The 72,089-nt window shown below is 45.6% G+C and overlaps 3 protein-coding genes across 3 annotated transcripts; all 3 read right to left on the reverse strand.

The window, feature by feature from the left end:
* Window positions 1–16,005: 16,005 nt before the first annotated feature.
* LOC112238921 (FHF complex subunit HOOK interacting protein 1A-like) lies at window positions 16,006–20,044 on the reverse strand. The gene is made up of 4 exons (XM_042298510.1): window positions 19,499–20,044; window positions 17,816–17,994; window positions 17,622–17,742; window positions 16,006–16,329 (listed from the first exon to the last, which is right to left on the reverse strand). The coding sequence occupies exons 1-4, from the start codon at window positions 19,716–19,718 to the stop codon at window positions 16,118–16,120; spliced, it is 732 nt and encodes a 243-aa protein (XP_042154444.1). The 5' UTR covers window positions 19,719–20,044; the 3' UTR covers window positions 16,006–16,117.
* Window positions 20,045–20,296: 252 nt separating this feature from the next.
* Window positions 20,297–22,383, reverse strand: LOC121839351 (FHF complex subunit HOOK interacting protein 1A-like; the record flags this gene model as incomplete). Its single annotated transcript, XM_042297823.1, has 3 exons — window positions 22,307–22,383; window positions 21,973–22,145; window positions 20,297–20,940 (listed from the first exon to the last, which is right to left on the reverse strand). Coding segments are annotated over exons 1-3 (837 nt in total), but the record flags the coding sequence as incomplete, so codon positions are not given.
* An 11,103-nt stretch (window positions 22,384–33,486) lies between these two features.
* On the reverse strand, window positions 33,487–38,887 carry LOC121839352 (FHF complex subunit HOOK interacting protein 1A-like). The gene is made up of 2 exons (XM_042297824.1): window positions 38,644–38,887; window positions 33,487–33,633 (listed from the first exon to the last, which is right to left on the reverse strand). The coding sequence occupies exons 1-2, from the start codon at window positions 38,746–38,748 to the stop codon at window positions 33,487–33,489; spliced, it is 252 nt and encodes an 83-aa protein (XP_042153758.1). The 5' UTR covers window positions 38,749–38,887.
* Window positions 38,888–72,089: the final 33,202 nt, after the last annotated feature.

The following is a 72,089-nucleotide window of genomic DNA, read 5'->3' on the forward strand; positions in this document are numbered from 1 at the left end:
AACAGACCTTTACTAGTCCTGTATTAACAGACCTTTACTAGTCCTGTATTAACAGACCTTTACTAGTCCTGTATTAGAGGACCTTTACTAGTCCTGTATTAACAGACCATTACTAGTCCTGTATTAGAGGACCTTTACTAGTCCTGTATTAACAGACCTTTACTAGTCCTGTATTAACAGACCTTTACTAGTCCTGTATTAGAGGACCTTTACTAGTCCTGTATTAACAGACCTTTACTAGTCCTGTATTAGAGGACCTTTACTAGTCCTGTATTAGAGGACCTTTACTAGTCCTGTATTAACAGACCTTTACTAGTCCTGTATTAACAGACCTTTACTAGTCCTGTATTAGAGGACCTTTACTAGTCCTGTATTAACAGACCTTTACTAGTCCTGTATTAACAGACCTTTACTAGTCCTGTATTAACAGACCATTACTAGTCCTGTATTAGAGAACCTTTACTAGTCCTGTATTAACAGACCTTTACTAGACCTGTACTAACAGACCTTTACTAGTCCTGTATTAACAGACCTTTACTAGTCCTGTACTAACAGACCTTTACTAGTCCTATATTAACAGACCTTTACTAGTCCTGTATTAACAGACCTTTACTAGTCCTGTATTAACAGACCTTTACTAGTCCTGTATTAACAGACCTTTACTAGTCCTGTACTAACAGACCTTTACTAGTCCTATATTACTCGTCCTGTATTAACAGACCTTTACTAGTCCTGTATTAACAGACCTTTACTAGTCCTGTATTAGAGGACCTTTACTAGTCCTGTATTAACAGACCTTTACTAGTCCTGTATTAGAGAACCTTTACTAGTCCTGTATTAACAGACCTTTACTAGTCCTGTACTAACAGACCTTTACTAGTCCTATATTACTAGTCCTGTATTAACAGACCTTTACTAGTCCTGTATTAACAGACCTTTACTAGTCCTGTATTAACAGACCTTTACTAGTCCTGTATTAACAGACCTTTACTAGTCCTGTACTAACAGACCTTTACTAGTCCTGTATTAACAGACCTTTACTAGTCCTGTATTAACAGACCTTTACTAGTCCTGTACTAACAGACCTTTACTAGTCCTGTATTAACAGACCTTTACTAGTCCTGTATTAACATACCTTTACTAGTCCTGTACTAACAGACCTTTACTAGTCCTATATTAACAGACCTTTACTAGTCCTATATTAACAGACCTTTACTAGTCCTATATTAACAGACCTTTACTAGTCCTGTATTAACAGACCTTTACTAGTCCTGTATTAACAGACCTTTACTAGTCCTGTATTAACAGACCTTTACTAGTCCTGTACTAACAGACCTTTACTAGTCCTATATTACTAGTCCTGTGTTAACAGACCTTTACTAGTCCTGTATTAACAGACCATTACTAGTCCTGTATTAACAGACCATTACTAGTCCTGTATTAGAGAACCTTTACTAGTCCTGTATTAACAGACCTTTACTAGTCCTGTACTAACAGACCTTTACTAGTCCTATATTACTAGTCCTGTATTAACAGACCTTTACTAGTCCTGTATTAACAGACCTTTACTAGTCCTGTATTAACAGACCTTTACTAGTCCTGTATTAACAGACCTTTACTAGTCCTGTATTAGAGGACCTTTACTAGTCCTGTATTAACAGACCTTTACTAGTCCTGTATTAGAGGACCTTTACTAGTCCTGTATTAACAGACCTTTACTAGTCCTGTATTAACAGACCTTTACTAGTCCTGTATTAGAGGACCTTTACTAGTCCTGTATTAACAGACCTTTACTAGTCCTGTATTAACAGACCTTTACTAGTCCTGTATTAGAGGACCTTTACTAGTCCTGTATTAACAGACCTTTACTAGTCCTGTATTAACAGACCTTTACTAGTCCTGTATTAGAGAACCTTTACTAGTCCTGTATTAACAGACCATTACTAGTCCTGTATTAACAGACCTTTACTAGTCCTGTATTACTAGTCCTGTATTAGAGGACCTTTACTAGTCCTGTATTAACAGCCCTTTACTAGTCCTGTATTACTAGTCCTGTATTAACAGACCTTTACTAGTCCTGTATTAACAGACCTTTACTAGTCCTGTATTAGAGGACCTTTACTAGTCCTGTATTAACAGACATTTACTAGTCCTGTATTAGAGGACCTTTACTAGTCCTGTATTAACAGACCTTTACTAGTCCTGTATTAACAGACCTTTACTAGTCCTGTATTAACAGACCTTTACTAGTCCTGTATTAACAGACCTTTACTAGTCCTGTATTAACAGACCTTTACTAGTCCTGTATTAGAGGACCTTTACTAGTCCTGTATTAACAGACCTTTACTAGTCCTGTACTAACAGACCTTTACTAGTCCTGTATTAACAGACCTTTACTAGTCCTGTATTAACAGACCTTTACTAGTCCTGTATTAACAGACCTTTACTAGTCCTGTATTAACAGACCTTTACTAGTCCTGTATTAGAGGACCTTTACTAGTCCTGTATTAACAGACCTTTACTAGTCCTGTATTAACAGACCTTTACTAGTCCTGTACTAACAGACCTTTACTAGTCCTGTACTAACTAGTCCTGTATTAACAGACCTGTACTAGTCCTGTATTAACAGACCTTTACTAGTCCTGTATTAACAGACCTTTACTAGTCCTGTATTAACAGACCTTTACTAGTCCTGTATTAGAGGACCTTTACTAGTCCTGTATTAACAGACCTTTACTAGTCCTGTACTAACATACCTTTACTAGTCCTGTATTAACATACCTTTACTAGTCCTGTATTAACAGACCTTTACTAGTCCTGTATTAACAGACCTTTACTAGTCCTGTATTAACAGACCTTTACTAGTCCTGTATTAACAGACCTTTACTAGTCCTGTATTAACAGATGTTTACTAGTCCTGTATTAACAGATGTTTACTAGTCCTGTATTAACAGACCTTTACTAGTCCTGTATTAACAGACCTTTACTAGTCCTGTACTAACAGACCATTACTAGTCCTGTATTAACAGACCTTTACTAGTCCTGTACTAACAGACCTTTACTAGTCCTGTACTAACAGACCATTACTAGTCCTGTACTAAGACCTTTACTAGTCCTGTACTAACAGACCTTTACTAGTCCTGTACTAACAGACCATTACTAGTCCTGTACTAACAGACCATTACTAGTCCTGTATTAACAGACCTTTACTAGTCCTGTACTAACAGACCATTACTAGTCCTGTATTAACAGACCTTTACTAGTCCTGTATTAGAGGACCTTTACTAGTCCTGTATTAACAGACCTTTACTAGTCCTGTATTAACAGACCTTTACTAGTCCTGTACTAACAGACCTTTACTAGTCCTGTATTAACAGACCTTTACTAGTCCTGTATTAACAGACCTTTACTAGTCCTATATTAACAGACCTTTACTAGTCCTGTATTAACAGACCTTTACTAGTCCTGTATTAACAGACCTTTACTAGTCCTGTATTAACAGACCTTTACTAGTCCTGTATTAACAGACCTTTACTAGTCCTGTATTAACAGACCTTTACTAGTCCTGTATTAACAGACCTTTACTAGTCCTGTACTAACAGACCTTTACTAGTCCTGTACTAACAGACCTTTACTAGTCCTGTACTAACAGACCTTTACTAGTCCTGTATTAACAGACCTTTACTAGTCCTGTATTAACAGACCTTTACTAGTCCTGTATTAACAGACCTTTACTAGTCCTGTACTAACAGACCTTTACTAGTCCTGTATTAACAGACCTTTACTAGTCCTATATTAACAGACCATTACTAGTCCTGTATTAACAGACCTTTACTAGTCCTGTACTAACAGACCATTACTAGTCCTGTATTAACAGACCTTTACTAATCCTGTACTAACAGACCTTTACTAGTCCTGTACTAACAGACCATTACTAGTCCTGTACTAAGACCTTTACTAGTCCTGTACTAACAGACCTTTACTAGTCCTGTATTAACAGACCTTTACTAGTCCTGTATTAACAGACCTTTACTAGTCCTGTATTAACAGACCTTTACTAGTCCTGTACTAACAGACCTTTACTAGTCCTGTATTAACAGACCATTACTAGTCCTGTATTAACAGACCTTTACTAGTCCTGTACTAACAGACCTTTACTAGTCCTGTATTAACAGACCTTTACTAGTCCTGTACTAACAGACCTTTACTAGTCCTGTATTAACAGACCTTTACTAGTCCTGTATTAACAGACCTTTACTAGTCCTGTACTAACAGACCTTTACTAGTCCTGTATTAACAGACCTTTACTAGTCCTGTACTAACAGACCTTTACTAGTCCTGTATTAACAGACCTTTACTAGTCCTGTATTAACAGACCTTTACTAGTCCTGTACTAACAGACCTTTACTAGTCCTGTATTAGAGGACCTTTACTAGTCCTGTATTAACAGACCTTTACTAGTCCTGTATTAACAGACCTTTACTATTCCTGTACTAACAGACCTTTACTAGTCCTGTACTAACATACCTTTACTAGTCCTGTATTAACATACCTTTACTAGTCCTGTATTAACAGACCTTTACTAGTCCTGTATTAACAGACCTTTACTAGTCCTGTATTAACAGACCTTTACTAGTCCTGTATTAACAGACCTTTACTAGTCCTGTATTAACAGATGTTTACTAGTCCTGTATTAACAGATGTTTACTAGTCCTGTATTAACAGACCTTTACTAGTCCTGTATTAACAGACCTTTACTAGTCCTGTATTAACAGACCTTTACTAGTCCTGTATTAACAGACCTTTACTAGTCCTGTACTAACAGACCTTTACTAGTCCTGTACTAACAGACCATTACTAGTCCTGTATTAACAGACCTTTACTAGTCCTGTACTAACAGACCTTTACTAGTCCTGTACTAACAGACCATTACTAGTCCTGTACTAACAGACCATTACTAGTCCTGTATTAACAGACCTTTACTAGTCCTGTACTAACAGACCGTTACTAGTCCTGTATTAACAGACCTTTACTAGTCCTGTATTAACAGACCTTTACTAGTCCTGTATTAACAGACCTGTATTAACAGACCTTTACTAGTCCTGTATTAACAGACCTTTACTAGTCCTGTACTAACATACCTTTACTAGTCCTGTATTAACAGACCTTTACTAGTCCTGTATTAACAGACCTGTATTAACATACCTTTACTAGTCCTGTATTAACAGACCTTTACTAGTCCTGTATTAACAGACCTTTACTAGTCCTGTATTAACAGACCTTTACTAGTCCTGTATTAACAGACCTTTACTAGTCCTGTATTAACAGACCTTTACTAGTCCTGTATTAACAGACCTTTACTAGTCCTGTATTAACAGACCTTTACTAGTCCTGTACTAACAGACCTTTACTAGTCCTGTACTAACAGACCTTTACTAGTCCTGTACTAACAGACCTTTACTAGTCCTGTATTAACAGACCTTTACTAGTCCTGTATTAACAGACCTTTACTAGTCCTGTATTAACAGACCTTTACTAGTCCTGTATAACAGACCTTTACTAGTCCTGTATTAACAGACCTTTACTAGTCCTGTATTAACAGACCTTTACTAGTCCTGTATTAACAGACCTTTACTAGTCCTGTATTAACAGACCTTTACTAGTCCTGTATTAACAGACCTTTACTAGTCCTGTACTAACAGACCTTTACTAGTCCTGTACTAACAGACCTTTACTAGTCCTGTACTAACAGACCTTTACTAGTCCTGTATTAACAGACCTTTACTAGTCCTGTATTAACAGACCTTTACTAGTCCTGTATTAACAGACCTTTACTAGTCCTGTATTAACAGACCTTTACTAGTCCTGTACTAACAGACCTTTACTAGTCCTGTATTAACAGACCATTACTAGTCCTGTATTAACAGACCTTTACTAGTCCTGTACTAACAGACCATTACTAGTCCTGTATTAACAGACCTTTACTAGTCCTGTACTAACAGACCATTACTAGTCCTGTATTAACAGACCATTACTAGTCCTGTATTAACAGACCATTACTAGTCCTGTACTAACAGACCATTACTAGTCCTGTATTAACAGACCATTACTAGTCCTGTACTAACAGACCATTACTAGTCCTGTATTAACAGACCTTTTACTAGTCCTGTATTAACAGACCTTTACTAGTCCTGTACTAACAGACCATTACTAGTCCTGTATTAACAGACCTTTACTAGTCCTGTATTAGAAGACCTTTACTAGTCCTGTATTAACAGACCTTTACTAGTCCTGTATTAACAGACCTTTACTAGTCCTGTACTAACAGACCATTACTAGTCCTGTATTAACAGACCTTTACTAGTCCTGTACTAACAGACCTTTACTAGTCCTGTACTAACAGACCATTACTAGTCCTGTACTAAGACCTTTACTAGTCCTGTACTAACAGACCTTTACTAGTCCTGTACTAACAGACCATTACTAGTCCTGTATTAACAGACCATTACTAGTCCTGTACTAACAGACCATTACTAGTCCTGTATTAACAGACCATTACTAGTCCTGTACTAACAGACCATTACTAGTCCTGTACTAACAGACCTTTACTAGTCCTGTACTAACAGACCTTTACTAGTCCTGTACTAACAGACCTTTACTAGTCCTGTATTAACAGACCTTTACTAGTCCTGTATTAACAGACCTTTACTAGTCCTGTACTAACAGACCTTTACTAGTCCTGTATTAACAGACCTTTACTAGTCCTGTATTAACAGACCTTTACTAGTCCTGTATTAACAGACCTTTACTAGTCCTGTATTAACAGACCTTTACTAGTCCTGTATTAGAGGACCTTTACTAGTCCTGTACTAACAGACCTTTACTAGTCCTGTATTAACAGACCTTTACTAGTCCTGTACTAACAGACCTTTACTAGTCCTGTACTAACAGACCTTTACTAGTCCTGTATTAACAGACCTGTATTAACAGACCGTTACTAGTCCTGTATTAACAGACCTGTATTAACAGACCTTTACTAGTCCTGTATTAACAGACCTGTATTAACAGACCTTTACTAGTCCTGTATTAACAGACCTTTACTAGTCCTGTACTAACATACCTTTACTAGTCCTGTATTAACAGACCTTTACTAGTCCTGTATTAACAGACCTTTACTAGTCCTGTATTAACAGACCTTTACTAGTCCTGTATTAACAGACCTTTACTAGTCCTGTATTAACAGACCTTTACTAGTCCTGTACTAACAGACCTTTACTACCTTTACTAGTCCTGTACTAACAGACCTTTACTAGTCCTGTACTAACAGACCTTTACTAGTCAGACTTTACTAGTCCTGTACAGACCTTTACTAGTCCTGTATTAACAGACCTTTACTAGTCCTAACAGACCTATTAACCTGTAGACCTTTACTAGTCCTGTATTAACAGACCTTTACTAGTCCTGTATTAACAGACCTTTACTAGTCCTGTACTAACAGACCTTTACTAGTCCTGTATTAACAGACCTTTACTAGTCCTGTATTAACAGACCTTTACTAGTCCTGTATTAACAGACCTTTACTAGTCCTGTATTAACAGACCTTTACTAGTCCTGTATTAACAGACCTTTACTAGTCCTGTATTAACAGACCTTTACTAGTCCTGTATTAACAGACCTTTACTAGTCCTGTATTAACAGACCTTTACTAGTCCTGTATTAACAGACCTTTACTAGTCCTGTACTAACAGACCTTTACTAGTCCTGTACTAACAGACCTTTACTAGTCCTGTATTAACAGACCTTTACTAGTCCTGTACTAACAGACCTTTACTAGTCCTGTACTAACAGACCTTTACTAGTCCTGTATTAACAGACCTTTACTAGTCCTGTACTAACAGACCTTTACTAGTCCTATATTAACAGACCTTTACTAGTCCTGTACTAACAGACCTTTACTAGTCCTATATTAACAGACCTTGTATAGAAAAAATATTTAATTAATCATTTTGGTAAAATCCAGTTTTTTTTCCAAATACTGTTGGAGACGAGAGCAGAATGAATCACCAAGTTCCCATCCCTCACCTCCAGGGGCAGCGTGGTCACACTGATGAAAACACAGGAACAACCACGCTGTTTCCAGAGCAACCACGCTGTTTCCAGAGCAACCACGCTGTTTCCAGAGCAACCACGCTGTTTCCAGAGCAACCACGCTGTTTCCAGAGCAACCATTCTGTTTTGGAAAGAATTTATTAAAAAACAATTCACTTTGCTGTGAAACAAACGGGATACATTTCTACAAAACACGAAGTATAAATAACATGAAGATGAAAAAACAGACACAGAAAAATGTGAATTTATATTATATTATATATATATATATCATATATGACTGATTCAAACCTAGGTACAGTCATGTAAATGAGCATATAGACACTGTCTCACATGGAGGTATAAGGCTTCAACACAGAAAAAACACATCTTTGTTGTGTCTCAAAGGTCTCCCTAGTCCCTATATAGTGCACTACTTTAGACCAGGGTCCTATTCCCTATATAGTGCACTACTTTAGACCAGGGCCCTATTCCCTATATAGTGCACTACTTTAGACCAGGGCCCTATAGAACCATATATAGTGCACTACTTTAGACCAGGGCCCTATAGAACCATATATAGTGCACTACTTTAGACCAGGGCCCTATAGAACCATATATAGTGCACTACTTTAGACCAGGGCCCTATAGAACCATATATAGTGCACTACTTTAGACCAGGGCCCTATAGAACCATATATAGTGCACTACTTTAGACCAGGGCCCTATAGAACCATATATAGTGCACTACTTTAGACCAGGGCCCTATAGAACCATATATAGTGCACTACTTTAGACCAGGGCCCTATAGAACCATATATAGTGCACTACTTTAGACCAGGGCCCTATAGAACCATATATAGTGCACTACTTTAGACCAGGGCCCTATAGAACCATATATAGTGCACTACTTTAGACCAGGGCCCTATAGAACCATATATAGTGCACTACTTTAGACCAGGGCCCTATTCCCTATATAGTGCACTACTTTAGACCAGGGCCCTATAGAACCATATATAGTGCACTACTTTAGACCAGGGCCCTATAGAACCATATATAGTGCACTACTTTAGACCAGGGCCCTATAGAACCATATATAGTGCACTACTTTAGACCAGGGCCCTATAGAACCATATATAGTGCACTACTTTAGACCAGGGCCCTATAGAACCATATATAGTGCACTACTTTAGACCAGGGTCCTATTCCCTATATAGTGCACTACTTTAGACCAGGGCCCTATAGAACCATATATAGTGCACTACTTTAGACCAGGGCCCTATAGAACCCTATATAGTGCACTACTTTAGACCAGGGTCCTATTCCCTATATAGTGCACTACTTTAGACCAGGGCCCTATAGAACCATATATAGTGCACTACTTTAGACCAGGGCCCTATAGAACCCTATATAGTGCACTACTTTAGACCAGGGCCCTATAGAACCCTATATAGTGCACTACTTTAGACCAGGGCCCTATAGAACCATATATAGTGCACTACTTTTGACCAGGGCCCTATAGAACCATATATAGTGCACTACTTTAGACCAGGGTCCTATTCCCTATATAGTGCACTACTTTAGACCAGGGCCCTATAGAACCATATATAGTGCACTACTTTAGACCAGGGCCCTATAGAACCATATATAGTGCACTACTTTAGACCAGGGCCCTATAGAACCATATATAGTGCACTACTTTAGACCAGAGCCATATAGAACCATATATAGTGCACTACTTTAGACCAGGGTCCTATTCCCTATATAGTGCACTACTTTAGACCAGGGCCCTATAGAACCCTATTCCCTATATAGTGCACTACTTTAGACCAGGACCCATAGGGCTGACCATAAGGCTCTGGTCTAAAGTGGTGCACTATATAGGGAATAGGGTTCTATAGGGCTCTGGTCTAAAGTAGTGCACAATATAGGGAATAGGGTTCTATAGGGCCCTGGTCTAAAGTAGTGCACTATATAGGGAATAGGGTTCTATAGGGCTCTGGTCTAAAGTAGTGCACTATATAGGGAATAGGGTTCTATAGGGCTCTGGTCTAAAGTAGTGCACTATATAGGGAATAGGGTTCTATAGGGCTCTGGTCTAAAGTAGTGCACTATATAGGGAATAGGGTTCTATAGGGCTCTGGTCTAAAGTAGTGCACTATGTAGGGAATAGGCATTCCATTTAGGACAAACTTCACATCTTGAATGTGTTCTATACAAACATTACCTCGGACAACACACAGGACAGGAAGCACAGGACAGGACATATATTTCAACTGAAATTAAACAAGTCCTAATGAAAAGAAGAATATGGGATTGACATGTTGTTATAACAGTGTAAACCACCAACATGCTGCTCGGGTCAACAATCTGTGCCTTTTTAACCCTGTTGCCTTAGTTACACCCAAACCAGCCAAAATATTTAAAAAGTAGAAAAATAATGAAATAATCTCCTATCATTTCGTTGTAGGTACGAACACGTAGGAACCTGGTGCTCAACACTGTCCAAAATAAGTACAAAGCTGTGGATATGAAACATCATTTCAGTTCATATTCAAAAGAGAAATTTCATCAAGTAATGCCAGGAATATATACAAATATATATTTTAATATATATACACGTATAAGGAAATATATAAATGTATTAGGAAAATGCATATCAATGTATAAGGAAATATATGTCTTAATAAGGACGAATAGCCCAACGTGAACCCAGGTGCCCACAACACAGACTAGTCCATACCTGCTGTGTGTGTGAGTGGCATCACTGTGATGCTAACCTTTCCCTGTCCGTACCACGGCTTAGTGACCCTCTGTTTCAGAAACACGTGTTAATCTATATAGGTGAGTCAGGTGTGTTAATCTCTATAGGTGAGTCAGGTGTGTTAATCTAGTCCTCTATAGGTGAGTCAGGTGTGTTAATCTCCTCTATAGGTGAGTCAGGTGTGTTAATCTCCTCTATAGGTGAGTCAGATGTGTTAATCTAGTTCTCTATAGGTGAGTCAGGTGTGTTAATGTCCTCTATAGGTGAGTCAGGTGTGTTAATGTCCTCTATAGGTGAGTCAGATGTGTTAATCTCCTCTATAGGTGAGTCAGGTGTGTTAATCTCCTCTATAGTTGAGTCAGGTGTGTTAATCTCCTCTATAGGTGAGTCAGGTGTGTTAATCTAGTCCTCTATAGGTGAGTCAGGTGTGTTAATCTCCTCTATAGGTGAGTCAGGTGTGTTAATCTAGTCCTCTATAGGTGAGTCGGGTGTGTTAATCTCCTCCTCTATAGGTGAGTCAGATGTGTTAATCTATTCCTCTATAGGTGAGTCAGGTGTGTTAATCTCCTCTATAGGTGAGTCAGGTGTGTTAATCATAGGTGAGTCAGGTGTGTTAATCTCCTCTATAGGTGAGTCAGGTGTGTTAATCTATTCCTCTATAGGTGAGTCAGGTGTGTTAATCTATTCCTCTATAGGTGAGTCAGGTGTGTTAATCTCCTCTATAAGTGTGTCAGGTGTGTTAATCTCCTCTATAGGTGAGTCAGGTGTGTTAATCTAGTCCTCTATAGGTGAGTCAGGTGTGTTAATCTCCTCCTCTATAGGTGAGTCAGGTGTGTTAATCTATTCCTCTATAGGTGAGTCAGGTGTGTTAATCTCCTCTATAGGTGAGTCAGGTGTGTTAATCTATTCCTCTATAGGTGAGTCAGGTGTGTTAATCTCCTCTATAGGTGAGTCAGGTGTGTTAATCTCCTCTATAGGTGAGTCAGGTGTGTTAATCTCCTCTATAGGTGAGTCAGGTGTGTTAATGTCCTCTATAGGTGAGTCAGGTGTGTTAATGTCCTCTATAGGTGAGTCAGATGTGTTAATCTCCTCTATAGGTGAGTCAGGTGTGTTAATCTCCTCTATAGTTGAGTCAGGTGTGTTAATCTCCTCTATAGGTGAGTCAGGTGTGTTAATCTCCTCTATAGGTGAGTCAGGTGTGTTAATCTCCTCTATAGGTGAGTCAGGTGTGTTAATCTAGTCCTCTATAGGTGAGTCAGGTGTGTTAATCTCCTCCTCTATAGGTGAGTCAGATGTGTTAATCTATTCCTCTATAGGTGAGTCAAGTGTGTTAATCTCCTCTATAGGTGAGTCAGGTGTGTTAATCTCCTCTATAGGTGAGTCAGGTGTGTTAATCTCCTCTATAGGTGAGTCAGGTGTGTTAATCTCCTCTATAGGTGAGTCAGATGTGTTAATCTAGTTCTCTATAGGTGAGTCAGGTGTGTTAATGTCCTCTATAGGTGAGTCAGGTGTGTTAATGTCCTCTATAGGTGAGTCAGATGTGTTAATCTCCTCTATAGGTGAGTCAGGTGTGTTAATCTCCTCTATAGTTGAGTCAGGTGTGTTAATCTCCTCTATAGGTGAGTCAGGTGTGTTAATCTAGTCCTCTATAGGTGAGTCAGGTGTGTTAATCTCCTCTATAGGTGAGTCAGGTGTGTTAATCTAGTCCTCTATAGGTGAGTCGGGTGTGTTAATCTCCTCCTCTATAGGTGAGTCAGATGTGTTAATCTATTCCTCTATAGGTGAGTCAAGTGTGTTAATCTCCTCTATAGGTGATTCAGGTGTGTTAATCTCCTCTATAGGTGAGTCAGGTGTGTTAATCTCCTCTATAGGTGAGTCAGGTGTGTTAATCTATTCCTCTATAGGTGAGTCAGGTGTGTTAATCTATTCCTCTATAGGTGAGTCAGGTGTGTTAATCTCCTCTATAAGTGTGTCAGGTGTGTTAATCTCCTCTATAGGTGAGTCAGGTGTGTTAATCTAGTCCTCTATAGGTGAGTCAGGTGTGTTAATCTCCTCCTCTATAGGTGAGTCAGGTGTGTTAATCTATTCCTCTATAGGTGAGTCAGGTGTGTTAATCTCCTCTATAGGTGAGTCAGGTGTGTTAATCTCCTCTATAGGTGAGTCAGGTGTGTTAATCTCCTCTATAGGTGAGTCAGGTGTGTTAATCTCCTCTATAGGTGAGTCAGGTGTGTTAATCTAGTTCTCTATAGGTGAGTCAGGTGTGTTAATGTCCTCTATAGGTGAGTCAGGTGTGTTAATGTCCTCTATAGGTGAGTCAGATGTGTTAATCTCCTCTATAGGTGAGTCAGGTGTGTTAATCTCCTCTATAGTTGAGTCAGGTGTGTTAATCTCCTCTATAGGTGAGTCAGGTGTGTTAATCTAGTCCTCTATAGGTGAGTCAGGTGTGTTAATCTCCTCTATAGGTGAGTCAGGTGTGTTAATCTAGTCCTCTATAGGTGAGTCAGGTGTGTTAATCTCCTCCTCTATAGGTGAGTCAGATGTGTTAATCTATTACTCTATAGGTGAGTCAAGTGTGTTAATCTCCTCTATAGGTGAGTCAGGTGTGTTAATCTCCTCTATAGGTGAGTCAGGTGTGTTAATCTCCTCTATAGGTGAGTCAGGTGTGTTAATCTATTCCTCTATAGGTGAGTCAGGTGTGTTAATCTATTCCTCTATAGGTGAGTCAGGTGTGTTAATCTCCTCTATAAGTGTGTCAGGTGTGTTAATCTCCTCTATAGGTGAGTCAGGTGTGTTAATCTAGTCCTCTATAGGTGAGTCAGGTGTGTTAATCTAGTCCTCTATAGGTGAGTCAGGTGTGTTAATCTCCTCTATAGGTGAGTCAGGTGTGTTAATCTCCTCTATAGGTGAGTCAGGTGTGTTAATCTCCTCTATAGGTGAGTCAGGTGTGTTAATCTCCTCCTCTATAGGTGAGTCAGGTGTGTTAATCTCCTCCTCTATAGGTGAGTCAAGTGTGTTATTCTCCTCTATAGGTGAGTCAGGTGTGTTAATCTCCTCTATAGGTGAGTCAGATGTGTTAATCTCCTCTATAGGTGAGTCAGGTGTGTTAATCTCCTCTATAGGTGAGTCAGGTGTGTTAATCTCCTCTATAGGTGAGTCAGGTGTGTTAATCTAGTCCTCTATAGGTGAGTCAGGTGTGTTAATCTAGTCCTCTATAGGTGAGTCAGGTGTGTTAATCTCCTCTATAGGTGAGTCAGGTGTGTTAATCTCCTCTATAGGTGAGTCAGGTGTGTTAATCTAGTCCTCTATAGGTGAGTCAGGTGTGTTAATCTAGTCCTCTATAGGTGAGTCAGGTGTGTTAATCTCCTCTATAGGTGAGTCAGGTGTGTTAATCTATTCCTCTATAGGTGAGTCAGGTGTGTTAATCTCCTCTCTATAGGTGAGTCAGATGTGTTAATCTCCTCTATAGTGAGTCAGGTGTGTTAATCTCCTCTATAGGTGAGTCAGGTGTGTTAATCTAGTCCTCTATAGGTGAGTCAGGTGTGTTAATCTCCTCTATAGGTGAGTCAGGTGTGTTAATCTCCTCTATAGGTGAGTCAGGTGTGTTAATCTCCTCCTCTATAGGTGAGTCAGATGTGTTAATCTATTCCTCTATAGGTGAGTCAGGTGTGTTAATCTCCTCTATAGGTGAGTCAGGTGTGTTAATCTCTCTATAGGTGAGTCAGGTGTGTTAATCTCCTCTATAGGTGAGTCAGGTGTGTTAATCTATTCCTCTATAGGTGAGTCAGGTGTGTTAATCTAGTCCTCTATAGGTGAGTCAGGTGTGTTAATCTCCTCTATAAGTGTGTCAGGTGTGTTAATCTCCTCTATAGGTGAGTCAGGTGTGTTAATCTCCTCTATAGGTGAGTCAGGTGTGTTAATCTAGTCCTCTATAGGTGAGTCAGGTGTGTTAATCTCCTCTATAGGTGAGTCAGGTGTGTTAATCTCCTCCTCTATAGGTGAGTCAGGTGTGTTAATCTCCTCCTCTATAGGTGAGTCAAGTGTGTTATTCTCCTCTATAGGTGAGTCAGGTGTGTTAATCTCCTCTATAGGTGAGTCAGATGTGTTAATCTCCTCTATAGGTGAGTCAGGTGTGTTAATCTCTATAGGTGAGTCAGATGTGTTAATCTCCTCCTCTATAGGTGAGTCAGGTGTGTTAATCTCCTCTATAGGTGAGTCAGGTGTGTTAATCTAGTCCTCTATAGGTGAGTCAGGTGTGTTAATCTCCTCTATAGGTGAGTCAGGTGTGTTAATCTCCTCTATAGGTGAGTCAGGTGTGTTAATCTAGTCCTCTATAGGTGAGTCAGGTGTGTTAATCTAGTCCTCTATAGGTGAGTCAGGTGTGTTAATCTCCTCTATAGGTGAGTCAGGTGTGTTAATCTATTCCTCTATAGGTGAGTCAGGTGTGTTAATCTCCTCTACAGGTGAGTCAGATGTGTTAATCTCCTCTATAGGTGAGTCAGGTGTGTTAATCTATTCCTCTATAGGTGAGTCAGGTGTGTTAATCTAGTCCTCTATAGGTGAGTCAGGTGTGTTAATCTAGTCCTCTATAGGTGAGTCAGGTGTGTTAATCTATTCCTCTATAGGTGAGTCAGGTGTGTTAATCTCCTCTACAGGTGAGTCAGATGTGTTAATCTCCTCTATAGGTGAGTCAGGTGTGTTAATCTAGTCCTCTATAGGTGAGTCAGGTGTGTTAATCTATTCCTCTATAGGTGAGTCAGATGTGTTAATCTCCTCCTCTATAGGTGAGTCAGGTGTGTTAATCTATTCCTCTATAGGTGAGTCAGGTGTGTTAATCTCCTCTATAGGTGAGTCAGGTGTGTTAATCTATTCCTCTATAGGTGAGTCAGGTGTGTTAATCTCCTCTATAGGTGAGTCAGGTGTGTTAATCTCCTCTATAGGTGAGTCAGGTGTGTTAATCTCCTCTATAGGTGAGTCAGGTGTGTTAATCTAGTCCTCTATAGGTGAGTCGGGTGTGTTAATCTATTCCTCTATAGGTGAGTCAGGTGTGTTAATCTCCTCTATAGGTGAGTCAGGTGTGTTAATCTCCTCTATAGGTGAGTCAGGTGTGTTAATCTCCTCTATAGGTGAGTCAGGTGTGTTAATCTCCTCTATAGGTGAGTCAGATGTGTTAATCTATTCCTCTATAGGTGAGTCAGGTGTGTTAATCTCCTCTATAGGTGAGTCAGGTGTGTTAATCTCCTCTATCGGTGAGTCAGGTGTGTTAATCTAGTCCTCTATCGGTGAGTCAGGTACTATAGAGTGTTCCTGTGCGATGGCAGCTAACTCCTTTAAGAACTCTGCATATAGAACCGTAGCGAAGACTCTGTTCCTGGCCTGCGGAGGAATGTTGGGACATGGGGGGACGTTCTGCGTTATCTGCTGTGTTCCATTGGGTAGAACACTCTTCCTGTTATCACTATGGCTGTCCTGGAGGAACTCTGAGAGACAGAGAGAGAGGGAGAGAGAGAGAGACAGAGACAGAGGGAGAGAGAGAGACACAGAGGGAGGGAGAGACACAGAGGGAGAGAGAGACACAGAGGGAGAGAGAGACACAGAGGGAGAGAGAGACACAGAGGGAGAGAGAGACACAGAGGGAGAGAGAGACACAGAGGGAGAGAGAGACACAGAGGGAGAGAGAGACACAGAGGGAGAGAGAGACACAGAGGGAGAGAGAGACACAGAGGGAGAGAGAGACACAGAGGGAGAGAGAGACACAGAGGGAGAGAGAGACACAGAGGGAGAGAGAGACACAGAGAGAGAGAGAGACACAGAGGGAGAGAGAGAGACACAGGGGGAGGGAGGGAGAGAGAGAGAGAGAGGGAGAGAGAGAGGGAGAGAGACAGAGGGAGAGAAAGACAGAGGGTCAGAGTGTGTGTGTTGGATGGATGGTGGTAGGTGGGTGATGGGTGGGTGGGTGGGTGGATAATGGTGGGTGGGTGGGATGATGGTGGGTGGGTGGGTGGGTGGGTGGATGGATGATGGTGGGTGGGTGGATGGATGATGGTGGGTGGATGATGGTGGGTGGATGGATGATGGTGGGTGGATGGATGGATGATGGTGGGTGGGTGGATGGATGATGGAGGGTGGGTGGGTGGGTGGGTGATGGTGGGTGGATGGATGGATGATGGTGGATGGATGGATGGATGATGATGGTGGGTGGATGGATGGATGATGGTGGGTGGATGGATGGATGATGGTGGTGGGTGGATGGATGGATGATGGTGGGTGGATGGATGATGGTGGGTGGGTGGATGATGGTGGGTGGATGGATGATGATGGTGGGTGGATGGATGATGATGGTGGGTGGATGGATGGATGGATGATGGTGGGTGGATGGATGATGGTGGATGGATGATGGTGGGTGGATGGATGGATGATGGTGGGTGGATGGATGGATGGATGGATGATGGTGGATGGATGGATGGATGATAATGGTGGGTGGATGGATGATGATGGTGGATGGATGGATGGACGATGGTGGTGGGTGGATGGATGATGGTGGGTGGGTGGATGGATGATGGTGGATGGATGGATGGATGATGATGGTGGGTGGATGGATGATGATGGTGGGTGGATGGATGGATGATGGTGGGTGGATGGATGATGGTGGGTGGGTGGATGATGGTGGGTGGATGGATGATGATGGTGGGTGGATGGATGATGATGATGGTGGGTGGATGGATGGATGGATGATGGTGGGTGGGTGGATGGATGATGGATGGATCCTAACCTCTGAGTTTCAGTGCTTGGTCTCTAGCCAGTAGGTATCTCCACGCTTCTCTGACTGTAGCAGGAAACTCTGTCTGGTCCGTTGCGTACTTCTCTATCTGCACACGCACAGAGACCAGCACCTACACACACACCTCCATTAGATGCAATTTAACACACAAAATGACAGGGACACACAGACACCTCTGGTCCTACCTGGTATAGTGTGTGTACGTTGGGCGGTGGGTCAGTGTGCGTGTTCAGTAGGAACGCCCGGAGGAGAGGCTGGGGGTATTTGGCGAGCTGAGACAGGATCCCTGTAACTAGCAGGTTGACTGGAATAGGGTTCTCCAACAGGTTCTCCAACCGTGACAGCAGAACACTAATGAACGGGCCTGTGGAACCACACAACATAGAGCTATAAACTAGACAGTGACAGGAGAACTGCAGAACTCAGTGGGAGATTGAGGGAGCATTTGAATCCCGCTTCATTGATTAAAACTTAGAACCTTCAACATGCGAGCGGCACGAGAACCCTCGTCATTCTACAACCCTCGTTATTTTAGAACCCTCGTCATTTCACAACCCTCGTTATTTTAGAACCCTCGTCATTTCACAACCCTCGTTATTTTAGAACCCTCGTCATTCTACAACCCTCGTTATTTTAGAACCCTCGTCATTTCACAACCCTCGTTATTTTAGAACCCTCGTCATTCTACAACCCTCGTCATTTCACAACCCTCGTTATTTTAGAACCCTCGTCATTCTACAACCCTCGTTATTTTAGAACCCTCGTCATTCTACAACCCTCGTCATTTCACAACCCTCGTCATTTCACAAACCTCGTTATTTTAGAACCCTCGTCATTCTACAACCCTCGTTATTTTAGAACCCTCATCATTCTACAACCCTCGTCATTTCACAACCCTCGTTATTTTAGAACCCTCGTTATTTTAGAACCCTCGTTATTCTACAACCCTCGTCATTCTACAACCCTCGTCATTCTACAACCCTCGTCATTTCACAAACCTCGTTATTTTAGAACCCTCGTCATTCTACAACCCTCGTTATTTTAGAACCCTCATCATTCTACAACCCTCGTCATTCTACAGCCCTCCTTATTTTAGAACCCTCGTCATTCTACAACCCTCGTTATTTTAGAACCCTCGTCATTCTACAACCCTCGTTATTTTAGAACCCTCGTCATTCTACAACCCTCGTTATTTTAGAACCCTCGTCATTCTACAACCCTCGTTATTTTAGAACCCTCGTCATTCTACAACCCTCGTTATTTTAGAACCCTCGTCATTCTACAACCCTCGTTATTTTAGAACCCTCGTCATTCTACAACCCTCGTTATTTTAGAACCCTCGTCATTCTACAACCCTCGTTATTTTAGAAACCTTGTCATTCTACAACCCTCGTTATTTTAGAACCCTCGTCATTCTACAACCCTTGTTATTTTAGAACCCTCGTTATTTTAGAACCCTCGTCATTCTACAACCCTCGTTATTTTAGAACCCTCGTCATTCTACAACCCTCGTTATTTTACAACCCTCGTTATTTTAGAACCCTCGTCATTCTACAACCCTCGTTATTTTAGAACCCTCGTCATTCTACAACCCTCGTTATTTTAGAACCCTCGTCATTCTACAACCCTCGTTATTTTAGAACCCTCGTCATTCTACAACCCTCGTTATTTTAGAACCCTCGTCATTCTACAACTCTCGTTATTTTAGAACCCTCGTCATTCTACAACCCTCGTTATTTTAGAACCCTCGTCATTCTACAACCCTTGTTATTTTAGAACCCTCGTTATTTTAGAACCCTCGTCATTCTAAGGCCCTCAATATTCCACTTAGAGTTTGCATACAGGCATGACAGTTCTGTATATCTCACCAGTGAAGGGTATCCCATGTTTTCTGTCTTGGCTGTTGCTCGTCAGTTCTGGACTGTTCTCCGGTTCCAGATCGGCATCCTTCGGTTCCGGGGAGTCTGTAGAGAACACGCTAAAGTCCACCTCCTCCTCCTCTCCTCCCTGGGCCAGAGCCAACACACGCTTCCTGAACTCTGTGATGTCATCGGTGACGTCATCAGGCTCCGCCCCCAGCGAGCGCATGAGCTCCCGATACTGGGACAGGAAGCTGTCATCCACCGCCGAGGTCGTAACCGGGCTCACAGGATGATCAGCATCGGTTTTGTTACAGTCCTGCTGTTTCTCGCCTGGGTGTGTGTGGTTCTCTGAGGTGGTTCTCTCCTGGTGGTCTGCGGTTGTCAGGTCATTTGTCTGATTCACGGTCGTGGTCAGCGTCCTGTTGCAGTTGTGGTCCAAATGCGGTCCAGACGACTTGCGTTTACGGTCATCGTCGACCTCCTCATTGACTGTGTGGACCTCACAGCTCAGACCGTTACTGAGCAGCTGTGGTTGTGATCGCTTCTCCTCTCTCACCCCCTCTTCCTCTCTCACCCCCTCTTCCTCTCTCACCCCCTCTTCCTCTCTCACCCCCTCTTCCTCTCTCATCCCCTCTTTTCTCTCACCCCCTCTTCTTCTCTCACCCCCTCTTCCTCTCTCACCCCCTCTTCCTCTCTCACCCCCTCTTCCTCTCTCACCCCCTCTTTCTCTCTCACCCCCTCTTCCTCTCTCACCCCCTCTTCCTCTCTCACCCCCTCTTCCTCTCTCACCCCCTCTTCCTCTCTCACCCCCTCTTCCTCTCGTCTATGCGTTCCATGTCTGTAAACGAGCGAGGTAACAACTGGTTTCCTGGTCTGTGGAGTCCTGCGGTCAGGTTTGTATTCCACCTCGTCTTTCTGTGCTATGAGGTTATAGACCAACACATCGTCCTGAAAGTCTGACTCCTCTACGTAGGAGCCTTGGATCAACATTATGGCCGAACGTCTCATCTCCTGAATATGCTGAGGGGTTTCAATATGTACTGGGGGGGTAAGGGGGAGGGAGGAGGAGGGGAGGGCACTATCATCCCACTCATAACTATCATCCCACTCCAACTCAACCACACTCCCCCTCCCTCCGTCTCCCCCTCTATGTTGGTTTCCCATGGTTACAGGGGGGGAGGTGAGGGGAGGGCTGGGAGATGAAGTCCAGTTAAAGGTTTGATCCGTCTTCTCCTCTATCTCTTGCTCTCTCTCTTCCCCGTCTTCCTCCTCTCGAGCTGCAGGCTTTTCCCCGTCATAGGGACCAGACCAGACCAGACAGGCCTGGAGCGATGCAGCGATCCCAACTCTAGCATCCCAGAGGTACTGGAGATAGTTGACATTCATCAGGAGGTCTGTCCTGCAGATCCTGGAGTAACCAACACTGTCACCCTCTGACATGGGAACGTCTGAGGAGGAGGAGAAGAGGAGGAGAGGAGAAGAAGAGGAGGAGGAGAAGAAGAGGAGGAGAAGAGGAGGAGGAGAAGAAGAGGAGGAGAAGAGAGACAGGTCAGTGAAAGTGCAAGGTAGTGCTCTGTGTCAGTGTGGCTGTGTAGTGCTCTGTGTAGTGCTCTGTGTAGTGCTCTGTGTCAGCCTGGCTGTGTAGTGCTCTATGTAGTGCTCTGTGTCAGTATGGCTGTGTAGTGCTCTGTGTCAGCCTGGCTGTGTCAGCCTGGCTGTGTAGTGCTCTGTGTAGTGCTCTGTGTCAGGCTGTGGCTGTGTAGTGCTCTGTCAGCCTGGCTGTGTAGTGCTCTATGTAGTGCTCTGTGTCAGTGTGGCTGTGTAGTGCTCTGTGTCAGCCTGGCTGTGTAGTGCTCTGTAGTGCTCTGTGTCAGTGGCTGTGTAGTGCTCTGTGTCAGCCTGGCTGTGTAGTGCTCTGTGTAGTGCTCTGTGTCAGTGTGGCTGTGCTCTATGTGCTCTGTGTCAGCCTGGCTGTGTAGTGCTCTGTGTCAGCCTGGCTGTGTAGTGCTCTGTGTCAGCGTGGCTGTGTAGTGCTCTGTGTCAGCGTGGCTGTGTAGTGCTCTGTCATGTTTGAATCCTTCTTGACTCATGCGATGTGTGTGTGTGTGTGTGTGTGTGTGTGTGTGTGTGTGTGTGTGTGTGTGTGTGTGTGTTTTCGGTGTGTGTGTGTTCAGTGTGTGTCTCACCATTCCCCATGGCCCAGTGGATGTGTTGGGTGTGAGTGTGTGTGGTGTGGTGTGTGTGTGTGTGTGTTTTTCAGTGTGTGTGTGTTCAGTGTGTGTCTCACCATTCCCCATGGCCCAGTGGATGTGTTGGGTGTGAGTGTGTGTGGTGTGGTGTGTGTGTGAGTGTGTGTTTTCAGTGTGTGTGTGTGTGTGTGTGTGTGTGTGTGTGTGTGTGTGTGTGTGTGTGGTTTCAGTGTGTGTGTGTGTGTGTGTGTGTGTGTGTGTGTGAGTGTGTGTGTTCAGTGTGTGTCTCACCATTCCCCATGGCCCAGTGGATGTGTTGGGTGTGAGTGTGTACGGCTCCGAGGCGCAGGGGGCACCAGGAGGGAGTGAGGAAGAGGAATTTAACAGCTGATGAAGAGTAGGCATCTCTGTCCTTCAGAGAGCGGCGTTCTCTCACACACAGGTGTGTACACGGGATCAGATACCTGCAGAGAGAGAGGGGAGAAACACACGGACGCATGCACGTCAGAGGAGGCTGGTGGTGGGAGCTATATGAGGCTCATTGTAATGTCTGGAATGGATCACGTTGACACACACACACACACACTGAACACACACACACACACACACACACACACCTTCCTACCTGAGTATGAGCTGAAGCATGACGTCTTCACAGAACAGACCAATGAGAGTTCGGAACAAAGCCAGAGACACTGTACCTAACTATAACACACAGGGGTCAAAGATCAAACCACTGTACCTAACTATAACACACAGGGGTCAAAGATCAAACCACTGTACCTAACTATAACACACATGGGTCAAAGATCAAACCACTGTACCTAACTATAACACACAGGGGTCAAAGATCAAACCACTGTACCTAACTATAACACACAGGGGTCAAAGGTCAAAACACATTAAACCACTGTACCTAACTATAACACACAGGGGTCAAAGATCAAACCACATTAAACCACTGTACCTAACTATAACACACAGGGGTCAAAGGTCAAAACACATTAAACCACTGTACCTAACTATAACACACAGGGGTCAAAGGTCAAAACACATGAAATCAACATTTTAGTGATTAACAAAATTAATAAGAGAACAGAGTCTGCCTGTTTGTCTCTGTGTGTGTGTGTGTGTGTGTGTCTGTGTGTCTACCTCTAGAGACCAGTGTGTTACCTAGAAGGGTGTGTTACCTAAACCACTGTTACCTAGAAGGGTATAACCTGGAAGGGTCCTGGAAGGGTCAAAGACCAGTGTGTTACCTGGAACATTTTACCTGAGACCAGTTGTTACCTAGAAGGGTGTAACCTCTAGAATTAAATTAATAAGAGAACAGTGTGTTACCTGTTGTGTTACCTGGAAGTGTGTGTTACCTCTGAGACCAGTGTGTTACCTAGAAGGGTGTGTTACCTCTAGAGACCAGTGTGTTACCTAGAAGGGTGTGTTACCTGGAAGGGTGTGTTAACTGGAAGGGTGTGTTACCTCTAGAGACCAGTGTGTTACCTAGAAGGGTGTGTTACCTGGAAGGGTGTGTTACCTCTAGAGACCAGTGTGTTACCTAGAAGGGTGTGTTACCTCTAGAGACCAGTGTGTTACCTAGAAGGGTGTGTTACCTCTAGAGACCAGTGTGTTACCTAGAAGGGTGTGTTACCTGGAAGGGTGTGTTACCTCTAGAGACCAGTGTGTTACCTAGAAGGGTGTGTTACCTCTAGAGACCAGTGTGTTACCTAGAAGGGTGTGTTACCTGGAAGGGTGTGTTACCTGGAAGGGTGTGTTAACTCTGGACACCAGTGTGTCTAGGAGCTGGACGTTGTCGTGTGTGTGTAGCAGTATGAAGGAGAGGAAGGTCTGGAGGAGGGCGGGCTCTGACACCGAGCGGAGGAAGAGGTCCAGATACGCTGTAGTGGTCATCACCTCTTCTAGTGTACACTACAGCCAATCAGAGAACAGAGATATAGACACACACTACAGCCAATCAGAGAACAGAGATATAGACACACACTACAGCCAATCAGAGAACAGAGATACAGACACACACTACAGCCAATCAGAGAACAGAGATAGAGACACACACACACTACAGCCAATCAGAGAACAGAGATATAGACACACACACACTACAGCCAATCAGAGAACAGAGATATAGACACACACACACTACAGCCAATCAGAGAACAGAGATATAGACACACACTACAGACAATCAGAGAACAGAGATATAGACACACACACAGCAGCCAATCAGAGAACAGAGATATAGACACACACTACAGCCAATCAGAGAACAGAGATATAGATACACACTCACACAGCAGCCAATCAGAGAGCGGAGATATAGACACACACACACACAGCAGCCAGTTAGAAATGACTAATGAGAATTTATTTCAGGAGAAATTAGGAAGTTCATTGACCAATCAGAAATTATTAACAAAGGACTAGAGGAAGACAAATGAAATACTGTAACCAATTAGCATTAAGTAGACAGAACTACAGGAAGTTTGGAGACCAATGAGCATTGTTGAAACAGGACTACAGGAAGTAGGGTGACCAATCAGCATCAAGCAGACAGACTACAGGAATCAGCAGTAGTGTTTTTGACCTTGTGCAGAGCTGGAGCCAGTACAGGAACCAGGAAGCCATTGTAGATATATCCCAACAACTGACCTCTGATAGAGGGATGTCCAACCTGGGGGTGGGGGGTGAGATGGGGAAGGGGGTGAGATGGGGGAGGAAGGAGAGATGGGAGGGGGGAGATGGGGGGGTGAGATGGGGAAGGGGGTGAGATGGGGAGGGGAAGGAGAGATGGGAGGGGGAGATGGGGAGGAGAGATGGGGAAGGGGAGAGATGGGGAGATGGGGGAGGGGAAGGAGAGATGGAAGGGGGAATTGGGGACAAAGAGAGGGGAGGTAAGGGGGAGAAAGAGGGGGAGAGATGAGGGGAGGGAGAGAGAGATGGGGGAGGGGATGGGGAAGGGAGGGAGAAATGGGGAGAGGGAGGGAGAGATGGGGAGAGAGGCAGAGACAGATGGGGGAGGGGAGGGGAGAGAGAGATGGGGGAGGGGCGAGAGATAGGAGGAGGAAGATGCTTAGCTGTGTGTGTGTGTGTGTGTGTGTGTGTGTGTGTGTGTGTATGTGTGTGTGTGTGTGTGTGTGTGTGTGTGTGTGTGTGTGTGTGTGTGTGTGTGTGTGTGTGTGTATGTGTGTGTGTGTGTGTGTGTGTGGTGTGTGTGTGTGTGTCTGGTGTATATGGTGTGTGTGTGTGTGTGTATATGGTGTGTGTGTGTATATGGTGTGTGTGTGTGTGTGTGTGTATGGTGTGTGTGTGTGTGTGTGTATGTGTATATGGTGTGTGTGTGTGTGTGTGTGTATATGGTGTGTGTGTGTGTGTGTGTGTGTGTGTGTGTATATGGTGTGTGTGTGTGTGTGTGTGTGTGTGTATGTGTGTGTGGTGTGTGTGTGTGTGTGTGTGTGTGTGTGTGTGTGTATATGGTGTGTGTATATGGTGTGTGTGTATATGGTGTGTGTGTGTGTGTGTATGTGTGTGTGTGTGTGTGTGTGTGTGTGTGTGTGTGTGTGTGTATGTGTGTGATGTAACATAGGCCTCCGTGTGTTTGTCTCACCTTAATGACAGAGCAGCAGAACTGCAGAGAGTTCAGAAACTGGACCAAAGCCGGAACCTGCATCCAGAAGAAATCAAGTCAATGTCAGGTAGCCAGCCAGGTAGCCAGCTAGATAGCAGCCAGCCAGCCAGGCAGCCAGCAATCTAGCTAGGTAGCCAGCCAGCAATCTAGCTAGGTAGCCAGCCAGCCAGGTAGCCAGCTAGGTAGCAGCCAGGTATCCAGCCAGGTAGCCAGCTAGGTAGCAGCCAGGTAGCCAGCCAGGTAGCCAGCCAGGTAGCAGCCAGGTGCCAGCCAGGTAGCCAGCTAGGTGCAGCCAGGTAGCCAGCCAGGTAGCCAGCTGGTAGCAGCCAGGTAGCCCGCTGATAGCCAGCCAGGTAGCAGCCAGGTAGCCAGCTGGTAGCCAGCCAGGTAGCCAGCCAGGTAGCCAGCCAGCCAGGTAGCCAGCCAGCTAGCCAGCCAGCCAGCTAGGTAGCCAGCCAGGTAGCCAGCTAGGTAGCAGCCAGGTAGCAGCCAGGTAGCCAGCTAGGTAGCAGCCAGGTGGCCAGCCAGCCAGCCAGGTAGCCAGCCAGGTAGCCAGCTAGGTAGCCAGCCAGGTAGCCAGCTAGGTAGCCAGCTAGATAGCCAGCCAGGTAGCAGCCAGGTAGCTAGCCAGCTAGATAGCCAGCCAGGTAGCCAGCTAGATAGCCAGCCAGGTAGCCAGCTAGATATCCAGCCAGGTAGCCAGCCAGGTAGCCAGCTAGATATCCAGCCAGGTAGCCAGCCAGCCAGGTAGCCAGCTAGATAGCCAGGTAGCCAGCTAGATAGCCAGCTAGGTAGCAGCCAGCCAGGTAGCCAGCTAGGTAGCCAGCTAGATAGCAGCCAGCCAGCCAGCCAGGTAGCCAGCTAGGCAGCCAGCTAGGTAGCAGCCAGCCAGCCAGCTAGGTAGCAGCCAGCCAGGTAGCCAGCTAGGTAGCCAGCTGGGTAGCCAGCCAGGCAGCCAGGTAGCCAGCTAGGTAGCCAGGTAGCCAGCTAGGTAGCCAGCTATGTAGCCAGCCAGCTAGGTAGCTAGCTAGGTAGCCAGTCAGGCAGCCAGCAATCTAGCTAGGTAGCCAGCCAGGCAGCCAGCAATCTAGCTAGGTAGCCAGCCAGCCAGGTAGCCAGCTAGGTAGCCAGCCAGGCAGCCAGCTAGGTAGCCAGCCAGCCAGGTAGCCAGCTAGGTAGCCAGCTAGGTAGCCAGCTAGGTAGCCAGCTAAGTAGCCAGCTAGGTAGGCAGCTAGATAGCCAGCTAGGTAGCAGCCAGCCAGCCAGCCAGGTAGCCAGCTAGGCAGCCAGCTAGGTAGCCAGCCAGGTAGCCAGCTAGGTAGCCAGCCAGCCAGGTAGACAGCTAGGTAGCCAGCTAGGTAGCCAGCTAGGTAGCCAGCTAGTAGCCAGCTAGGTAGGCAGCTAGATAGCCAGCCAGGTAGCAGCCAGCCAGCCAGCCAGGTAGCCAGCTAGGCAGCCAGCTAGGTAGCCAGCCAGGTAGCCAGCTAGATAGCCAGCCAGGTAGCCAGCTAGATAGCCAGCCAGGTAGCCAGCTAGATAGCCAGCTAGGTAGCCAGCCAGGTAGCCAGCTAGATAGCCAGCTAGGTAGCAGCCAGCCAGCTAGATAGCAGCCAGCCAGCTAGGTACCCAGCTAGGTAGCCAGCCAGGTAGCCAGCTAGGTAGCCAGCCAGCCAGGTAGACAGCCAGGTAGCCAGCTAGGTAGCCAGCTAAGTAGCCAGCTAGGTAGGCAGCTAGATAGCCAGCTAGGTAGCAGCCAGCCAGCCAGGTAGCCAGCTAGGCAGCCAGCTAGGTAGCAGCCAGCCAGCCAGCCAGGTAGCCAGCTAGGCAGCCAGCTAGGTAGCAGCCAGCCAGCCAGCTAGGTAGCAGCCAGCCAGGTAGCCAGCTAGGTAGCGAGCTGGGTAGCCAGCCAGGCAGCCAGGTAGCCAGCTAGGTAGCCAGGTAGCCAGCTAGGTAGCCAGCTATGTAGCCAGCCAGCTAGGTAGCTAGCTAGGTAGCCAGTCAGGCAGCCAGCAATCTAGCTAGGTAGCCAGCCAGGCAGCCAGCAATCTAGCTAGGTAGCCAGCCAGCCAGGTAGCCAGCTAGGTAGCCAGCCAGGCAGCCAGCAATCTAGCTAGGTAGCCAGCCAGGCAGCCAGCAATCTAGCTAGGTATCCAGCCAGGCAGCCAGCTAGGTAGCCAGCTAGGTAGCCAGCCAGGAAGCCAGCAATCTAGCTAGGTAGCTAGCCAGGCAGCCAGCTAGGTAGCCAGCTAGGTAGCCAGCCAGGCAGCCAGCAATCTAGCTAGGTAGCCAGCCAGGCAGCCAGCAATCTAGCTAGGTAGCCAGCCAGGCAGCCAGCAATCTAGCTAGGTAGCCAGCTAGGTAACCAGCCAGGTAGCCAGCTAGGTAGCAAGCTAGGTAGCCAGCCAGGTAGCCAGCTAGGTAGCCAGCTAGGTAGCCAGCCAGGTAGCCAGTTAGGTAGCCAGCCATCTAGCTAGGTAGCCAGCCGGGCAGCCAGCTAGGTAGCCAGCTAGGTAGCCAGCCGGGCAGCCAGCAATCTACCTAGGTAGCCAGCCACGCAGCCAGAAATCTAGCTAGGTAGCCAGCCAGGCAGCCAGCAATCTAGCTAGGTAGCCAGCCAGGCAGCCAGCAATCTAGCTAGGTAGCCAGCTAGCCAGCCAGGTTGCCAGCCATGTAGCCAGCCCGGTAGCCATGTAGCCAGCCAGCAATCTAGCTAGGTAGCCAGCTAGCCAGCCAGGTTGCCAGCCATGTAGCCAGCCCGGTAGCCATGTAGCCAGCCAGCCAGGTAGGTAGCCAGCCAGCCAGGTAGGTAGGTAGCCAGCCAGCCAGCCAGGTAGGTAGCCAGCTAGCCAGGTAGCCAGTCAGGTAGCCAGCCAGGTAGGTAGCCAGCCAGCCAGGTAGGTAGCCAGCTAGCCAGGTAGCCAGTCAGGTAGCCAGCCAGTCAGGTAGCCATGTAGCCAGCCAGGTAGCCAGCTAGCAATGTAGCCAGCCAGCCAGCTAGCCATGTAGCCAGCCAGGTAGGTAGCCAGCCAGCCATCCAGGTAGCCAGCCAGCCAGGTAGGTAGCCAGCCAGCTAGCCAGGTAGCCAGCCAGCCAGCTAGCCAGGTAGCCAGCCAGGTATCCATGTAGCCTGCCAGCCAGGTAGCCAGCCATGTAGCCAGCCAGGCTGCCAGCCAGCTAGCCAGGTAGCCAGCCATGTAGCCAGCCAGCTAGCCAGGTAGCCAGCCAGGTATCCATGTAGCCTGCCAGCCAGATAGGTAGCCAGCTAGCCAGGTAGCCAGCCAGGTAACTAGCCAAGTAGCCAGTCAGGTAGCTTGTAAACAGATCTTATGCTTGATGACATTGTAAATAGATCATTGTCTGTCCAGGGGTTTAAATGATGATGTTTTTAATCTGTGAGATAAAATGATAAGAAATGTTCCAAACGGTATATTTACCTGTACCCAGTCAGCTCTCTCCAGACAGTGCCAGTCTTCACTGTACACCTGTAGCTTCGCAGGTAGAGACGAATACAAACCACTCAGACCTGTAGCCAGTACCTAGACACACACACACACACACAGTCATGAGCCAGGGACTTTTCAATGCTGGAATGAAATCCACTGCAGATTAGAGTTCACTGGAAGATCAGGATTTACAGAGAGGGGGGAGGGGGGTTGAAGCCTGTCATGGAATACATCCCCACGCAACTCTGCTTACTCACAACAACAACAAGAACAACTAATCAACAACCAAAAGACATCAACAACTAATCAACAACCAGAAAACAACAACAACAAAACCAGAAGACAACAACAACTGATCAACAACAACTGATCAACAACAGAACCAGAAAACACCAACAACAGAACCAGAAGACAACAACAACTAATCAACAACAGAACCAGAAGACAACAACAACTAATCAACAACAACTGATCAACAACAGAACCAGGAAACAACAACAACTAATCAACAACAGAACCAGGAAACAACAACAACTAATCAACAACAACTAATCAACAACAGAACCAGTAAACAACAACAACTAATCAACAACAACTAATCAACAACAGAGCCAGGAAACAACAACAACTAATCAACAACAGAACCAGTAAAAAACAACAACTAATCAACAACAACTAATCAACAACAGAGCCAGTAAACAACAACAACTAATCAACAATAGAACCAATAAACAACAACAACTAATCAACAATAGAACCAGTTGGAGTTATCAGGAGGCTAAGAGCGCCGAGGCGATCAACCAATCAGGTCACAGCGTCCTAATCCCCCATCTCTAGATTGAGGTCAGCTCCATGGGCTAAATCTGGTACAGTCACACACAGTTCCACCGGGAGAAAGTGGTTTTCTGATCTTTTTCACTGGTCTGATACTTACAAAAGCATGTGGACAACTCCTCTCTCTCCTCCCTCCTCTCTCCCTCCTCTCCTCCCTCCCTCCTCTCTCCTCTCTCTCTCTCCTCTCCTCTCCTCTCCTCTCCCTCCCTCCTCTCTCCTCTCCTCTCTCCTCCCTCCTCTCTCTCTCTTCTTTATCTCTCCCTTCTGTCACCCCGTATCCCCAATCTCCTCTCTCCTCTCTCCTCCCTCCTCTCTCCTCTCTCCTCTCTCCCCTCTCTCTCCTCCCTCCTCTCTCCTCTCTCCTCTCTCTCTCTCCATTGTAATCATATTAAGGCCTATTACATAAGGAGTAATGAGCTCAGCCTTTACCTCTCACTCACTGAGGGGAGGGGGAGGAGAGGGGAGGGGAAGGGGGTGGAGGGGAGGGGGAGGGGGAGGGGGGGAGGGGGTGAAGGAGAGGGTGGAGGGGGAGAAGAGAGGGGAGGAGCGGTCGAGGAGAGGGGGTGGAGGAGGAGAGGGGGGAGGGGGGTGGAGGGGGAGGGGGAGGAGAGAGGGGGGAGGGAGGTGGAGGGGAGAGGGGGAGGGGGGTGGAGGAGAGAGGGGGAGTGGAGGTGGAGGGGGGGGGGGAGGGGGGTGGAGAGAGAGGGGGGAGTGGAGGGCGAGGGGCGATAAAGATGAGTGACTACAAACTATGTGACAAACTCCCAGCAGTAGAGCTACGGTAACTACGGTAACCGGCTCACAGGACAGAAGTACGTGTTGTCTGTGATGTGTGTAGCGACTCTGGGGTTGTAGGTCGACAGCTGCATGATGAGCAGCAGAGCGTCCCGGGCCTGCTGTCCTACGCTGCCTTCCTGATGCGTGAAGGGGATCAGCAGGGAGAAGAGCAGGAAGTTGGCTGCCCCCTGGTCCTCACTGGTGTGGAAGAATAACTCTGAAGAGGAGGAAGAAGAAGAAGTCAGAAAACCACTTCATTGTCCATTTATCTTGCAGAAAACAGAACCAGAACCCACCTAACACTGAGGGGTCCTTAGCCAGCGCACCACACAGCTGGTTGAGCAGGAGCACCAACTCTGCTTCCACTGACCCTCCTCCTCCTCCTCTTCCTCCACTCCCAGCTCCAGCACAGGAAGATAACAGCATCATTAAGGGTCGTAGAACAGGTTTGTGGTGCAGGAGAGGCTGTCTGGCCTGAGACAGTAACATCTGGTACATCCTCAGCTGTTGCAGAGAGGGGAGAGAAGGGGAGTGTGGTGGTGAGGGGGGGCGGGGCATAGAGAGGAGAGATGGAGGGGGCCAGAGAGAGAAAGAGATGGAGGGGGCAGAGAGAGGAGAGATGGAGGGGGTCAGAGAGAGACAGATGGCGGGGGCCAGAGTGAGAGAGATGGAGGGGTCAGAGAGAGAGATGGAGGGGGTCAGAGAGAGACAGATGGCGGGGGCCATAGAGAGAGAGAGATGGAGGGGGCCAGAATGAGAGAGATGGAGGGGTCAAAGAGAGAGAGATGGAGGGGGCAGAGAGAGAGGATGGAGGGGGCCAGAGTGAGAGAGATGGAGGGTCAGAGAGAGAGAGATGGAGGGGGTCAGAGAGAGACAGATGGCGGGGGCCATAGAGAGAGAGATGGAGGGGGCCAGAGAGAGAGAGATGGAGGGGTCAGAGAGAGAGAGAGATGGAGGGGGCCAGAGAGAGAGAGATGGAGGGGTCAAAGAGAGAGAGATGGAGGGGGCCAGAATGAGAGAGATGGAGGGGTCAAAGAGAGAGAGATGGAGGGGGCAGAGAGAGAGAGAGATGGAGGGGGCCAGAATGAGAGAGATGGAGGGGTCAGAGAGAGAGAGATGGAGGGGGTCAGAGAGAGACAGATGGCGGGGGCCATAGAGAGAGAGAGATGGAGGGGGCCAGAGAGAGAGAGATGGAGGGGTCAGAGAGAGAGAGAGATGGAGGGGGCAGAGAGAGAGATGGAGGGGGCAGAGAGAGAGAGATGGACAGGGCAGAGAGAGAGATGGAGGGGGGCAGAGAGAGGTGGACAGGGCAGAGAGAGAGAGATGGACAGGGCAGAGAGAGAGAGATGGACAGGGCAGAGAGAGAGAGATGGAGGGGGCAGAGAGAGATGGAGGGGGCCAGAGAGAGAGAGATGGAGGGGGCAGAGAGAGAGAGATGGAGGGGGCAGAGAGAGAGAGAGATGGAGGGGCCAGAGAGAGAGAGATGGAGGGGCCAGAGAGAGAGATGGAGGGGGCAGAGAGAGAGAGATGGAGGGGTCAGAGAGAGAGAGATGGAGGGGTCAGATGGAGGGGGCCAGAGAGAGAGAGATGGAGGGGTCAGAGAGAGAGAGATGGAGTGGGCCAGACAGAGAGAGATGGAGGGGGCAGAGACAGAGAGATGGAGGGGGCAGAGAGAGAAAGAGATGAAGAGAGAGAGATGGAGGGGGCCAGAGAGAGAGAGATGGAGGGGTCAAAGAGAGAGAGATGGAGGGGGCCAGAATGAGAGAGATGGAGGGGTCAAAGAGAGAGAGATGGAGGGGGGGCAGAGAGAGAGAGAGATGGAGGGGGCCAGAATGAGAGAGATGGAGGGGTCAGAGAGAGAGAGATGGAGGGGGTCAGAGAGAGACAGATGGCGGGGGCCATGAGAGGATGGAGGGGGCCAGAGAGAGAGAGATGGAGGGGTCAGAGAGAGAGAGAGATGGAGGGGGCAGAGAGAGAGATGGAGGGGGCAGAGAGAGATGGACAGGGCAGAGAGAGAGATGGAGGGGGGGCAGAGAGAGGTGGACAGGGCAGAGAGAGAGAGATGGACAGGGCAGAGAGAGAGAGATGGACAGGGCAGAGAGAGAGGATGGGGGGGCAGAGAGAGAGAGATGGAGGGGCCAGAGAGAGAGAGATGGAGGGGGCAGAGAGAGAGAGATGGAGGGGGCAGAGAGAGAGAGATGGAGGGGCCAGAGAGAGAGAGATGGAGGGGGCCAGAGAGAGAGATGGAGGGGGCAGAGAGAGAGAGATGGAGGGGTCAGAGAGAGATGGAGGGGTCAGAGAGAGAGTGATGGAGGGGGCCAGAGAGAGAGATGGAGGGGTCAGAGAGAGAGAGATGGAGGGGCCAGACAGAGAGAGATGGAGGGGGCAGAGACAGAGAGATGGAGGGGGCAGAGAGAGAAAGAGATGAAGAGAGAGAGATGGAGGGGGCCAGAGAGTGAGAGATGGAGGGGGCAGATAGAGAGAGATGAAGAGAGAGAGATGGAGAGGGCCAGAGAGAGAGGGATAGAGGGGGCCAGAGAGAAAGAGATGGAGGGGGCCAGAGAGAGAGAGATGGAGGGGGGCAGAGAGAGATTGGGGATAAGCATTATCAATTACTCACCCTGTCACTAAAACAGTCAATAATACCCCTTCCAGGGTGGTTTTCCTCTTCATTGCTGTTTTTGGGGGTTTTAAGCTGGGCATCTATAAAGTACTTGATTGATTGATTGATAAATAACAGGTCAAAAAAAAAAAATCACTTGTTCCAGTTTCATATCGTCAGTGAAGTGTCGTCTCAGACTCCAGAGGAACAGTCTCTCCATCACGCCTTCTACAACCACAAACTCTAGGATGGCTCCCATCGCTCCTCCCTGGCCCGGCTCCTAAGGACGTCAAACACAATACTTCTGTCATTCAATTAACTCTGCTTTATGTTGTTCACTTTGTATTTTAACTGAAATGTTCTATTGTCTATATATCTGTGTACATCAGTCTCAACAGTATGACTGCCATGTTGGTAGCATGGAGGGGGAGCACAGAAATATCTCACATAGAATGGATCTACTGCTTATCAGATGTGGCTTTCAATGAGAATGACAGATCTATAAAAAGTTAACTTTCCTCCTCCATCAACAGGAACAGCATGTGTTCTACGTAGTTCTGTACCGCGCTGGCCTCGTCACCGGGGACAGGACCGAGACGAAGGTAGACACCGGACCGGCTATGGACAGGATCATGTTTCTCCAAGATCTTCACCACCTGAGAGGGGAGAGAGGAGGAGGGAGTGGGAGAGGGAGGAGAGAGAGAAAGTGGAAGGGAGAGAGAGAGGGGTAGGGGAGGGGAAGGGAAGGGAGAGAGAGAGGGGGAGGGGAAGGGAAGGGAGAGAGGGGTAGGGGAAGGGAAGGAGAGAGAGGGGTAGGGGGAGGAAGGGAGAGAGAGGGGGGTAGGGGAGGGGAAGGGAGAGAGGGGTAGGGGAGGGGAAGGGAGAGAGAGGTAGGGGAGGGAAAGGGAGAGAGAGAGGGGGTAGGGGAGGGAAGGGAGAGAGGAGGGGAAGGGAGAGAGAGAGAGGGGTAGGGGAGGGGAGAGAGAGAGGTAGGGGAGGGGGAGAGAGGGGTAGGGGAGGGAAGGTAGGGAGGGGAAGGGAGAGAGAGAGAGAGAGAGGGGGAGGGGAAGGGAGAGAGAGAGAGGGGGAGGGGAGGGGAGAGAGAAAGAGAGAGGGGGAAGAGAGGGGTAGGGAGGGAAGGGAGAGAGAGAGAGGGGGTAGGGGAGGGGAAGGGAGGGAGAGGGAAGGGGTAGGGGAAGGGAGGGGAAGGGAGGGAGAGAGAAAGAGGGAGGGGGAGGGAGAGAGAGAGGGGGTAGGGGTAGGGGAAGGAGGGGAAGGGAAGGGAGAGGAGAGGGGAGGGGAGGGAGGGAGAGAGAGAGGGGGTAGGGTAGGGGAAGGGAGGGGAAGGGAAGGGAGAGAGAGAGGAGGGGGAGGGAGAGAGAGAGGGGTAGGGTAGGGGAAGGGAGAAGGGAAGAGAGGGAGAGGGGGGGGGAAGGAGAGAGAGAGGGGTAGGGGAGGGGAAGGGAGAGAGAGAGGGGGAGGGGAGGGGAAGGGAGAGATAGAGGGGAGGGGGAGGGGAAGGGAGAGAGAGGTAGGGGTAGGGGAAGGGAGAGAGAGGGGGGAGGGGAGGGAAGGGAGAGAGAGAGGGGGAGGGGAAGGGAGAGAGAGAGGGGGAGGGGAGGGAGAGAGAGAGAGGGGAGGGGAAGGGAGAGAGAGAGGGGAGGGGAAGGGAGAGAGAGGGGGAGGGGAAGGGAGAGAGAGAGGGGAGGGGAAGGGAGAGAGAGAGAGGTACTGAACGGGTTGTTCTGGATTTATTCTTACGGTGTTTATTAGGTTGAATACACATGACTGGTGATTTCCCCCACAATTCAATTCAAATGTGTTTTCTAAACATACATATAGATTTCTGCTGCTGGTCAGTTTGTGAGACACACGGACAGACAGGCTGCCTCTGCCTGGGGAGGGAAACAGACAGGCTGCCTCTGCCTGGGGAGGGAAACAGACAGGCTGCCTCTGCCTGGGGAGGGAAACAGACAGGCTGCCTCTGCCTGGGGAGGGAAACAGACAGGCTGCCTCTGCCTGGGGAGGGAAACAGACAGGCTGCCTCTGCCTGGGGAGGGAAACAGACAGGCTGCCTCTGCCTGGGGAGGGAAACAGACAGGCTGCCTCTGCCTGGGGAGGGAAACAGACAGGCTGCCTCTGCCTGGGGAGGGAAACAGACAGGCTGCCTCTGCCTGGGGAGGGAAACAGACAGGCTGCCTCTGCCTGGGGAGGGAAACAGACAGGCTGCCTCTGCCTGGGGAGGGAAACAGACAGGCTGCCTCTGCCTGGGGAGGGAAACAGACAGGCTGCCTCTGCCTGGGGAGGGAAACAGACAGGCTGCCTCTGCCTGGGGAGGGAAACAGACAGGCTGCCTCTGCCTGGGGAGGGAAACAGACAGGCTGCCTCTGCCTGGGGAGGGAAACAGACAGGCTGCCTCTGCCTGGGGAGGGAAACAGACAGGCTGCCTCTGCCTGGGGAGGGAAACAGACAGGCTGCCTCTGCCTGGGGAGGGAAACAGGGCTGCCTGCCTGGGGAGGGAAACCAGGCTGCTGCCTGGGGAGGGAAACAGACAGGCTGCCTCTGCCTGGGGAGGGAAACAGACAGGCTGCTGCCTGGGGAGGGAAACAGACAGGCTGCCTGCCTGGGGAGGGAAACAGGCCTGCTGCCCCTGCCTGGGGAGGGAAACAGACAGGCTGCCTCTGCCTGGGGAGGGAAACAGACAGGCTGCCTCTGCCTGGGGAGGGAAACAGACAGGCTGCCTCTGCCTGGGGAGGGAAACAGACAGGCTGCCTCTGCCTGGGGAGGGAAACAGACAGGCTGCCTCTGCCTGGGGAGGGAAACAGACAGGCTGCCTCTGCCTGGGGAGGGAAACAGGCCTGCTGCCTCTGCCTGGGGAGGGAAACAGACAGGCTGGGGGGAGGGAAACAGACAGGCTGCCTCTGCCTGGGGAGGGAAACAGACAGGCTGCCTCTGCCTGGGGAGGGAAACAGACAGGCTGCCTCTGCCTGGGGAGGGAAACAGACAGGCTGCCTCTGCCTGGGGAGGAAACAGGCATGCTGCCTCTGCCTGGGAGGGAAACAGGCATGCTGCCTCTGCCTGGGGAAAACAGACAGGCTGCCTCTGCCTGGGGAGGGAAACAGACAGGCTGCCTCTGCCTGGGGAGGGAAACAGACAGGCTGCCTCTGCCTGGGGAGGGAAACAGACAGGCTGCCTCTGCCTGGGGAGGGAAACAGACAGGCTGCCTCTGCCTGGGGAGGGAAACAGACAGGCTGCCTCTGCCTGGGGAGGGAAACAGACAGGCTGCCTCTGCCTGGGGAGGGAAACAGACAGGCTGCCTCTGCCTGGGGAGGGAAACAGACAGGCTGCCTCTGCCTGGGGAGGGAAACAGACAGGCTGCCTGCCTGGGGAGGGAAACTGCCTGGGGAGGGAAACAGACAGGCTGCCCCTGCCTGGGGAGGGAAACAGACAGGCTGCCTCTGACTGGGGAGAGAAACAGGCATGCCTGCGCCACTGCCTGAGGTTCAGAGAAACAGGCCGGCCTGAACCTACTGCCTGGGGAGAGAAACAGGCATGCCTGAACCTACTTCCTGGGTTTCAGAGAAACAGGCCTGCCTGACCCTACTGCCTAGGGAAAGAAACAGGCCTGCCTGACCCTACTGCCTGGGGAAAGAAACAGGCCTGCCTGACCCTACTGCCTGGGGTTCAGAGAAACAGGCCTGCCTGAACCTACTGCCTGGGATTCAGAGAAACAGCCCTCCTCTAATTCTACTAATGTATAACACTAACAAAGTTAACTTTAAACTCTCCAAAATGAGCCCAATATAACCGTTACCAACTATCAGTCATTTTGAGAAATAGCGCTCACACACAAGATGCACATTCCTTACTTCACAATAGAAACATTCTTCATGTGAATAATATATGCTCTTCTATATCATTCTTATTGGTTATGAATTGACCATGTGACTTCTTCTTAATTTGTTACGAGTTATCTTCCAGAGTTACGGGAATGTTGAGAAGAAGAGAGAAGAGCTACCACTCTTTTATCTTTACAAGCCTTGTGCAACTTGTTTTCCCTTCTCAAACCACATCCTCTGAGGACCGGGGCCAAACCACGTCCTCTGAGGACCGGGGCCAAACCACATCCTCTGAGGACCGGGGCCAAACCACATCCTCTGAGGACCGGGGCCAAACCACGTCCTCTGAGGACCGGGGCCAAACCACGTCCTCTGAGGACTGGGGCCAAACCACGTCCTCTGAGGACCGGGGCCAAACCACATCCTCTGAGGACCAGGGCCAAACCACATCCTCTGGTATCAGGGTCAAACCACATCCTCTGAGGACCGGGAACAAACCACATCCTCTGGTATCAGGGTCAAACCACATCCTCTGAGGACCGGGGTCAAACCACATCCTCTGAGGACCGGGGCCAAACCACATCCTCTGGTATCAGGGTCAAACCACATCCTCTGAGGACCGGGGTCAAACCACATCCTCTGAGGACCGGGGCCAAACCACATCCTCTGAGGACCGGGGTCAAACCACATCCTCTGAGTATCAGGGTCAAACCACATCCTCTGAGGACCGGGGCCAAACCAAAAGCATAATTTGTGTCAGGGAGGATCCAATCATAAAATGAGGAATTGAGTAGTACTATGTAATGTAAAACCACAGAAAACCAGGAGCCATGTTGGGACAACATTTTCAAAACCATCCAATTTATCATGGTATATTATTGAGCGGGTAGGAAGACAGGTAGGTAGACAAGCAGATAGACAGACAGGCAGGTAGGAAGACAGGTAGGTAGACAGACAGGTAGACAGACAGACAGGTAGGAAGACAGGCAGGTAGGTAGCTAGACAGGCAGGTAGGTAGCTAGACAGGCAGGTAGGTAGCTAGACAGGCAGGTAGACAGACAGGTAGACAGGCAGGTAGGTAGACAGACAGACAGGTAGATAGACAGGCAGGTAGATAGACAGGCAGGTAGACAGACAGGCAGGCAGGCAGGCAGACAGACAGACAGACAGGCATGTACAGTACAGACAGACAAGTGTGTACAGGCAGGTAGACAGATAACCAGACAGGTAGACAGGCAGGTAGGTAGACAGACAGGTAGGTAGACAGACAGACAGACAGACAGACAGACAGACAGACAGACAGACAGACAGACAGACAGACAGACAGACAGACAGACAGACAGACAGACAGGTAGGTAGGTAGGTAGGTAGGTAGGTAGACAGACAGGCAGACAGGTAGACAGGCAGATAGACAGGCAGGTAGACAGACAGACAGGTAGGAAGACAGGCAGGTAGGTAGGTAGACAGACAGGTAGACAGACAGACAGACAGACAGACAGACAGACAGACAGACAGACAGACAGACAGACAGACAGACAGACAGACAGACAGACAGGCATGTACAGTACAGACAGGCAAGTGTGTACAGGCAGGTAGACAGATAACCAGACAGGTAGACAGGCAGGTAGACAGGCAGACAGACAGATAGGCAGGCAGACAGATAGACAGACAGACAGGCAGGCATGTACAGTACAGACAGACAAGTGGGTACAAGCAGGTAGACAGATAACCAGACAGGTATGTACAGACAGACAGACAGACAGACAGACAGACAGACAGACAGACAGACAGACAGACAGACAGTAAGACAGACAGGTGTGTATCTACCTGTGCCCAGTGGTTTCTGAAGACGATCATGCAGGTTTCTGGGTCCACCCCTTTCAGGGACAGTGACTTCTTCCTGTTTCCATTGGCAACCACAGAGGCCATCATCTTGACTGCTGGACAGGTTGGGCTAAACCATGTCTCGGTGTGGAGTAGGGTGGCAGGGTGGAAGTGGAGAGTGCAGAGGAGGTACTCCTCACTCTCCCCCCAGAATCAGCAACATCTCTGGTGCAGGTTGGCACATGGGGGGCCTGAGCACAGGAGAGAGAATCAGACGCAAAAACACAAACATTTATAACGTTGAGTAAGAAAATTTCTGTTTGTAATGTTTTGTCTGCTGAGAGAGATGCCCTAACATAAACGCTTGGTTTGCTTTCGCTGTAAAGCTTTTTTGAAATATGACACGCCAGGTGGATTAACAAGCTAAGCTGTGTTTTGCTCTTTTGCACTTGTGATTTCATGAAAATGAAATATTTTTAGTAATTTAATTTGAATTAATTAATTGCTCTGAAATTCAGCGGATGTTGACGAAAATGATCTCGCTAAAGGGATCGGTACGCCAAGAGGTTTAAGACATGAAGGTCAGTCAATACGGAAAAGTTCAAGAACTTTGAAAGTTTCTTCAAATGCAGTCACAAAAACCATCAAGTGCTATGATGAAACTGGCTCTCATGAGGACCGCCACAGGAAAGGAAGACCCAGAGTTACCTCTGCTGCAGAGGATAAGTTCATTAGAGTTACCAGCCTCAGAAATGACAGCCAAATAAATGCTTCACAGAGTTCAAGTAACAGACACATCTCAACATCAACTGTTCAGAGGAGACTGCGTGAATCAGGCCTTCATGGTCTAATTGCTGGAAACAAACCACTACTAAAGGACACCAATAAGAAGAGACTTGCTTGGGCCAAGAAACATGAGCAATGGACATTAGACCAGTGGAAATCTGTCCTTGGTCTGATGAGTTCAAATTTGAGATTTTTTAGTTCCAACCACCGTGTCTTTGTGAGACGCAGAACAGGTGAATGCATGATCTCTGCTTGTGTGGTTCCCATCGTGAAGCATGGAGGAGGAGGTGTGATGGTGTGGGGGTGCTTTGCTGGTGACAAAGTCTGTGATTTATTTAGAATTCAAGGCACACTTAACCAGCATGACTACCACAACATTCTGCAGCGATTCTGCAGCGATACGCCATCCCATCTGGTTTGCGCTTAGTGGGATTATCATTTGTTTTTCAACAGGACAATGACCCAACACACCTCAGGCTGGGAAACAGGCATGCTATTTGGCTGTTAAGGGCTATTTGACCAAGAAGGAGAGTGATGGAGTGCTGTATCAGATGACCTGGGCTCCACAATCACCCAACCTCAACCCAATTGAGATGGTTTGGGATGAGTTGGACCGCAGAGTGAAGGAAAAGCAGCCAACAAGTGCTCAGCATTTGTGGGAACTCCTTCAAGACTGTTGGAAAAGCATTCCAGGTGAAGCTGGTTGAGAAAATGCTAAGAGTTTGCAAAGCTGTAATCAAGGCAAAGGGTGGCTACTTTGAAGAATCTAAAATCTAAAATATTTTTGGATTTGTTCAACACTTTTTTGGTTACGACATGATTCCATATGTGTTATTTTATAGTTTTGATGTCTTCGCTAATATCCTACAATGTAGAAAATAGTAAAAATAAAGAAAAACCCTTGAATGAGTAGGTGTGTCAACTTTTGACTGATACTGTATATTGTCTGAGCTTGTAGACTTGAAACCCTATTTATTGTCTGAGTTTGTAGACTTTAAATCCGATATATTGTCTGAGCTTCTAGACTTTAAATCCCATAAATTGTCTGAGCTTGTAGACTTTAAATCCGATATATTGTCTGAGCTTCTAGACTTTAAATCCCATAAATTGTCTGAGCTTGTAGACTTTAAATCCCATAAATTGTCTGAGCTTGTAGACTTTAAATCCCATAAATTGTCTGAGCTTCTAGACTTTAAATCCCATAAATTGTCTGAGCTTGTAGACTTTAAATCCGATATATTGTCTGAGCTTCTAGACTTTAAATCCCATAAATTGTCTGAGCTTCTAGACTTTAAATCCCATAAATTGTCTGAGCTTGTAGACTTTAAATCCCATAAATTGTCTGAGCTTCTAGACTTTAAATCCCATAAATTGTCTGAGTTTGTAGACTTTAAATCCCATAAATTTTCTGAGCTTCTAGACTTTAAATCCCATAAATTGTCTGAGCTTCTAGACTTTAAATCCCATAAATTGTCTGAGCTTCTAGACTTTAAATCCCATAAATTGTCTGAGCTTGTAGACTTTAAATCCGATATATTGTCTGAGCTTCTAGACTTTAAATCCCATAAATTGTCTGAGCTTCTAGACTTTAAATCCCATAAATTGTCTGAGCTTGTAGACTTTAAATCCCATAAATTGTCTGAGCTTCTAGACTTTAAATCCCATAAATTGTCTGAGCTTCTAGACTTTAAATCCTGTAAATTGTCTGAGCTTCTAGACTTTAAATCCCATAAATTGTCTGAGCTTCTAGACGTTAAATCCCATAAATTGTCTGAGCTTCTAGACTTTAAATCCCATAAATTGTCTGAGCTTCTAGACTTTAAATCCCATAAATTGTCTGAGCTTGGAGCTGTACAAAAAAATAAACATTTGAAGAAAAATGTATTTAGTCACCCACTTTAGGCCTGATATAACAAACAGATAAAGTGTGAAAGCCTTGGACAGAGACAGTGTGTTGGTGTAGAGAGAGCATTGTTTACAGGCCAACACATGCTCTGAAATAAGGTGAACATTATCATAACATTATCATACCATTATCATACCATTATCATACCATTATCACTATTGCAACATTATCGTAACATTACTATTATCTTACCGTTATCATTATCGTGACATTATCGCTGTCGTAACATTATCATACCATTACTGTTATTGTGACATTATTATAGCATTACTATTATCTTACCATTATCGTTATTGTGTCATTATCATACCAGTGTCATAACATTATCACTATCGTAACATTATCATACCATTATCACTATCATAACATTATCATAACATTATTAGTATATTACCATTATCGTTATTGTGACATTATCATTATTATACCATTATCATAACATTACAATAACAGTACCATAACTTTATCATTGTAGTACATTATCATACATTATCATAATTATAACAGTATCATACCATTATCATTATCCTAATATTATCAGTTCAGAACCTCAGGCAAGCTACCAAGAACCCTCTCTTCTCTTGACAGAGCAGTTTTAACTTTTTGACTTTCTGTCTACTCAGCACAAAAACTAAACGTGACTTTCTCTGGTGTCATTTTTCTCTCTCTCTTTCCAAACTGTTGTAGATCAGGTCACCCTCCTGTTCTCTCAAGGGATCAAAAAAGGTCGGAATGGGAATGCGGCCTCCGTTCCGGGTGTTCCAACATTACGGGAATTCCTTAAAGTTCCCTCTTACCTCTGCTGCAGCATGGCAGAACAACGCTCCGGTTCAGGTCAGGCAGTCCCTCACAGAATCACATCGAAACAGACCGTCAGACACAACACAGAATGTTCTTCTGTAGGGAGAGGGAGAGAGAGAGAGAGGGAGAGAGTGTCAACCATTTAGTAAACACTGACTGATTATTATTTTCTCCATATCTACCAGTCTGTCCGTCCATCTCGGGATCGGATGCCCTGGTTGCCAGGCAATATATTTCTACATGGCGTTGCCAGGTTGGCCAGAGTACATGTCGGTAACAAGCCGTTGTCATGTTGTGTGACATCAATGTGCAGTCCTGTGTCACAGACATACTGTGCAGATGTAATGCACTCACACACGCACACACACACACACACACACACACACACACACACACACACACACACACACACACACACACACACACACACACACACACACACACACACACACACAGCACAGCACGTTCCTGCAGTGTCGTCGGGTGACAGGGGAGAATCAATCCTCTCTCACCATCTGTGATGATAATCTGTGTATGTGTACAGGGCAGACAGGCCAGGGGGCTGATGAGGCCGTCTGAGGGATTTACTACTCATTTCCTATGTCTCTGATAATCTGGCTGTGTGTGTAGTCATTTCCTGTGTGTCTTTGTGTCTGTCGGTCTGTGTGTGTGCGCGTGCTATATACCATAGTAGGATATAGTACCATAGTAGGATATAGTACCATAGTAGGATATAGTACCATAACAGGATATAGTACCATAGTAGGATATAGTACCATAACAGGATATAGTACCATAGTAGGATATAGTACCATAGTAGGATATAGTACCATAGTAGACCATAGTTCCATAGTAGGATATAGTACCATAGTAGGATATAGTACCATAGTAGGATATAGTACCATAGTAGACCATAGTTCCATAGTAGGATATAGTAGCATAGTAGGATATAGTTCCATAACAGGATATAGTACCATAGTAGGATATAGTTCCATAACAGGATATAGTACCATCGTAAGATATAGTACCATAGTAAGATATAGTATCATAACAGGATATAGTACCATAACAGGATATAGTACCATAGTAGGATATAGTACCATAGTAGGATATAGTACCATAACAGGATATAGTACCATAACAGGATATAGTACCATAGTAGGATATAGTACCATAGTAGGATATAGTACCATAACAGGATATAGTACCATAGTAGGATATAGTACCATAGTAGGATATAGTACCATAGTAGACCATAGTTCCATAGTAGGATATAGTAGCATAGTAGGATATAGTTCCATAACAGGATATAGTACCATAGTAGGATATAGTTCCATAACAGGATATAGTACCATCGTAAGATATAGTACCAACGTAGGATATAGTACCATAGTAAGATATAGTATCATAGCAGGATATAGTACCATAACAGGATATAGTACCATAGTAGGATTTAATACCATAGTAGGATATAGTATCATAGTAGGATATAGTACCATAGAAGGATATAGTACCATAGTAGACCATAGTACCATAGTAGGATATAGTACCATAGTAGGATATAGTACCATAACAGGATATAGTACCATAGTAGGATATAGTACCATAACAGGATATAGTACCATAGTAGGATATAGTACCATAGTAGGATATAGTACCATAACAGGATATAGTACCATAGTAGGATATAGTACCATAGTAGGATATAGTTCCATACCAGGATATAGTACCATAGTAGGATATAGTATATAGTACCAACGTAGTACCATAGTAGGATATAGTACCATAGTAAGATATAGTATCATAGCAGGATATAGTACCATAACAGGATATAGTACCATAGTAGGATTTAATACCATAGTAGGATATAGTATCATAGTAGGATATAGTACCATAGAAGGATATAGTACCATAGTAGACCATAGTACCATAGTAGGATATAGTACCATAACAGGATATAAACTCAGCAAAAAAAGAAACGTCCTCTCACTGTCCACTGCGTTTATTTTTCAGCAAACTAAACATGTGTAAATATTTGTAGGAACATTACAAGATTCAACAACTGAGACAAACTGAACAAGATTCACAGACATGTGACAAACAGAAATGGAATAATGTGTCCCTGAACAAGGGGGATATAGTACCATAGTAAGATATAGGGGATATAGTACCATAACAGGATATAGTCAAAATCAGAAGTAACAGTCAGTATCTGGTGTGGCCACCAGGTGCATTAAGTACTGCAATGCATCTCCTCCTCATGGACTGCACCAGATTTACCAGTTCTTGCTGTGAGTTGTTACCCCACTCCTCCACCAAACATGGCACCTGCAAGTTCCCGGACATTTCTGGGGGGAGGGGGGTCAATGGCCCGTAGCCCCCACACTGCAGTGCATCCAATCCCAGACGTGCTCAATGGCAGAACACTGACATTCCTGTCTTGCAGGAAATCACGCACAGAACGAGCAGTATGGCTGGTGGCATTGTCATGCTGGAGGGTCATGTAAGGATGAGCCTGCAGGAAGGGTACCACATGAGGGAGGAGGATGTCTTCCCTGTAACGCACAGCGTTGAGATTGCCTGTAATTACAACAAGCTCAGTCCGATGATGTTGTGGCACACCGCCCCAGACAATAACCTCCAAATGAGCTTCAATGCCATACAACACTCCTTCCGTGGCCTCCAACTGCTCTTAAACGCTAGTAAAACCAAATGCATGCTTTTCAACCGTTCGCTGCCTGCACCCGCACGCCTGACCAGCATCACCACCCTGGATGGTTCCGACCTTAAATATGTGGACATCTATAAGTACCTAGGTGTCTGGCTAGACTGTAAAGAATCGGCTTTCTATTCCGCAACAAAGCCTCCTTCACTCACGCCGCCAAACTTACCCTAGTAAAACTGACTATCCTACCGATCCTCGACTTCGGCGATGTCATCTACAAAATTGCTTCCAACACTCTACTCAGCAAACTGGATGCAGTTTATCACAGTGCCATCCGTTTTGTCACTAAAGCACCATATACCACCCACCACTGCGACTTGTATGCTCTAGTCGGCTGGCCCTCGCTACATATTCGTCACCAGATCCACTGGCTCCAGGTCATCTACAAGTCCATGCTAGGTAAAGCTCCGCCTTATCTCAGTTCACTGGTCACGATGGCAACACCCACCCGTAGCACGCGCTCCAGCAGGTGTATCTCACTGATCATCCCTAAAGCCAGTTAGTTCTCTGCTGCCTGTGACTGGAACGATTGCTGCAGCTTTTATCTCCCTCACCAACTACAAACATCTGCTGTCTGACAGTTAGTCTGCAGCTGTGTACGGTAAATAGCCCACCCATTTTTACCTACCTCATCCCCATACTGTTTTTATTTATTTACTTTTCTGCTCTTTTGCACACCAATATCTCTACCTGTACATGACCATCTGATCATTTATCATTCCAGTGTTATTAATCTGCAAAATTGTAATTATTCGCCTACCTCCTCATGCCTTTTGCACACAATGTATATAGACTCCCCTTTTTTTCTACTGTGTTATTGACTTGTTAATTGTTTACTCCATGTGTAACTCTGTGTTGTCTGTTCACACTGCTATGCTTTATCTTGGCCAGGTCGCAGTTGCAAATGAACACTGATGGAGGGATTGTGCGTTCCTGGTGTAACTCGAGCAGTTGGTTGTTGCCGTCCTGTACCTGTCCCGCAGGTGTGATGTTCGGGTGTACCGATCCTGTGCAGGATTTATTACATGTGGTCTGCCACTGCGAGGATGATCAGCTGTGCGTCCTGTCTCCCTGTAGAACTGTCTTAGGTGTCTCACAGTACGGACATTGCAATTTATTGCCCTGCCCACATCTGCAGTCCTCATGCCTCCTTGCAGCATGCCTAAGGCACGTTCACACAGATGAGCAGGGACCCTGGGCATCTTTCTTTTGGTGTTTATCAGAGTCAGTAGAAAGGCCTCTTTAGTGTCCTAAGTTTTCATAACTGTGACCTTAATTGCCTATCGTCTGTAAGCTGTTAGTGTCTTAACGACCGTTCCACAGGTGCATGTTCATTAATTGTTTATGGTTTATTGAACAAGCAGGGAAACAGTGTTTAAACCCTTTACAATGAAGATCTGTGAAGTTATCTGGATTTTTATGAATTATCTTTGAAAGACAGGGTCCTGAAAAGGGGACGTTTATTAACATAGTAGGATATAGCACCTACTTCTGTATGGCACCTTACTGTTAGCAAACACTGTTTATACTGTAACTAGTGTTTACACACACACACACACACACACCTGCGTGCACTGTAGGTAAAAATACACTGTCAGTCTGTGACCAGAGAGTACATTATGACATAACACTAAAGCTATCTTAAACAGGCTCTTTTCCTGACCCCTGACCTCAGGTTGCCATGACAGGTCTCTCATACGTCACACCTATTGTCTGAGTAGAGTGTAGTTACTCCTAGATGCTGATCTTGGGTCAGTTTTGCATTAACCCCACCAATGGTTAAGATTGAGATGTTGGGGACGCTGATCCTAAATCTGTGCCTAGGCAAATCTTCGTTTTTATTTACAGAATGGGTGTAACAGAGTTTAGGAGACTCCGACAACATGTCTCTGGGGTGAAGTTTACCCCTAGTACAGATCTAGGAACAGTTTCCCCTCCCCCAATCTTAACCCTCAACCATTAGTGAGGGTAATCTAAAACAGACCCAAGATCAGCATTTATATATAATTGTTTGTATTTAAAAAAAAAAACACTTTTATTTAACTAGGGAAGAAAGTTAAGAAGAAATGATTAGTTACAATGATGGGCTACCCTGGCCAAACTCTGGGCCAATTTTGCACCGCCCTATGGGACTCTCAATCACGGCAGTTGTGATACAGCCTGGAATCGAACCAGGGTCTGTAGTGATATCTCTAGCACTGAGATGCAGTGCGTTAGACCGCTGCGCCACTCGTTGAGCATCTAGCTGCTACGTCACACCTGTTTCTGCTAGACTCCTAAACCTGTAAGACGATTCACCGCTAATAAAAACTAAAGAGAGAAAAGGACATGTAGGATGATCTCTCGTTCTCTCTGTTTACTGTTGAGGGACTATGAGTTGATATACCGCATTGTCCTCCACGATACAAATACTGTAGAATTCATGAAAACATGAATAAAGTATGAAAATAAATATCATAAGCCACTATTTTAACTCTCCTCTCCCCAAATCACTGTTCACACACACAAACTCACACAATAGAAACATTTACATACAGAAATACTTAAGCGTCATAAATCTTACCTCTATTGACACATTACACAGTTTTGGATGAATAAATCTATCCCACGGAATTTGCGCGCTCTCTCTCTCTCTCTTTCAAACTGTTCAATGTCTTTGCAAACAATCAAACTAATTAAGCTCTACCGAACAAATCCGTTCATTATCTAATAGTTGTTTACTCAAATGAAAATCCTGTATTCCCGAACAGTTGATAGAACGAAAAAGCCGTTATGATATTGTGACAGTCGGTCAGTTCGCTGCTGTCGGTACAGACCGTACGCGGTTTGAGCTGTCAGAGAAAGGTGACGCTCTAGACACGCCCCCTCGGTCCGGGACAGAGATTCAACAATCGGACCACACATCCTCACAAACACTGTTTAGAAAATTGACAAAAACATGCTAAAACGGGTCAACTTGATCTTCGTTATGAAAACTATTGTATTTTGTTTAGAGGTTTCAATAAGCCTAATCTTTTTCACTTTCCTATCCAATGAAATCACTTCAATGCACATTTGTGTTTTATTCTATGTAATGTTTTCTGTTAATTTTTATTGTTTATTTCACTTTTGTATATTATCTACCTCACTTGCTTTGGCAATGTTAACACATGTTTCCCATGTCAATAAAGCCCCTTGAATTGAATTGGTCCTGTTCCACTGCTTAGACGTTGCATGCAGCGTGCCACATCATCGACTGTGTCAACATCTATCAGATTGCTATAACAGTAAGTGGTTAGTTGGTAAAACACCCATCCAGGCCGTTGTAAGATCCGGCAACGTCTAAGCAGTGGAATCTGACCTATATGTCTACCTTGACAGGATGTCATGTAGCCTCTACTAAGTCCCCAACACCCGGATGTTCCGGTTTTCAGGGGAACTGGAAAGAGAGCCTGTCACGCTAGTTCCGCATTTGCTGGACGTTAATGAAGCGACACCCCATTTTACTCATCGACATTTGCTGTATTGGTTGAACAGTGCAGAAGAGAACCTCGCCGACAGGTTTTTCTCTCCTAGTAAACCCTGGATAGCTGATGCTGTGTATGAGAGGCGTTGAAGCCACCTGTCGGCCATATTGGTACTCCTCAGTAGGAGCATCCTTCATAGGAATGGATGGAATTCTACATTATTCCAATTAAATGTTTCAAGGATACATGTCATTTTATTTCAGATATGTTTGTTTATTAAGGTGACAGTAACATTAGTACAAAAAAAAGTGCTTTATGGAAAATGTTTTAATATAAATTATTTCATATTTTTATTTGTATGTTTAGCTCACATAATTGTATTTATTTATTTAACCTTTATTTAACCAGGAAGGGCTCAATGAGATTTAAAATCTCTTTTTCAAGAGCGTCCTGGCCTAGATAGGCAGCACCAAGTCATTACAAAAATTACAGACAGACAACATGAAAAACTACAAGTAATCTAGTAAAAACCATAGAATTCACAAGAGTATAAAACAGCAAATTAAAGACATTGACAGGTCAGGGAATCAGCCTCAAAATCCTTCATCAGTGATTTAAAAACACCAATCGGGACAAGTTCTTCCAGTTTAAAAGTATTTTGTAAGGCGTTCCAAGACGATGGCACAGAGTACATAAAAGCCCTTTTACCAAATTCAGTTCGGACTTTGGAACAGTTAGCAGGATAAAGTCCAGCGAACGATGAGAGTACCCACCACATTTATGAACAATAAAAATGCCCAAATAAAAGGTAGTAAACCCAAAATATCGTTGTAAATAAAAGTATACCAGTGCCTGAGCCTACGAGTGACTAGAGAAGGCCAGCCAACCCTGGTATACAAAGTGCAGTGGTGCGTAAGGGTTTTGCAGTTTAAAATAAATCTCAAAGTGCCATGGTAAAGGGTGTCAATTGATCTCAAACACTGAGCGGAAGCATTCATATATAAAATATCCCCATAGTCTAGTAAAGACATAAATGTAGCTGATACTAGCCTCCTTCTGGCTTCAAAAGAAAAACAGGCCTTATTCCTAAAATAAAATTCAAATTTCAGCTTCAATTTTTTTGTAAGTTGTTGAAAATGCAATTTAAAAGAGAGGCCGTCATCAATTAAAATTCCAAGATATTTATATGAGGTTACAACCTCAATCTCCTTGCCCTGACAGGTAGTAATAGGTGAAAGGTTCAGAGGTCTATTTCTTTCTTTAGAAAACACCATTAGTTAAGTTTTGTTAGTATCAGTAATTGAGGATAAGCTTCAATTGACACAAGGTATGTTGAACAGTATAAAAAGCAGTTTGCAAGTTCTGGAAAGCTTTTGTAAGAGATGAGGCACACCAGTAAATAACAGTATCATCAACATAAAAATGAAGTTGTGCATTTTGGCCATTTTTGTCTAAATCATTAATATAAACAGTGAATAAGAGAGGACCAGGTCCAGAGCCTTGGGGCACACCATTAAAGGCAGACAATTTAACAGACATGAGCCCATCCAACAGAGTGCACTGAGTTCTATCAGACAGATAGTTAGCAAACCATGCAACTGCATGCTCCGAAAGACCTACACTCGACAATCTCTGCCTTAGTATAGCATAATCAACTGTATCAAACGCCTTAGAGAGATCGATAAAAAGTGAGACAGTGCTGTTTTTTGTCAAGGGCTTCAGTGATATCATTTAAAACCTTCATGGTCGCTGTAATTGTGCTATAATATAATTTAAAATTATTTTAATTGTTTTATTTAACCTTTATTTAACCAGGCAAGTCAGTTAAGAACAAACTCTTATTTACAATGACGGCCTACCCCGGCCAAACCCTAACCCAGATGATGCTGGGCCAATTGTGCACCGTCCTATGGTACTCCTAGTCACAGCCAGTTGTGATACAGCCTGGAATTGAACCGGGGTCTGTAGTGACGCCTCTAGCCCTAAGATGTGGTGTCTTAGACCGCTGCGCCACTCGGGAGTCCGAATTAAAGTGTCTGTAATAGAATAAACGTGTTAAAATTAATGTAGACATTATGTAAATGCTCTTCTATAGCTACCTAAATCTGTTTTACAATTGAGGAGGAGGAGGAGGACCAAGATGGCTGCCAGGTACGTCAATACAGGAGTACCAAGATGGCTGTGTGGTGGCTTCAATACAGGAATACCAAGATGGCTGCCAGGTACGTCAATACAGGAGTACCAAGATGGCTGCCAGGTACGTCAATACAGGAGTACCAAGATGGCTGCCAGGTGTCAATACAGGAATGATGGCTGCCAGGTACGTCAATACAGGAATACCAAGATGGCTGCCAGATGGTGCCAGGTACGCAATACAGGAGTACCAAGATGGCTGTACGTCAATACAGGAACCAAGATGGTGGCTTCAATACAGGAGTGGCTGCAAGATGGCTGCCAGGTACGTCAATACAGGAGTACCAAGATGGCTGGCTGCCAGGTGGCAGGAAGGACCAAGATGGCAGGAGTACCAAGATGGCTGCCAGGTACGTCAATACAGGAGTACCAAGATGGCTGCCAGGTACAATACAATACAGGAGTACCAAGATGGCTGCCAGGTACGTCAATACAGGACCAAGATGGCTGCCAGGTACGTCAATACAGGAGGACCAAGATGGCCAAGATGGCTGCCAGGTAATACAGGAGACCAAGATACAGGAATACCAAGATGGCTGCCAGGTACGTCAATACAGGAGTACCAAGATGGCTGCCAGGTACGTCAATAAGATGGCAGGAGGAGTACCAAGATGGCTGCCAGGTACGTCAATACAGGAGGACCAAGATGGCTGCCAGGTACGTCAATACAGGAGTACCAAGATGGCTGCCAGGTACCAGGAGTACCAAGATGGCTGCCAGGTCAATACAGGAGTACCAAGATGGCTGCCAGGTACGTCAATACAGGAGTACCAAGATGGCAGGAATACAGGAGTACCAAGATGGCTGCCAGGTACGTCAATACAGGAATACCAAGATGGCTGCCAGGTATGTCAATACAGGAGGACCAAGATGGCTGCAATACAGGCTGCCAGGTACGTCAAGGACCAAGATGGCTGCCAGGTACGTCAATACAGGGACCAAGATGGCTGCCAGGTACGTCAATACAGGAGGACCAAGATGGCTGCCAGATGGCTGCCAGGTACGTCAATACAGGAGTACCAAGATGGCTGCCAGGTACGTCAATACAGGAGTACCAAGATGGCTGCCAGATGGCTGCCAGGTATGTCAATACAGGAGTACCAAGATGGCTGCCAGGTACAGGAGTACCAAGATGGCTGCCAGGTACGTCAATACAGGAGGAACAAGATGGCTGCCAGGTACGTCAATACAGGAGGACCAAGATGGCTGCCAGGTACGTCCAATACAGATGGCTGCCAGGTACGTCAATACAGGAGGACCAAGATGGCTGCCAGGTACGTCAATACAGGAATACCAAGATGGCTGCCAGGTACCAAGATCTGCCAGGTACGTCAATACAGGAATACCAAGATGGCTGCCAGGTACGTCAATACAGGAGGAACAAGATGGCTGCCAGGTACGTCAATACAGCAGGACCAAGATGGCTGCCAGGTACGTCAATACAGCAGGATGGCTGCCAAGATGGCTGCCAGGTACGTCAATACAGGAGTACCAAGATGGCTGCCAGGTACGTCAATACAGGAATACCAAGATGGCTGCCAGGTACGTCAATACAGCAGGAACAAGATGGCTGCCAGGTACGTCAATACAGGAGTACCAAGATGGCTGCCAGGTATGTCAATACAGGAATACCAAGATGGCTGCCAGGTACGTCAATACAGGAGGACCAAGATGGCTGCCAGGTACGTCAATACAGCAGGACCAAGATGGCTGCCAGGTACGTCAATACAGGAGATGGCTGCCAGGTACGTCACCAAGATGGCTGTGTGGTGGCTTGTGTGGTGGCAATACAGGAATACCAAGATGGCTGCCAGGTACGTCAATACAGGAGTACCAAGATGGCTGCCAGGTACGTCAATACAGCAGTACCAAGATGGCTGCCAGGTACGTCAATACAGGAGTACCAAGATGGCTGCCAGGTACGTCAATACAGGAGTACCAAGATGGCTGCCAGGTACGTCAATACAGGAGTACCAAGATGGCTGTGTGGTGGCTTCAATACAGGAATACCAAGATGGCTGCCAGGTACGTCAATACAGGAGTACCAAGATGGCTGCCAGGTACGTCAATACAGGAGTACCAAGATGGCTGCCAGGTACGTCAATACAGGAGTACCAAGATGGCTGCCAGGTATGTCAATACAGGAGTACCAAGATGGCTGCCAGGTACGTCAATACAGCAGTAACAAGATGGTTGCCAGGTACGTCAATACAGGAGTACCAAGATGGCTGCCAGGTACGTCAATACAGGAGTACCAAGATGGCTGCCAGGTGTCAATACAGGAGTACCAAGATGGCTGCCAGGTCAATACAGGAGTACCAAGATGGCTGCCAGGTGGTCAATACAGGATACAAGATGAGGTACCAAGATACCAAGATGGCTGCCAGGTACGTCAATACAGCAGTACCAAGATGGCTGCCAGGTACGTCAATACAGATGGCTGCCAGGTACCAAGATGGCTGCCAGGTATGGCTCAATACAGGAGTACCAAGATGGCTGCCAGGTACGTCAATACAGGAGTAATACAGGAGTACAGTAACAAGATGGTTGCCAGGTACGATGGCTGCAATACAGGAGGATCAAGATGGCTGCCAGGTACGTCAATACAGGAGTACCAAGATGGCTGCCAGGTACGTCAATACAGGAGTACCAAGATGGCTGCCAGATACGTCAATACAGCAGTACCAAGATGGCTGCCAGATACATCAATACAGGAGTACCAAGATGGCTGCCAGGTACGTCAATACAGCAGTACCAAGATGGCTGCCAGGTACGTCAATACAGGAATACCAAGATGGCTGCCAGGTAGGCCAATACAGGAGTACCAAGACGGCTGTGTGGTGGCTTCAATACAGGAATACCAAGATGGCTGTGTGGTGGCTTCAATACAGCGCCCCCTGTCAGTCATCCAGGGTTTCTACACATCATTGGTGAAGACCAGTGTGTAGGGGATCTAGTTTCAGGTGTTTATTTTACGCCTGCCTCATAGGTTAGGTGGCGTGCGGCCTTGAATGGAAGGACAGCTCCTGCTTTACCGTGGCCTGAAATTCTATAGGTCGTTATAGGAAACATGCTTCTCGTGAGGGGCTGCGTATATGAACCAAAGGTCATGACAACACGGGACAGAAGAATTCCAGCGGACTGCTGTAGCGCCCTCCATGGGCCAATCTGTGTCATTTTGTCAATACCGGATCTCTAAGGCAAGACGCAGCATTCGTCAAAATCGGCCAAGTGCCTTCCAAAATATTGCTTGTGACGAATGTACAAACATACAAAAGTACTATGGACGGCGACAGAACCACAGCCCCCTCCGTGATTTCATCATAGGGAGGGACAACGTACCGCTATTGACCTTCTAACTAATGGTTTATAAGAGATATTAACTATTGACCTTCTAACTAATGGTTTATAAGAGATATTAACTATTGACCTTCTCACTAATGGTTTATAAGAGATATTAACTATTGACCTTCTCACTAATGGTTTATAAGAGATATTAACTATTGACCTTCTCACTAATGGTTTATAAGAGATATTAACTATTGATCTTCTAACTAATGGTTTATAAGAGATATTAACTATTGACCTTCTAACTAATGGTTTATAAGATATATTAACTATTGACCTTCTAACTAATGGTTTATAAGAGATATTAACTATTGACCTTCTCACTAATGGTTTATAAGAGATATTAACTATTGACCTTCTCACTAATGGTTTATAAGAGATATTAACTATTGACCTTCTCAAATCAAATCAAATCAAATTTATTTATATAGCCCTTCGTACATCCGCTGATATCTCAAAGTGCTGTACAGAAACCCAGCCTAAAACCCCAAACAGCAAGCAATGCAGGTGTAGAAGCACGGTGGCTAGGAAAAACTCCCTAGAAAGGCCAAAACCTAGGAAGAAACCTAGAGAGGAACCAGGCTATGTGGGGTGGCCAGTCCTCTTCTGGCTGTGCCGGGTGGAGATTATAACAGAACATGGCCAAGATATTCAAATGTTCATAAATGACCAGCATGGTCGTATGATAATAAGGCAGAACAGTTGAAACTGGAGCAGCAGCACTGCCAGGTGAACTGGGGACAGCAAGGAGTCATCATGTCAGGTAGTCCTGGGGCATGGTCCTAGGGCTCAGGTCCTCCGAGAGAGAGAGAGAGAGAGAGAGAAAGAGAGAATTAGAGAACGCACACTTAGATTCACACAGGACACCGAATAGGACAGGAAGGTACTCCAGATATAACAAACTGACCCTAGCCCCCCGACACATAAACTACTGCAGCATAAATACTGGAGGCTGAGACAGGAGGGGTCAGGAGACACTGTGGCCCCATCCGAGGACACCCCCAGACAGGGCCAAACAGGAAGGATATAACCCCTTCTAACTAATGGTTTATAAGAGATATTAACTATTGACCTTCTCACTAATGGTTTCTAAGAGATATTAACTATTGAACTTCTAACTAATGGTTTATAAGAGATATTAACTATTGACCTTCTCACTAATGGTTTATAAGAGATATTAACTATTGACCTTCTAACTAATGGTTTCTAAGAGATATTAACTATTGACCTTCTCACTAATGGTTTATAAGAGATATTAACTATTGACCTTCTAACTAATGGTTTATAAGAGATATTAACTATTGACCTTCTCACTAATGGTTTATAAGAGATATTAACTATTGACCTTCTCACTAATGGTTTCTAAGAGATATTAACTATTGACCTTCTAACTAATGGTTTATAAGAGATATTAACTATTGACCTTCTAACTAATGGTTTATAAGAGATATTAACTATTGACCTTCTAACTAATGGTTTATACGAGATATTAACTATTGACCTTCTCACTAATGGTTTATAAGAGATATTAACTATTGACCTTTAACTAATGGTTTATAAGAGATATTAACTATTGACCTTCTCACTAATGGTTTATAAGAGATATTAACTATTGACCTTCTAACTAATGGTTTCTAAGAGATATTAACTACTGACCTTCTCACTAATGGTTTCTAAGAGATATTAACTATTGACCTTCTCGCTAATGGTTTCTAAGAGATATTAACTATTGACCTTCTCGCTAATGGTTTCTAAGAGATATTAACTATTGACCTTCTCGCTAATGGTTTCTAAGAGATATTAACTATTGACCTTCTCGCTAATGGTTTCTAAGAGATATTAACTATTGACCTTCTCACATGCTGGCCCGGGCCGTGAGTGGTGACACGACGAAGAAGGGGGACTATCTGCTGCTGATTCCCTGGAGTTTTTCCCCTTAATCCCAGAATTAGTATTGAAATGTAAAGAGGTCACCCAGACCTCGGGCTGCTGTAACCTAGAAACGTCGCGAGAGCCCGGGCTGCTGTAACCTAGAAACGTCGCGAGAGCCCGGGCTGCTGTAACCTAGAAACGTCACGAGAGCCCGGGCTGCTGTAACCTAGAAACGTCGCGAGAGCCCGGGCTGCTGTAACCTAGAAACGTCGCGAGAGCCCGGGCTGCTGTAACCTAGAAACGTCGCGAGAGCCCGGGCTGCTGTAACCTAGAAACGTCGCGAGAGCCCGGGCTGCTGTAACCTAGAAACGTCGCGAGAGCCCGGGCTGCTGTAACCTAGAAACCTCGCGAGAGCCTGGGAATTAAAATATGTCACTGTATTTCTGGAGAGAAAAAACACCCAATCCGTGAACAGTATGAGCCTCACAAATAACAGGGGTTGTTTTAAACCTCCAATGCAGGATATTGAAAAAATAATCAAACGTAATCAATGATATCTCAGCGATGGGCCTATAGAACTAAATAAGACTCCAGGTACAAGCAAATGTTCCCCTCTGGGACTAACAGACCATAAAGGCATGCTCGTTCTGCTGTTTTTCATGGATGTCTGTGGCCACGTGTATACATTCATAGCTTGCTTATTGTTTCCCACAGGAGATGCCCACAAAACATGGGGTGGCACGCTGAGGTAATAGGTTCTATTATTCCACCATTACCCCTGGAATGAGCAGTCCATCAAAAACATGCTGTCAGATATTATTTCTCTCACTCTGTGGCCTGCTGCAGCACTGTAGTGACATCTAGTGTTGAAAGGATATAACTACAACAGAAGTGATGGATGGAAGACATCCATAGAGTCATCTCTCTCGTGTAACGTAAACATAACAGCTGGGCTGACCAATTATGTCAGACTTTAGTTGTGAGTTAATTGGGGTTGTCCTGTACTGTATCAATATGGATCAATATCAATATCAATATGGATCAATATCAATATGGATCAATATCAATATGGATCAATATCAATGTGGATCAATGTGGATCCATATCAATATGGATCAATATCAATATGGACCTAGAGTCTAAGGTTTCATTAGTATTTCTGTATAAGCAAGCAGTAAATGAACTAGAAAACTGATATTTGGCACCGTGTAAAATCTTGATGTCTGTTGCATGAGAGCAAAATGTACCTTTGTATAAATTCTCTCATCTGTGATTTGTCATGAACATCCAGGAGGATGGACTTTGCTATAAAATGCTGTGGCTCAGTCCTGCTGGTTGGGCTCTCAACGAATCACCTATGGGATAGAGCACCCTTTTTGGTTGCATGTAGAACTCTTATTTACAATGACAGACTACCAAAAGGCATCCTGCCGGGACTGGGGCTGGGATAAAACATTTCAATATTGGACAAAACACACTTCACGACAAGAGAGACACTACATAGAGACCTACGACAACAACACAGCATGGCAGCAACACAACATGACAACACAGCATGGCAGCAACACATGACAACACAACATGACAACACAACATGACAACACAACATGGTAACACAACATGACAACACAGCATGGTAGCAACACCACATGACAACATGACAACACAGCATGGTAGCAACACAACATGACAACACAGCATGGTAACAAGACAACATGATAGCAACACAACATGACAACACAGCATGGTAACAACACAACATGACAACACAACATGGTAACAACGCAACATGACAACACAACATGGTAACAACACAACATGACAACACAGCATGGTAGCAACACCACATGACAACACAGCATGGTAACAACACAACATGACAACAACATGGTAGCAACACAACATGACAACACATCATTGTCGCAACACAACATGACAACAACATGGTAACAACACAGCATGGTAGCAACACAACATGACAATAACATGGTAGCAATACAACATGGCAGCGGCACAACATGGTAACAGCACAGAACAGGGTATAAACATTATTGGGCACAGACAACAGCACAAAGGGCTAGAAGGCAGAGACAACACATACAGTACATGTTTGTTAGAGCTTGGTGAGAGCTAGAAGGCAGAGACAACACATACAGTACATGTTTGTTAGAGCTTGGTGAGAGCGTGGTTTTGTCCTACGGTTATTTTGCATACAGCCTTCCCACAACAATCTGGGAATGGTTCAGGATACCCAGCTAGCACATAACGTTCTGAGAACCATGTGTTTCTTAGGTGGGAATTTCAGTACTTCAGCATAACGTTCTGAGAACCATGTGTTTCTTAGGTGGGAATTTCAGTACTTCAGCATAACGTTCTGAGAACCATATGTTTCTTAGGCGGAATTTCAGTACTTCAGCATAACGTTTTCTGCAAGTTTCCTCATGGTTCTATTTAAAAGAAAAAAATTCAATTTTTTTACAGAAAAATGTTCAATTAAAAACAACAAGAAAACATTAGGAACGTTCGAAGAACGTTCTAAGCATGTTATTTAAAAATGTATACCTTTGAAATGAGGTCTGTTTGAATAGATGAAAATGAACAGCCTTGTATTAGTTTAAAAAAAAACATGGCTTGCTGGTGACGCAGTGGACAAATTCTTTGACTAGAGACACAGAGACAGCAAGGGTGGTTCTTTGCTCCAGTGCCTTTCCATTCACCTTTACACTCCTGGGCCAAACTACACTCAATCATATGACCCACTGAAGAGATGAGTCTTCAATAAAGACTTAAAGGTTGAGACCGAGTCTGCGTCTCTCACATGGGTAGGCAGACCATTCCATAAAAATGGAGCTCTATAGGAGAAAGCCCTGCCTCCAGCTGTTTGCTAAGAAATTCTAGGGACAATTAGGAGGCCTGCGTCTTGTGACCGTAGCGTACGTGTAGGTATGTACGGCAGGACCAAATCAGAGAGATAGGTAGGAGCAAGCCCATGTAATGCTTTGTAGGTTAGCAGTAAAACCTTGAAATCAGCCCTTGCCCTAACAGGAAGCCAGTGTAGGGAGGCTAGCACTGGAGTAATATGATCACATTTTTGGGTTCTAGTCATCATGTATTCAACTGAAATGAATTTCCATGTGTCCTATCTGTGCTAGGAGTTCAAAACAGTTCAACCAAACTAAGCTAGCAGTGCTATTAAAAGTCTTATTGAAACATGTTCTCAGAACGTTCTTTAATTACCTTCAAATAACCTATAATTTCCATTCTCAGAACGTTAATAAAACGTCCTGGAAAACTTTCAGGGAAACCATAGTAAAACGTTCTCAGAATCTCTTTGGAACCTAAAAAAATTGTACGTTCCACACAACTTCCAAGGAACCAACTGTGCTAGCTGGAACCCTTTTCAATAGAGGGTTCTACCTGGAACCAAAAAAAGGATTATCTTATGGGGACAGCCAAAGAACCCTTTTGGAACCTGGACCCATAGGCCTGAATGCCTGACAGACAGCAGCATAATAACACATTCTTCCACACCAGTCTAAACATGTCAGTGACCAAGCCAGTCATTTAACAGCCTTATTCCTCTTTACTTTAACTGTCCAATATGTCTGCAAGTCACAGGAGGGGTTTAGACCAAGGCTACTTCAGTGCAAAATAGCAAACTAAAACGAATTGTCAAGCATACTTCTCATGAAACTGTTGAGCAATATCTTAGAAACACAACTTAGTAATTGTTTACATATTTCAACATTGCAGTCACGCTTTAGCGCCACTACGTTCAAAACAACTGGGAATTCGGAAATCTCCGACCTATGACTTCATTGCGTTCACGACAACTGGGAACCCGATTTTTAAAAACAAGCTCAGACTGGGCAAAATCGTTTTGAACGGTCATCCAACACTGATTTTTTTTATCGGAAAATCTGATGTCTTGATAGAGCTCCGAATAGCTGACCTGAAGATCACTGAAGTGATCATTTGACCTCGTTTTATCCGAGTTTCCTTGTTGTCTTGATCTCTCTCGCTCTTATCCATATCCCTCAGTTTCCGCTAGTTACCACAGCCACAAAGTAAAAATTGTCTGTGTCGTAAAATTAATAAAAACAAAAATGTGCTTTTTGGTCTTAATTTAAGGTTAGGCATGAGGTTAGACGTGTGGTTAATGTTTGAGTTAGGTTTTATATCCCATTTTAAGAAGAGGCATTTTAGAAATAGGCGACTTTATGACTTTGTGGCTGTGGTAAATAGTTACGACCCACTTGTGACGACCCCTTCGATCTCTTGCAGCTCTGACGTAAAGACGTGGGAACGTGCTTGGAGAGACCACTATACCCTGAACAACATCAGTTTAAATAACAATTGTGGAATCGGCGGTTCGCCTTCAAAATAAAAGTCACCATTGAAAGCAATGCAAACTCATAAAAATAGTGGATTCATGCCACAATTGGACTAGATCATGCTAAATAAAGTTGGAATGTTGTTATATAAATTCAACAAAAGACAATAATGAGTTCATTTGAAAAAAAAAGTTGAAATCGCATTGTGGATGACTTCAGAATTGCATTGGGGGCATACTTCTATTGCAATGTCCAGCCTTCCCTATGGATCTGGGGTCCATGAAATGGGGTATCAGCCCACTCAGTGAACTGTGAAGAGCTTTCATGCATATTAGTGTCGTAGCTCTAATTTCAGGACTTTAACAGTTGGAAATCACCTTCCCAGTCATCCTATTGTGTGTATTGGACATTCATATTGTAATGTCCAGCCTTACATAGGGAACTTGGGTCCATCAAATTTGGTGTCAGACTCCTTAGTGAGGCTGTTCTAGTCCAGCTCCACCTTCCAACACTGTTCTAGTCCAGCTCCACCTTCCAACACTGCTCTAGTCCAGCTCCACCTTCCAACACTGCTCTAGTCCAGCTCCACCTTCCAACACTGTTCTAGTCCAGCTCCACCTTCCAACACTGTTCTAGTCCAGCTCCACCTTCCAACACTGTTCTAGTCCAGCTCCACCTTCCAACACTGCTCTAGTCCAGCTCCACCTTCCAACACTGTTCTAGTCCAGCTCCACCTTCCAACACTGCTCTAGTCCAGCTCCACCTTCCAACACTGCTCTAGTCCAGCTCCACCTTCCAACACTGCTCTAGTCCAGCTCCACCTTCCAACACTGCTCTAGTCCAGCTCCACCTTCCAACACTGCTCTAGTCCAGCTCCACCTTCCAACACTGCTCTAGTCCAGCTCCACCTTCCAACACTGCTCTAGTCCAGCTCCACCTTCCAAAACTGCTCTAGTCCAGCTCCACCTTCCAACACTGCTCTAGTCCAGCTCCACCTTCCAACACTGCTCTAGTCCAGCTCCACCTTCCAACACTGCTCTAGTCCAGCTCCACCTTCCAACACTGCTCTAGTCCAGCTCCATCTTCCAAAACTGCTCTAGTGGGGGACCTGACCTGGGGGACCTGACCAAGGCCTGTAATGGGGGACCTGACTAAGGCCTTTAATGGGGGACCTGAACATGGCCTTTAATGGGGCACCTGACTAAGGTTTTTAATGGGGGACCTGACCATGGCCTGTAATGGGGGACCTGACTGTAATGGGGGACCTGACCAAGGCATGTAATGGGGGACCTGACTGTAATGGGGGACCTGACCAAGGCATGTAATGGGGGACCTGACCATGGCCTTTAATGGGGGACCTGACTAAGGCCTTTAATGGGGGACCTGACCAAGGCCTGTAATGGGGGAAGTGACTTTAATGGGGGACCTGACCAAGGCCTGTAATGGGGTACCTGACCATGGCCTTTAATGGATTGACCTGACCATGGCCTGTAATGGGGGACCTGACCAAGGCCTGTAATGGGGGACCTGAACATGGCCTTTAATGGGGGACCTGACCATAGCCTGTAATGGGGGACCTGACCATGGCTTGTAATGGGGGACCTGACCAAGGCCTGTAATGGGGGACCTGACTAAGGCCTTTAATGGGGGACCTGAACATGGCCTTTAATGGGGGACCTGACTAAGGCCTTTAATGGGGGACCTGACCAAGGCCTGTAATGGGGTACCTGATCATGGCCTTTAATGGGGGACCTGACCATGGCCTGTAATGGGGGACCTGACCAAGGCATGTAATGGGGGACCTGACCATGGCCTTTAATGGGGCACCTGACGAAGGCCTTTAATGGGGGACCTGACCATGGCCTTTAATGGGGCACCTGACGAAGGCCTTTAATGGGGACCTGACCAAGGCCTGTAATGTGGCACCTGACTAAGGCCTTTAATGGGGGACCTGACCATGGCCTGTAATGGGGGACCTGACTGTAATGGGGGACCTGACCATGGCCTTTAATGGGGGACCTGACCAAGGCCTGTAATGGGGGACCTGACTGTAATGGGGGACCTGACCAAGGCCTGTAATGGGGGACCTGACCAAGGCCTTTAATGGGGGACCTGACCAAGGCCTTTAATGGGGGACCTGACCAAGGCCTTTAATGGGGGACCTGACCAAGGCCTTTAATGGGGGACCTGGCCATGGCCTTTAATGGGGGACCTGACCAAGGCCTTTAATGGGGGACCTGACCATGGCCTTTAATGGGGGACCTGACCAAGGCCTGTAATGGGGGACCTGACTAAGGCCTTTAATGGGGGACCTGACTAAGGCCTTTAATGGGGGACCTGACCATGGCCTTTAATGGGGGACCTGACCATGGCCTTTAATGGGGGACCTGACCAAGGCCTGTAATGGGGGACCTGACTAAGGCCTTTAATGGGGGACCTGACTAAGGCCTTTAATGGGGGACCTGACCATGGCCTTTAATGGGGGACCTGACCATGGCCTGTAATGGGGGACCTGACCAAGGCTTGTAATGGGGGACCTGACTAAGGCCTTTAATGGGGGACCTGAACATGGCCTTTAATGGGGGACCTGACAAGGGCCTTTCATCAACAAGGGTCGATTCATCAACAAGTCAAATCAATGCAATCAGTGGTCGATTCATCAACGAGTCAAATCAATGCAATCAGTGGTCGATTCATCAACAAGCTAAATACGGTGATGTGAGAGAAATTATTGAGAACTTTGAATAAATAAATGTTTCCAGTAAGTTTCTTAGTAAACGATCTGCTCCATATTCTCAGTCTAGATGTTCTCATTAGTAAACGATCTGCTCCATATTCTCAGTCTAGATGTTCTCATTAGTAAACAATCTGCTCCATACTCTCAGTCTAGATGTTCTCATTAGTAAACGATCTGCTCCATACTCTCAGTCTAGATGTTCTCATTAGTAAACGATCTGCTCCATACTCTCAGTCTAGATGTTCTCATTAGCAAACGATCTGCTCCATATTCTCAGTCTAGATGTTCTCATTTGCAGTCTGTGTGAAAACAAGGCAGATGTTAACGGCAGGAATAGAAAAGATCTCCTCCTTGAACTAAGAGACGTTTCAGATGATGGGATCGGAGGCTGTCTTGCACTACAAATAACCCATCAGAGTGGGAGCTTCTGCAATAATTCTCACCGCTTTGTAATCCATGAACCCAAGACATTACTAGTGAAGACGGACACGACAACACAAAGCAATTTGCCTCCACATTTTCCTCTAAACAGAGCAAGGACACATGTGAATTGTCACAGATAAATGTCATTTAAAATGAAATAAAAACTACATTCCAGGAACAACATTGGTGCAGTAAACATTGGTGCAGTAAACATTGGTGCAGTAAACAGTAAACATTGGTGCAGTAAACAGTAAACATTGGTGCAGTAAACAGTAAACATTGGTGCAGTAAACAGTAAACATTGGTGCAGTAAACAGTAAACATTGGTGCAGTAAACAGTAAACATTGGTGCAGTAAACATTGGTGCAGTAAACATTGGTGCAGTAAACATTGGTGCAGTAAACATTGGTGCAGTAAACATTGGTGCAGTAAACATTGGTGCAGTAAACATTGGTGCAGTAAACATTGGTGCAGTAAACATTGGTGCAGTAAACAGTAAACATTGGTGCAGTAAACATTGGTGCAGTAAACATTGGTGCAGTAAACATTGGTGCAGTAAACATTGGTGCAGTAAACATTGGTGCAGTAAACATTGGTGCAGTAAACATTGGTTACATTGAACATTGGTTACATTGAACATTGGTTACATTGAACATTGGTTACATTGAACATTGGTTACATTGAACATTGGTTACATTGAACATTGGTTACATTGAACATTGGTTACATTGAACATTGGTTACATTGAACATTGGTTACATTAAACATTGGTTACATTGAACATTGGTTACATTAAACATGAACCGTTACTCAGAAACTAAATCTACAGCCTTAAGGCCTTGTCATTATCAGTTCACGATAAAGTCGACACCTGTTGTGACAAATACAATTTGATTCGATTTGGTGTTTTAAGAAGTAGAACAATTATTTTTTCATGAAGCCACATTTGTTGTGGTAGCACATAGTAAAAACACAAATATCCTGGATATCAGTGACACTTATTTATAGTTGTGTTCTGTGGGTGTCACTGAGTAGGCTGATATCCCAGATCCTATGCCACAACGCAAGACAATAAATCCACAGCGAATTCAACAGATTTGTATCTTTAAAAAAAATAAAATTAACTATTTATTGTATTTGGTTGTTTTTATATAACAACATTGCAACTTTGTTTAGGATTATCTAGTTCAATTGTGGCACGATTCCCACTATTTTCATCCATTTGTATCAGTATCAATGGGAAACTTTTAATTTGAAGGCGAACCGTCGATTCCACTATTGTTGCCCACGACACACACGTCTTGGAGCGAGAGATGCCAGACTAACTATTATTCGAATGTCTCTCCGGCTTTTATTATCAACAAATAACTATTGTTTTTCATTTTTTGATGATAGTTTTAAACAATACCAACGGTGGCGATTTACTTATTTTGTGACAAGTTATGCGAGTTGTGTTGTTTTGGTACAAGTTGGGGAGCCTTTCGCGCACGTCTCCGGCAGCCAGTCGGTTTCTCGACTAATTAGGGAAATGTTGCTGGTATCCATTGTATTGGAGTTGTCGCACTAGCCAGTCGTCTTCGTTCTCACACTAGGATATTGTCTCTCTGCGATGGCTGAGGCGAGGAGAATGGAGGACGAGGAGCGGGAGAGTTTGAGAGGAGAGCCGAGGGAACCTGTTATAAGACGCCAACCCAGACCGACCAACTCATCTGGAGGTAAAATATCTCACCAAACAACCTTCCCCACAATATCTGCTTATATTCATTAGTGCACACTGTAGAAAAACGTTTTTCTTGTTTGTTCTGTTTGTTCTGTCAGTCCTGTTTCAGTAGGTTTTCTTCCATTTGATACCTGGTATGGTTGGCTGGTCTCTGTTGGATAGGAGGAGGAGGAGGAGGAGGACGACTAGGGTTTCATCCCAAATGGCACCCTATTTCCTAGATAGTGCACTCCTTTTGATCAGAGCCCAGGTCAAAAATAGTGCACTACATAGGGAATAGGGTGCTGTTTTAGACACCGCTAGGGAGAAACACAACAAATCCTCACATTCCTTCAGCCTGACAGGGAATACACAAACACATCCTACAGGCATCAAGTAGAATTGCTCTCTGGGCCAGAGTGAAAAGATCTAGGCCTAGATACTGTCCACAGTCACCACATTTGCAAACTCTGTGTGTGTGTGTGTGTGTGTGTGTGTGTCCTGGCAGGGCCTACCCTCTGCATTCCTGGGGTGAATCAGCTCTCCCTGGTACCTCCTCTCAGAGCACGCACACACACACCTGCACCTGCACACACACACAAATGTGGTGAAGCCTGACATGCCTGACATACAGATATTCATAAGGTCCTAAATAAATCCTTCATATCAGCGTTATAATGCATTATAGCTCATGCATAATGAAACTGCATTTACACTAAGAGCAATTAGGTTGTGTACCAAATGGCACCCTAAATACAGGGCATTCAGAAAGTATTCAGGCCCCTTGACTCTTTCCACATTTTGTTACGTTACAGCCTTATTCTAAAATGGATTCAATAGTTTCCCCCCCTCATCAATCTACACACAATACCCCATAATGACATCACAATACCCCATAATGACATCACAATACCCCATAATGACATCACAATACCCCATAATGACATCACAATACCCCATAATGACATCACAATACCCCATAATGACATCACAATACCCCATAATGACTCAATACCCCATAATGACATCACAATACCCCATAATGACATCACAATACCCCATAATGACTCAATACCCCATAATGACTCAATACCCCATAATGACTCAATACCCCATAATGACTCAATATCCCATAATGACGAAGCAAAAAAAAGAACAATTGAAATTTTTGCAAATGTATAAAATATGTAAAACTGAAATATCACATTTACTTAAGTATTCAGGCCCTTTACTCAGTAGTTTGTTGAAGCACCTTTGGCAGCGATTACAGCCTCCAGTCTTCTTGGGTTTGACGCTACAAGCTTGGCACACCTGTATTTGGGGAGTTTCCCACATTCTTCTCTGCAGATCCTCCTGATTGGTGGAGTGCTGCAGAGATGGTTGTTCTTCTGGAAGGTTCTCCCATCTCCACAGAGGAACTCTGGAGCTCTGTCAGAGTGACCATCGTGTTCTTGGTCACCTCCCTGACAAAGGCCCTTCTCCCCTGATTGCTCAGTTTGACTGTAAACATAACAAAATATGGACAAAGTGAAGGGGTCTGAATACTTTCCGAATGCGCTGTAGTGCACTACATGGGTTTCCATTAGGGACAAAGCCTTGCTTGCTGGAACCCAGAGAGAGAGAGAGAGTTCCGTTGGACAGCGGTGGACTTTCTCCAGTTTACTACATTCTGGAAGAGATTGGATCCACAAGAACTGCTGGAGTTCTGCTGTAAAATTTCTGTGGATTTTTGTTTTATCCGAAGCACTGACAGAGGAACTTTAGATGCTGGGGAGTTCTCTATCTTTATTCTACTGGACCAGGGGAGTTCTCTATCTTTATTCTACTGGACCAGGGGAGTTCTCTATCTTTATTCTATTGGACCAGGGGAGTTCTGTATCTTTATTCTATTGGACCAGGGGAGTTCTCTATCTTTATTCTATTGGACCAGGGGAGTTCTCTATCTTTATTCTATTGGACCAGGGGAGTTCTCTATCTTTATTCTATTGGACCAGGGGAGTTCTCTATCTTTATTCTATTGGACCAGGGGAGTTATCTATCTTTATTCTATTGGACCAGGGGAGTTCTCTATCTTTATTCTATTGGAAAGTAAGTTGTAAGTTGACTTGAGAACGGGGGAGTTAAAGGGGGAATACGCCTGTTGGAAGCTGATCATCTCCAGGGTGGTAAGAGTGGCCAGGTAAACTGTAGCTATTGTTCTCTCAGTAACCATGCTCTCTCTCTCTCTCTCTCTTCTCGCTCTCTCTTCTCTCTCTCTCCTCTCTTTCTCCCTCTCTTCTCTCTTTCTCCCTCTCTTCTCTCTTCCTCCCTCTCTTCTCTCTTTCTCCCTCTCTTCTCTCTTCTCGCTCTCTCTCTTCTCTCTTTCTCCCTCTCTTCTCTCTCTCTCTCTCTTCTCCCTCTCTCTCTCTTCTCCCTCTCTTCTCTCTTTTCTCCCTCTCTTCTCTCTCTCTCTCTCCTCTCTTCTCTCTCTCTCTCTCTCTCTCTCTCTTTCTCCCTCTCTTCTCTCTCTCTCTTCTCCCTCTCTCTCTCTCTCTCTTCTCCCTCTCTCTCTCTTTTTCTCCCTTCTCTCTCTTTTTCTCCTCTTCTCTCTCTCTCTCTTTCTCCCTCTCTTCTCTTTTCTCTTCCTTCTCTCTCTCTCTTTCTCTCTCCTCTCTCTCTTCTCCCTCTCTTCTCTCTCTCTCTTCTCTCTCTCTCTCTTTCTCCCTCTTCTCTCTTTCTCCCTCTTTCTCTCTTTCTCTCTTCTCTCTCTCTTTCTCCCTCTCTCTCTCTCTCTCTCTCTCTCTCTCTTCTCTCTCTCTCTTCTCCCTCTCTCTCTCTTTCTCCCTCTCTTCTCTTTTTCTCCCTTCTCTCTCTCTCTTTTTCTCCCTCTTCTCTCTCTCTCTTTTTCTCCCTCTTCTCTCTCTCTCTTTTCTCCCTTCTCTCTCTCTCTTTTCTCTCTCTCTTTTTCTCCCTTCTCTCTCTCTCTTTTTCTCCCTTCTCTCTTTTTCTCCCTCTTCTCTCTCTCTTTTTCTCCCTTATCTCTCTCTTTTTCTCTCTCTCTCTCTCTCTCTTTTTCTCTCTCTCTCTCTCTTTTTCTCCCTCTTCTGTCTCTTTCTCCCTCTCTTCTCTTTCTCTTTCAGAGAGGCACAAGGAACACAGACTGAGGTGAGTTCTGACAGATAACTGTCATATTAATTATTACCTTGCTTGACACACACACACAAACACGTGGCTATCAGGTTAGGAGGTATTAACTAGTGGTTGGGTGAGGAATTTCCCTCCCGAACAAGTGTAGTAGTCTATCTGACTTCCTCCAATAAACCAATTTAGCAGGACCTCAGGAAGAGACAGGAACTAACGTGGATCCATAATAAAGAAGAGTAGCTGCTGCCTTGGCAGGAATGAATGGGGATCCATAATAAACCCCAGGAAGAGTAGCTGCTGCCTTGGCAGGAACTAATGGGGTTCCTGAGTGGCTAAATTGTCTGCTATTATCCTCAGTAAGTTTCCATCCAGATTGTCAGACCCCGGTGGCTTGTCATTGTTGATAGACAAACACTCACTTTTTTTTAACCTCTTCCACACTGACTTTAGGGATTTCAAAGTACAGTTCTTGTCTTTCCTAATTTGGTCCGATACAGTTATACTTGGATGTGTAGTGTCAGCGTTTGGTGTTGGCATGTCATCCCTAAGATTGCTAATCTTGCCAATGAAAAAATCATTAGAGTAGGTTAAGGCTTTGTGATGAATGATCCATCTGATTCTATGAATAATGGAGCTGAGTTTGCCTTTTTTCCCCAAAATGTAATTTCAGGTTCTCCAAAGCTTTTAACTGTCATTCTTTGTCATTTATCTTCGTTTCATAGTTTAGTTTCTTCTTGTTTTCATTCAGTTTGGTCACATGATTTCTCAACTTGCAGTTTGTCTTGCGTCTGGTCATTACACACTACAGACCAGCAGCGTCTGGTCATTACACACTACAGACCAGCAGCGTCTGGTTGCTCCTCATTACTCACCACAGACCAGCAGCGTCTGGTTGCTCCTCATTACACACCACAGACCAGCAGCGTCTGGTTGCTCCTCATTACACACCACAGACCAGCAGCGTCTGGTTGCTCCTCATTACACACCACAGACCATAAAATATTATTTACATCAACAACATATGAATCACTACAAAACGTATTGTATGACCTCTTATACACTATATTAGGCCCAGCCTGACCTCTTGTACACTATATTAGGCCCAGTCTGACCTCTTATACACTATATTAGGCCCAGCCTGACCTCTTATACACTATATTAGGCCCAGCCTGACCTCTTATACACAATATTAGGCCCAGCCTGACCTCTTATACACTATATTAGGCCCAGCCTGACCTCTTATACACTATATTAGGCCCAGCCTGACCTCTTATACACTATATTAGGCCCAGCCTGACCTCTTATACACTATATTAGGCCCAGCCTGACCTCTTATACACTATATTAGGCCCAGCCTGACCTCTTATACACTATATTAGGCCCAGCCTGACCTCTTATACACTATATTAGGCCCAGCCTGACCTCTTATACACTATATTAGGCCCAGCCTGACCTCTTATACACTATATTAGGCCCAGTCTGACCTCTTATACACTATATTAGGCCCAGCCTGACCTCTTATACACTATATTAGGCCCAGCCTGACCTCTTATACACTATATATTAGGCCCAGCCTGACCTCTTATACACTATATTAGGCCCAGCCTGACCTCTTATACACTATATTAGGCCCAGCCTGACCTCTTATACACTATATTAGGCCCAGCCTGACACTATATTAGGCCCAGCCTGACCTCTTATACACTATATTAGGCCCAGCCTGACCTCTTATACACTATATTAGGCCCAGCCTGACCTCTTATACACTATATTAGGCCCAGCCTGACCTCTTATACACTATATTAGGCCCAGCCTGACCTCTTATACACTATATTAGGCCCAGCCTGACCTCTTATACACTATATTAGGCCTGACCTCTTATACACTATATTAGGCCCAGCCTGACCTCTTATACACTATATTAGGCCCAGCCTGACCTCTTATACACTATATTAGGCCCAGTCTGACCTCTTATACACTGTTTAGGCCCAGCCTGACCTCTTATACACTATATTAGGCCCAGCCTGACCTCTTATACACTATATTAGGCCCAGCCTGACCTCTTATACACTATATTAGGCCCAGCCTGACCTCTTATACACTATATTAGGCCCAGCCTGACCTCTTATACACTATATTAGGCCCAGCCTGACCTCTTATACACTATATTAGGCCCAGTCTGACCTCTTATACACTGTTGGGCCCAGCCTGACCTCTTATACACTATATTAGGCCCAGCCTGACCTCTTATACACTATATTAGGCCCAGCCTGACCTCTTATACACTATATTAGGCCCAGCCTTTGGTTTTCCTAGACATGGATACTATATTGTGATCACTACAGCCAATGGATCTGGATACTGCTTGAAAACCAATTTCTGCAGCATTAGTAAAGATGTGATCAATACATGTTGATTTCATTCCTGTGCTGTTTGTAACTACCCTGGTAGTTGACTGATAACCTGAACCAGGTTGCAGGTACTGGTTACAGTTTGAAGCTTTTTCCTTGAGTGGGAAGCTTGATTAAAGCCAGTCAGTATTGAAAATCACCCAGAAAATATACCTCTCTGTTGATATCACATACATTATCAAGCATTTCACACATATTATCCAGATACTGACTGTTAGCACTTGGTGGTCTATAGCAGCTTCCACCAGAATGTTCTTTAGTTGAGGCAAATGAACCTGTAGCCATATTACTTCAACAGTATTTAACATGAGATCCTCTCTAATCTTTACAGGAATGTGGTTCTGAATATAAACAGCAACACCTCCACCATTGGCATTTCTGTCTTTTCTGTAGATGTTATAATGAATGGGGATCCATAATAAATACACACACATCTTAGCTGTGTTTCTAGAAGGAAACCTGCACTGTGTATTCTGTAATGGAGAAAGATAGCAGGGGAACTTTCTCTTTCCCTTGATTCTTTCCTTCTTCCTTTCCTCCAGCCAAGGACCTCTGTCCTCCATCAGGGCCGCCATTAAGAGGAGTGAGTATCCCTTCCTTTATTACTCTACACAACAACGGATGACTTGTCTGTATATAGGAGCTGCTCCTGGATGAAGTTTCCCCTAGGTACAGATCTAGGATCAGCTTCCACTCAACAAAACATAACCTTAATCGTTAGTGGGGAAAAATACAAAGCTGACCCAAGATCAGTGTGTAGGCTAGGGGAACTGTTGTTAGTGCTATAAAGATGTTTTGGTGTTAGTAGCACTTGCCGCTTTCAAGACAACTGGGAACTGGAAAAATACGAGGTCAAATCGTGACGTCAGTGATCTTCAGGTCGTAAAGTCAGAGCTCTAGAAAGAGGCCTGAGTTCCAGAGTTGGATTACTCTTCAAAACCATTTTAGCCAGTTGTACCAGTTTTTTTTTTCCTGAGTTCCCAGTTGTCTTGAACGCGCTGAAGTTGGAAGTCTGAGATTTCCAAGTTCCCAGTTGTTTTGAACACGGCATTATGACTAGGCCATCTTATGTTATGAGCTTTATGAGTGTGATGGTTAAATTGCCCCTCTTGACCAGGTGTCTGTCCCTTGTGAAAGAGGTTTCTCAGACCTCAATAGTTCTTCCTGGTTCAATACAAATCAATAAAAAACGGTCTTTCTCTGTCTCAGCGTCAACTAGATCCACTTCCCTGGGCGAGAGCAACCCCAGAGACAGGAGGTAAGTTACGGCTGAGTTTAGTGACGCATTTCACAGATCAGATCCAGATCAGATCCAGATCCGAAACACCCAAGTTTAGCTTTCTGGTGTTTTCATCATGATTGAGCTTTGATTACATACCTCTGGCCTGTGGCATACCTCTGGCCTGTGGCATACCTCTGGCCTGTGGCATACCTCTGGCCTGTGGCATACCTCTGGCCTGTGGCATACCTCTGGCCTGTGGCATGCCTCTGGCCTGTGGCATGCCTCTGGCCTGTGGCATACCTCTGGCCTGTGGCATACCTCCGGCCTGTGGCATACCTCTGGCCTGTGGCATGCGTCTGGCCTGTGGCATACTGATGTCCTCTCCATGTTGGCCTGTAAATGCGTCTGGCCTGAGATCACCAT

This window comes from Oncorhynchus tshawytscha, linkage group LG15 (genome assembly GCF_018296145.1).
Source record: "Oncorhynchus tshawytscha isolate Ot180627B linkage group LG15, Otsh_v2.0, whole genome shotgun sequence".
Taxonomy (NCBI): Eukaryota; Metazoa; Chordata; class Actinopteri; order Salmoniformes; family Salmonidae; genus Oncorhynchus; species Oncorhynchus tshawytscha.

Coding starts and splice junctions, on each gene's coding strand:
- LOC112238921 (XM_042298510.1), bottom strand. CDS start 19,718: ATGCGCTCGCTGGGGGCGGAGCCTGATGACGTCACCGATGACATCACA. Junction 17,995..19,498: donor ACATGGGATACCCTTCACTG/GTGAGATATACA, acceptor GTGGTTCCACAG/GCCCGTTCATTAGTGTTCTG. Junction 16,330..17,621: donor CCAAGCACTGAAACTCAGAG/GTTAGGATCCAT, acceptor TCTGTCTCTCAG/AGTTCCTCCAGGACAGCCAT.
- LOC121839352 (XM_042297824.1), bottom strand. CDS start 38,748: ATGATGGCCTCTGTGGTTGCCAATGGAAACAGGAAGAAGTCACTGTCC. Junction 33,634..38,643: donor TCAGAAACCACTGGGCACAG/GTAGATACACAC, acceptor CTCCCCTCTCAG/GTGGTGAAGATCTTGGAGAA.